We start from the raw sequence: 71,494 nt of genomic DNA on the forward strand, positions 1-71,494 counted from the left end.
AATCTGAACGAAGTGGATGAAGTATCACGAGGTAAGATGGATGACCAAAATTTTCGGGGGTTAGTTCTTAACAGATCGCGCAGGTGGACACGAAAAAAGAAATCCTTGGCCATGCGCAACTTAAGATTAAGTTCTTTTTTTGCTTGTGAAATCTGTCTAAGGTTATGGGATCGTTGCTTCTTCTAGAACGCCTTAGCCTACGAACGCGACGAGATAAATGCAAAATGTCTCGAGTCATCCAAGGAACATTAGTATTTCTTTTCTTAGTTCTAATAGGAACAAAGCGTTGGGCGCAATCCTTCACAAGACATTCAAAGTAATTAGCAAGAAAATTTACGTCGTGGCTTGCTGAGAAAGCAGAGAATGTATCGAAACCATCAGCTAAAACATCAATAATGGAATTGTCGTCAGCACGAGTGAAGTCAGGAAAAGTAGTAAACAAATAGGGTGATTTGGAGACTGGACAAGAGAGTGAAACTAACACGCCTTTATGGTCTGAGAGCCCATCAATTACTTCACAAGAGAAGTCATTTTGGGCCAAAGTAGAGCTTAGAAAAACTAAGTCGAGGATGGAATTCAGCCTAGTAGCACTAGAAACAACCTGAGTTCGTCCAAACAATAAGTAATGAAGTAATGTTGATCTTGGTCATGAAATTTGCGACAGCGTGAAGGACATCAATGGAAGAACCAGGTGGACGATAAGTAACACTGATTAGAATACTATAATTGTTTAGATAAACTTTGCACCACAAGGATTCTGTATCAGGGGGAGAAGGCAAAACTGAGAATCGTAAATCCGATCTGATAAGCAATGCCACACCGCCACCAGTACTGCAACTTCTGTCTAAGCGCACGGTAACAAAACCTGGTGGAGTGAATTCGGAGTCGTAAATTCCACTATGCAGCCAAGTCTCCGTTATGCCAATAATATGGGGGGAGTGAACAGAAATAAGGGACAGTAAATCTGGAAATTTTTTTATCAATGCTGCGAGCGTTAATATTTAGAACAACTAGCTTATCAGGACGGGCAGAGCTCAGTCAGGGAGTCGATGATGCGGCAGTCAAGGACACAGGCGCAGAATAAGCAGGATCATTGTATGCTTTTACCAACGAGTTAGAACTTTCATCCCAATTGTAACGAACCTTGTCAATGAAGGCATGATCGAAATTTAACCTCACGATAGAACCGTTGTCACGAAAAGACACTGATGCGTCCCATATTTTTTCCGAATGGACCTAACCCTTGCAGAAAAATCTTCTGTAATGAAGAAGGCAGAGCCCTTGAGTTTAAAGACGTTTTTAAAAACCACACTTCTGTCGTTGAAGCTAGAAAGATTTAGGATAACTGGACGAGTATAACCTCTGCGAGCTGCACCGAGCCTGTGGAAGCGCTCAATACTGGGACAGCTAATCTTCAATTTATCAGTAAATACAGATGAGATGCTAGCCAACAATGTGTCAGCGGTTTCGTTCGGGTCTTCTGAAACGCCGTGTATTATAATGTTATTTCTTCGAGAGCGATTTTCAAGGTCATCATTCTTTTGCACCAGCTGTGTTACTCTGGAATTTAAATCGTTAATTTCAGCGTGTAAATCAGAAATTAGATATGAATTTTCGGGCGTGGGTAAAGACTAATGCAGCCACACGTGACTCCAAAGCATCAAAGCGACAAGCAAAAGATTGCTTAATGTCCGCGATGTCACGGGCCAACTGATTCTGCCCTGCTAGTATTCTAGAAAACATGTCAGACACCGAAGGATTTGAAGAGATTTCACTGTCAAGATTCACAGCGGAAGAACTCGCATCGTCAGCCTCCCCGAGAGTGAGACTGGAACCACTCACAGACCGGGTTAAAGGTCTGGTACCAAATGTACTGCTTTTACTGGAGTTCGCTGACTTTGATGGGGGGCCTGGATTGAGTTCCACGTCACCACTCAGGAGGAGATGACTTGCGCAATAAAACGCGTGTACGCAGCAGGACACAAGAGTACGTGGGCAAGGGTACAGCAGCAAGCATCGATCATCAGACCGGACGTACTCAGCGTCAGAATAGTAACATACCTGCATGAAGAGCAAGCAGCGATTAAGCATGATGCCGGTGCCGCTGCAGCCTAGCCCACTGAAGAGTCGATCCACGCACATGGCCTTTATATCCTTGGCAGGTGACGTCATAGGCCAGCAGTGCAGCGAGATTGGCTGATCTAACGAGAAGTTGGCGAGATGACTGGCTTGCAGATATTTGAAGAAAGCGGGAATCTTCGCTGGAAGCTAGCAAAGAGCATTTGGAAGAGCATTTGGCTCAAAAGCAGAGCACAGAAGTTAGAAATGTAGGACTGAAAACGTATTTAAAGAAAATGGCGAGTTTTAAGACCAATTTACACACACAGGTAAACGAAAAAAGAGCAATGAGTGAAAATTCAGGGGGCACTTTGTTGACCTAAAGTGCGGAGAGGCGAAAGCCTTAAGCGCAGTGTTGCTGCCTGTGTCACTGATGTGTGGTTAAGATGTTAAGCTTCGCCTCTAAGAGTGGAATGCGACAGCGTCTTGCAACGCTGCCAGGGAGTCCACAGAACGCCATCGTCCGTTCGGTTTTGCGCCTTGCTCGTCGGTAAATTGGTTTTTGAGGAAAGGAAATGTATCTGTCTCGCATACCTCGGTGGACACCTAAACCTCGCCGTAACGGGAAGGGAGGAAGATGGGAGTGAACGAAGGCACCGTATTCACAAGACGCGCCTTTGTTCATTCCAAACCATCGAACTGGCATGGCGGAGTGGTAGCGTGCTCGTCTCGCACTCCGTAAACCGGGGTTCGATTCCCGAGCTCGACCGGTTTCCTACTCGGTTTTATTTATTTATCTGACCTGACTAGAAAGGATAATTAGGCTAATTAAGCAATTAACTAAACTCATTCCCACTACTTTGAGCATCACTATACGATCCCTGTAATTGGTTGCATGGTTACTAGCCAAAGTACAATTGGCCCCGTTTGAAATTCGCGCGCTGTGACGTCACGACCGTTTCGACCAATTGAAAAGCGTGACATTTCTGTCGACAACTCCTGCTTACAACGATGAGGCATTAAAGGCTTCGGCCTTAATATGGCCCCCACCTCGTTTAAGAGGGGACGCTCCTATCTTCCTTGCATCCAGTAGGGAAAAGCTGGTGGAATAGAAAAAATGGAGGAAGGGATCGAACAGTGACGGGTGCCTTCAAGAGAAGACCGAGAGTCAAAGAAGGCGCAGCTTTCTCAAGGGGAAATACACCTATAAATGGGAACCTTGTCGACAAAAGAAACTTGAAGTGCAGATAGTCTTCCAGGGTAAAATAAAGCGGTCCACTGATTGTTGGATGGCTGAAATTCGTGATGCAACTAAAGGTGGGCTAAGAAGATTCTCGAACCATATAAGCTACACTATATAAGCTACACCAGAACCATCTAAGGTTCTGGTGGAAACGTTCTTAACGGGACGTGGTCAGCAGGGTAAGATTTGAAACGACGTGGGCAACAGGCCCATTGAGGGCTGATTTCGATAAGAAATCGGCCACCGATTTTGAAGTAATCCCACAGTGCCCTGGAATCCACTGAAAACGCACTTCTTGCACATAAAGGGCACAAAGAACAGTAGGGATCGGTACAAGAGACTATATTTTTCGAGCTTTCAAGCGCTGCCAAGACTGAGAGGCAGTCTGAGAGAATGATTACATGAGAAATATAGGGGGAACTTTTTGAAGGGCCGACCCAATAGCGAGACGTTCAGGAGAAAAAACTGGCCTATAATCTGGGACACGGACAGAACTCCAATATAGTGCGTTTAGATTAATTCCCACCGCTGCTACTTCGTCGTGTTCAGAGGCACCTGTGAAAATGACTGCTGGCTCGGATACTGGAACATATATTCTTCCAGGAGACCATTTAGCACACTGACAGCCAATTTCTTTGCATATTGCGGCAGAGTACGGTCGAAGAAAACAGCTGGAGCAGCCTGCACATAGCTACACTTCGCGGACCTAAGCGAGACTGCAATTCTAGACAACAGGTACTCTGCAAACACAAATCGATGCAGCTTGCATTGCGGCCAATGTTTATCTGGAAACAAAGCTGGGTTTGTTAAACAATTGGGTGGAGCCGGTTCAAGCATGGGCTCAGGTCCCCGTAAGAAGGTGCGCACCGTGAGAATTGAGCATGGAAGCGAGAGTTCAAGTCCCGTACCCGGGCTTCCAGAAAGAGGACAACATTTGCCATTGATTTCGGCAAACACAAGCAAAGCCATAGAGAGCGCCTCTCTAAATGCACCAGACGTTGAATTTTGTATCTTGGACAACCGGAGAGCAGAACGCAACCGAACTCCAAAATTGGTCTTATGTACGCCTTATGGAGAAACAAAAGTGTCTCTGCACCCGCCACGGTGGCTCAGTGGTTATGGTGCTCGGCTGCTGACCCGAAAGACGCGGGTTCGATCCCGGCCGCGATTTCTTTGGAGGAGAAATTCCAGAGGCCCGTGTACTGTGCGGTGTCAGTGAACGTTAAAGAACCCCAGGTGTTCGAAATTTCCGGAGCCCTCCACTACGGCGTCTCTCATAGCCTTAGTCGCTTTGGGACGTTAAACACCGTAAACCAAACCAAACCAACAGTGTCTCTGCGGATATCAAATTTCTTATTGCTGATTCGCGTCAGGAGACCGAGAGCCCACTCATCTTTCAGGACAAATGATGCCGCGAAAAATATGTAATTTATCCGATTCCGTGGGCAATGGTTATGAGAGAGGCTCTTCCAGGTAGGTTTTCTAAGTCGATGGACTTTCCCACACTCATCAGTCCACTACAGGGTGGGCTGTTTGTTTTTGAACGAAGATTGCACCGTGAACACGGAACGCTCACTGACACCTGACACGGAACAGAGAACTTGTTGAAAACGGTCCAAGTTATTCGATGATGCAATGGAGGAGAAAGAAGAATGCATAAGTGTTTTAAAAGTATGTGGTTCACGAATTTGTGTGGAGAAGTAGTTGCGCTAAAGAGGGACACTAGGTTAGAAGTTAACGGAAAGTGGTCAGCGGAAATCTCACAACCCACTGTTGACCATGAAGAGACCTGAACCCCGCTCGCTGCCAACGTTAAGACAATGACAGGACGAGAATCGGCATTCATGTAAGGTATTCCTGAACTGTTACAGCAGCGCACGTTCCTTGCCGACATTCAAGTCCGAAGAAGCTGCCCACATGCATCTGTACGGAAACCCCAAATTACGTGATGAGAATTGATCTCGCCAGCTTTAGAACGCCAATATCGTTTAAATAATCTGTCCTGTGGACACCTGAAGGAAAGTAGACATTAGCTAGGGGAGCACACTTTAATTGCGATATCAACAGCCAACAGTTCGCAGTCAGGTTTTAGAAATTGGTGAAACACATACGCCCGATGAAATATTTTTGAAGAAATTAATGTTAACAAGCCACCACCCCGACCGCAGCTGCGATCAGCTCGGAATACCGATTTTTTTTTTTTAGAGATAATGACTTAACTGGAGAAAGACAAGTTTCCTGAAGTAAAATTATGTTTGGGTTGAATTCTGAGACAAGGTTCTGCAAATCGAGTAAAGAAGATGCGATTGAACGGCAATTCCCCTGCAGTACTTTTAACCCCGCCATGATTACTGTAAAAACAGAGAGGTTGTGACAGCCTCCTTTAACACATCGTTCTTATGCGGAATACTGCGGGAACCTTTCTTGCTTTTGCTGTTTGTGTGGGCAGACTTCGACGGAGAGGGAGGAGCTCGACGCTTCTGGGAAGGACTCACCTTCTCGACGTCCGAAAAGCAAACCTTAGAAAGACGGGTATCTATGGTACCATGTATCGGTACAAACGAGGATGCAGCAGGAATAAGAGTCTGGGGAGGGTCACCAGAGACACTATGTGAAGGACTAGTTGGTGAAGCGGGAAGACCAACAGCTGAAGGAGCAAACTGACGAGAAACGACCTGGGAGAGATCTTCACTAAAGGTAGTCAACAAGCGATCCACAACGCCTGCGAGCGCTTTCTCAGCAGTTGAAACCCCCGGACTTAGTTAGCACCGCCTCTACATCAGACCCAGATGTCCTAGCAAGGCCTACATAAAAATTCCGTTTTGCTATCTAATAGAGCATATAGACGTTTCCATCGGGCGAGGATGTCGAAACGCCTCCTCTCTGGACTGCTAGAAACCGGTTCCGCCACCTCTTCCACCGTGCTAGCACGAGGTGCCCACAGCAGTCCAGTGAACAATATAGCAGCGCCCAGGGAGCCTTTTTTGGAAAGGTGCATATGCGTCAGCTCTGGAGCACCCTCTCTGCTGGATGATGTCCAGAACGCTCTGCTCATCAGAACGTTTAGGACAGCCAGCATTATCAGCCGCATGAACGACGCGACAGAGATTGCAACTGGGCACACATCAGATGTGCAAAGGCCTGAGGAATAGTTGTGCCCGCAAAGTCGGCAACGCGCCGCTGATTTACAAGCGTTGCTGCTCTGGCCAAAGCGCCAGCAGTTTCTGTCACTCGCAAAGGTCGAGGTTGTAGCGGGTCGACGCTGTACACTATAGGCCAAACCTTAAGCTAAGACGGTCATGAAGACCCCGCAAAAAGTTACGATCACGGACAATGGCAGCACACGAGAGCCGTAAACATGTATCTCTGGTACAACAGAGAACTGATATCAAGCCAGCATACGGCATACGTCACTCTTTTGTCGGATGTTTTGCGGCTGGTGACAGCCTTCAGCTGTTCCTGGATCATTTTGGAGTTTTTGAGTTTTAGGGAACCGTCTTCAGTAGGTACAAGCGCCACTGGAGTCTCAGTGACGCTATTCCGTCCAAATGAATCCAGGGGCAAACTTCGGGCCGACAGACTGGCGAACCAGGGTGCTGGACCCCCGCCCGGGGAAGCTAAAGAGCCTAAAGGTCAGGGACAAGTTTTCCAGGGTTGTTGATATCATGTCCCGGGTTCGATACCTTTTTAAAAAGCATATTAAGCATATGCTGTACAATTTGATACCGATCCGATTCCTTTGAGCGTACAAAGATAATCGGAAGGGCCAAAGACCAGAAAACACGTGAGGTCATCGAAGCCTGGCAGATTGATAGATATGGGCCCGAAAAGTGTGTAAGCGAGGCTTCGGTCCATCTGTACAAGAAGGAACTGAAGTTACTGAACTCGATTAGATAGAGTTTGCTTGTTGCTCATGCGTAGGGTTGGTGATGGAAGGAAGATGTGTTTCAATAAACAGTTGCAAGTCCGCGCTCGTCCTGTCTACTTTTTCCCTGTGTATCGTCCTTTGCGTGGTTTTCGTTCTTAGTTCATGGATTACCAACTAGCCCCCCATCGTACACTCCTTCAATGTTAATATTAAACGGTTACATTTACTTCAGAAGAAAATTGTTCGAAATATTGTTAATGCCTCGCTTGGCATCAACCCCCTTCCCCATGTCTTTGAATCTATACTATTAAGGCGGTATAAAACGAGTATTGGACAAGATTATCCATTTATGGTGCACCCGTCGAACTTAAAAGGTAAAGAACTGAAGTGCGCCACCCGTACTGGTTTCACGTGGTACGTGCCGAAAACTCGAAAGAATTATGGTCGCCAAATGCTTTGTACTCTTCTATGCTCATTAAACAAGGCATTTAAATTGATGTACGCTTAGATACCGTCGGCACTTCGTGTCACAGAGGTTTGTACTTTTGAATTGTATTTTTTCCTGTGTGCTCCTACGCCGCTTTATTTCCATATTCATGCATCTCAGTGGGGGCTGTTATGAATGCATGCCGCGTGCGGTATGCCATTCTGGTGCTGTTGTCAGGTCATTGTAGAGTGCGTCGACCTCTGTCAAGCCTTTTCTCTGGCTTTTTGTCGGCGCACCCAACATCCTCAAGATGTTGAATAAAACTGAGCTCGATTGAATTGAATTAAACCTAACCACCGCTTAAATGAAAAAAAAAAAACACACCTGGCCAACACCCGCGTGGAAAGGTATCACCATAGTAGAGCGAAGAGAGTGACTTTGTGCGCCGTGTCTTCGCATCGAAAAATATTACCGTTCAGGATCTCTAGCAGAATTTCTCCGCATTTATATGAGATAGTAAAACATTTATTTTTTCGTAAAAATGTTGTCAAATCGACTGTACCTCCCGCGCTAACTCTTGCTAACATCACAAATATCAATTCGCAACAAAAAGCGAAACCGAAACTGATTTAAAAAACGCCCTTTTTTATAACATAATGATTCTTTGACTTCAAAGGACATTCAAATTTCCCGAAAAATATTATACAAAAAAAGGAGCAAACGTCTGGGATGCAACGCCACGGCAAGTACGACACAACTGAAACTGCGAGGGGGGGGGGGGGGGGGGGTGCATTTGAGATCATGATCACCTCTCATTTCTTATATTTTTTTCTCTCTAGCCCACACACAAAAAATTCTTTTGCAAAGAGCCAAGAATAAGTACCTTTAAACAGCAAACACCAGAAGAACGAAAGCGAAAGTGGATGATGACCAACTAGACGTCATGAATACTGTTGCAAAACCTATCTTGCGCCTATTGATTGGCTAAAGTGACAACTGTGACTGCTTGAATCATTATTTGTCTGAAATGTGCAAAGGCGAGCTCTATGTTCTCTGCAGCAAAACGCAGAGCGAATAACGGCGAGCGAAACGTTGGGCACAAGTTGGTTATGGTTGGGCAAGAGGCAAGAGAGAGCAAAATTTGACGTCACGCATGCACTGTTGCCTGTAGCAATCACCCCCTCTGAGGCTATGAAAAGGGAAATTTTAATATGCATTGCAACAACGTCGCCCGATTAGGAAGGCTGCAATTTCGACACACGCCATCAGAAGACGGCTGAGAAAGTGTCGCGAAAGTTCCAGCAAAATCTCTAGAGGTAGAAAAAGCGCCGGAGTTGCCGTCAAAAGTTCATGATGAGAATTTATGGTAACTAAAATTCTTAATAAATTTTGCCGTTGCTTTACGATAGTTCTCCGAACAATGTGGCTGCTTCTGTTGTGACACTGACCACATTTTTTTGAACCCTTGAATTTGCATTGTCTTACTACGTTTAAGCACGGAGTCTTTAAAAAACACTCAAAATATCATAAAAATATATACTAATACAGTAGTCACGCACTTCTTTGACGAGATAGAGCAATTCAAAGTATTAACTCACAGTTTCAAAGTTCCATTTTCACTTCCTACGGTAGTGCGAGCGTCATCTTCATCAAGCAGCAAATTCGACCACAGCGCCTTCATGCGCCCAAAGTTGGCCAACAAAACAAAAACACCGTGGGAGCCTCTCAAAATGGCGGAGAAAGGTAAGCTCTCTCTGAATATGGAGCAAAAAGAAAGGATTGCCACTGTCGCTTTCGTCTCGGCAAAGTGCGCAACCCGGTAGTCGGGCGGCGTCCGACCAGGCGTCGCCGTCTCGCTGTTACTATTTTTTTTTTCTTTATCTCGCTGCTGCGCGCGGCATCAGAACTCGAGGCGTTACAGTGCGGAGGTGCCAGAACTATTTACTATTAGTGTGTGTGTATATATATATGCGTTTCGAAATACACCTCCCGCAAGGTGCTGGCTGTAAACAGTGATGCTCACAGCTCATGGCCCAAATTCGCGGCAGTCCAATCTCCCGTTTCGTCCGTTCGAGAAACGCGAGTGAACATTTCAGCTCCCGCGTTGTGGGGGTCTCGGAGCCAAAAAAACGCTGCCCCAAAGAGCCCGAGGCGACGCTACTCAGATTGGCGGCTACTCAGGAAAAACGCCGCTACCAAGATCGCGCGCATAAGCTAAGCTTCCGTGCCGCCCCGAATTACCGGCAAGTGTCTGCGCGTCCTAAAATAAAAAGTAACGTACGGCGTGAAACGTCGCCTCTCGGAAGGAAATTGCATAGCGTCGGCGCGAACGTGACTCGGACGTCGCGCTAACCACCAAACCGACGTGCTTCTTTAGCGTGGCGCGCGACGAGGTGGTGTTGGGTGACTGTGCGTAGATTTGCGTGTGTTTGCGGCCGGGTCTTTCTCGCGCTTCTGTTCTTCTATCGCGGCGCAATCGTGACCGTAGCGGTGGCGACAGAGTGTGAGCGTGACGCAGTGTACCGGTGGCGACCGATACGGCCGCTGCGACAGATACCAGGCGAGCGCCAGCGTCTGTGGCCTATTTTCTTGGTTTTGCGGCGGCGGCGGCTGCTGGCGTTGACAGCAGTCGTCGCACCATTCTCCTTCCCTTCCGACCTCTGCTGTCGCGTGCGGCGTTTGAAACACGACTCGAGTCGCAGCCTGGAAAGAGCCGGGCGCCTGGACGCGTACCGCTGTCTCTTTGCATCGGGCTCGGAAAGCCGTGAGGGATGCTTACATCGCGACCTCGCTGCCTCGTTGGTCGCAAGACACACCTGTTCGTTCACAAGTTGCTGGTTCGCGCGGGGATCAAACTTTAGTTGATTGGTAGGTGTGTTTGTTTAAACCGGCAGTGACTATGTTATAGCGCTGCAAAACGGAATATTTAGCCGTAAGATTCGTTTTCTTTTTTGAACGCGTTTTACGATCGGTCTTCGCGAGCATTCTCAAGTTTCATTTAATACCTGTGCCTGGCAGGTGTTTCTGTAAAGTGTAAAAGCAATCCACAGCTCTTTACTTGTTACGAAGGCTGCCTGTTTTACCTGCAGTCAGCTGGACCTCTACAAAGCAAGCATTTAGTGCGTCAAGTTTTCCAGCTGCGAATGCCATGCTAGTATTCGTAATGCTATTCCAAAAAACAGGCACGTTGTGTTACAATTGCTTTTATTTGTCCCGACTACAAACGGGGGAAACTGATTGTTTCCACACAAATAGTAATTTTCTGAATGAACAGAAGCTCCAAATGTATTCGTCCTCCGGTGAGCCTTGCACTGTTTTCCGATTCTTTAGCAAAGTAAAGGTTACGTAAACGTTCTCTTGCCTAATGTGCATAGCGCAAGCTTAAACATTACATTTATTATGTACACCTGGCCGCCGCGGTGGCTTGGTGTTTATGGTGCTTGGCTACTGACTCGAAAGACATGGGTTCGATCCCGACTGCGTCAGTCGCATTTCGATGGAGGCAAAATGTTAAAAGCCTGTGTACTGTGCAATGTCAGTGCACGTTAAAGAACCCCAGGTGGTGGAAATTTCCGGAGCCTCCATTACGGCGTCCCTCATAGCCTGAGCCGTTTTGGGATGTCAAATCCCTATGAAACCTATTATGTACACCTTGGACAACTAAGCCACAAATTACATCATTCTTCGGCACACCCTGTCAGACCTGTTGAACAGACTGGTTTTCTCCACAGCCAGTTCTCTGGGTAGTCAGTCAGTTCATGCTGACTATGCTAGTTAAGCGGTCACTGAGTACTGGCTGGATATGTTCTGCCTGGTCTGATGTTTGGCACCATTTGGCTCTTCTTGTGATAAAACATGCAATCCTGATGAGCAGCATTAAGTAAGTGGTTAACACATGTCTATGCAGACTCATTGGGGCCTACTGTCGTTGTTTAAGCTTTCAGAAAATGAGTGTGTCATGATATAAGCAAAAAACTGATGAGTGCACTGGCACAAGCGTAGCTCAAAAGCTTGTCTTCAGCACTCACTGTTAAAGGGACACTGAGGAGAAATTGAAGTTGGCTTGTATCGACAGAATACCAGCTCCTGATTACAAAAACGCCACTCATACTGACAACAAAGCTCTTGTAACGTAGAAAAGAGCAAGAACCAAAATATAGGTATCGCCGCCACAGGCCACACTCGCAAGTACAAGCGTGATGACGTCATAGGACAAAGCAGTGTTGCTAGAACCAATCGTTCCAGGAACTCTAGGACCAGAGAAGCTGCAAATCACTGAGGCGCAGCCAGTGCATGCGCAAATCTCCTTGACGTCGCCAGATGGCGCCACGTGCCTGCAGCTACGCGTGTGCCTGAAGCATCGGGACCAATCAGCGCCTGCTCACCGGCGTTAGGGGGGCTCCCGGTATTCCGCTAGCAATAACAAGGTACACGTTATTCTAAAGGTGTCTATTTGCAAGAACTTCGTTGACGACTTCGAGAACGAGATCCATCGTAACGCTGGCAAAATGCCAGTGCAAACGTAAGCGAAGCGACTGTAGCGACGGCCGCAATAGCCGATAGATGCCTTCAACGTGCGGCCGGCGGTAGCTTTCTTTTCGGCTGCTGCTAGGCCGCACTGCTGGCCGCCAGAAATCACGGAGTCTGCGTTACGTCATGCTCACGTCATGTTGCACGTCACTTAGTCCTGTGTCGTCATAGGAGAATCCCAAGTTTGAATCAGAGCGGCGGGAAAAACTTTTTCAACTTCGAATCCAAATTGCTTAGAAATAAATGCGTCTTTCGCTGCCGGCCAAGTGGCAACAAAGCCATGACATGCCGAACTATCGTATTTTGCTATAAAAAAAATGTTAATAGTGCTAGTGCTCTCCTCACTGTCCCTTTAAGGGGGTGGGAATAGTACTTTTTCGAAACCAAATCAAATGCGGATAGCCCATCTTTGGTACCGATATGAACAGTGAAGGAACCAAATCGAGTATGAATCGAATAGACATATGGTTATTCATTACTTGTACTTGTGCGAATATTCAGGTGATTATTTGCTGTCTATTCGAATACTTATAAAAAAATGAATATTCATGCATAACACTAGTGGCTATGCTATAGCTCCTGGAGTTATACCCATTGCTGCCAAAAAACACAACACTGATTTCGACTAGGGTGTACGCAACAAGAAGTTAGTGCAATAACTCTGTGACCATCATTTCGTGTGCGTAGAAAGCTTACCTTTTGCTGCTGACGACGATGACAAGCAAACTCTGCCAAGTTGCTCATTCTTGGAGGCCATGTGTGTGAGCATCACAAATGCCTCCACATGCATAGAGCGCATCCGGGCTCTGAACCTTCCATTTCTTGCGCACCTATCACGACAGCGTGATGTATAGCTTTGGAGTACTAGGCCTTGTTTTTGAAACTGTCGTTAGGATGTGCCCTATTCGAATTGTGGGCCTATTGTCCGAGAACTATTTGAAAACTGCAGATCGTGTTCATTTCATATAATTTTAAATGTGCTCTTTTTGATTCATACAACGAATCGAATAGTAGGATGTTTGATTTGCTGTTAGAAAATTTCGAACATTTGCTTTCCCCCTACTCAGTATCATTTATTGATATATTTACCAGCTCTCAAGGCCCAAGGGCATCATGGGGAGGGTGGGAATGACAAAACGAAAATTGCTGGCAAAATGGTTCACTTAGTGCTTTTTTTAAGGCGATACTATTGGTGATGGCAGCGACGAGGCAGGAATTCATGATGGTTTAACGGTGCAAACAAACAGAGTAAGAGAAGCGACACACAAAATGGAACCGTTCTGTTTTCCTTCTCTTAAGGCCCGTTCACACTTGCCCAAAAATCCGGCGAGCGAAGTGGAATCGGCTGCTTGACGCGGAAAGCGGCGCGGCGAGGGCGATGGGGCTGGACCGATTTCCGCCGCGCGGCGACAAACATGGCGGCGCCCTTCGAAGCCGGACCCCTCGCTTCGGACTGAATTCTCGTTGTTGCTGCCTTTTTTTGTCCGTTCACTGGTCAAAAATTCAGCACAGGTCTTTCGTTTCGTCTCACCTCGCCTCTAAGAAAACGTATAAGTGATAAATTTGCTTTATTTTTTTTATTCAGAGTGACGATTCTGCCGCTTCTAGGCTTAACAGCAGAGTCTGTTTGTTGACAGGGATGGTTCCCGCCCTGACAACCAGATGGCGCCACTATATGCTAAGTTTATTTTTGCGTCTGTGCTATAGCATGCGCTAAACTAAAAGTGAGAATGCGCCTGCGTTTAACGTACGTGAGCATGCATACGCTTATGGTACGTAGACAGCGTAAATTTATGCTGTTTTTTCACTATATCTGTGTATGCCGCTAGCAGTGACGCGGTGTGGAAAAGCGAGAAACAGCAGGGGCGCGACAGATCCGCCTCGCCCGCGTGTGAACACGTGAGAACAGGTCCTTGTTTTTGCGGCGAGCGAATCCGCTTCGCTCACCGGATTTTTGGGCAAGTGTGAATGGGCCTTTACTCTTTGCACTGTTGAACCGTCATGAATTGTTACCAACTCGTTTAATCAGCAGTTCTTCTTCAGAGCCAGGAAGGTGGTTGTAGTCGTTGCTGGTGAGCAGCGAGGCAGAGTTAGTATGACGTGGACGTGTTGTGACAAATTTGGTACGGTTCATGTTGTACCTCATGTTTACTAATGTGATGTAAGGGAACACCAACTCTAGCAACATGGTCGTTACATGAAGAAATGCATGATGGATGATGCATTACCTGGTTTTGGAGAGTGGTGTAAGTAATGCACAGGTAGCAGTTTAGCACTTCGCTTCTTATAATAGCTGATTCATCTTCATCTTTTGCAGGTGCCTCTCTAAAGGGTGCTTTATCCTTTTCGTACTTATAAAATAAGTCGAGAAACAGAGAAGATAACTGGGGCCTTGAGGCAACTTAGTTCGGATTTATGGAGTGACTTTAAAGTAAAACAAGCCAAAACATAACTATTTCAGGCGCGGTGGCATTTGTGGCCGCCCCGATACAAAGGGAAAGCCTATATCCATCCGTCCATTGAGACTTGGTATTTGAGATCACAAGAGCAAGGAATTTGATTGGATGACCCAGTGATTGTTGCTTAAAATGTTGCTAGAAGGTGACTGGGAGCGGCTTGTCAGGGTTGCTCATGGTTACTTAATGGAAGAGGTTTCCGTTCTCCATATACGTTGATGAGGCACTTATTTTTGTTTTCGAGAACACTGTAAATGTCCAAATTGGCTTGTTTTCAAGGCAGAAGTCCCACTTGCTTAGGACTACACTAGAAGCTGTAATTTGAAATTGCTTGTTTATTTGAACTTAACATAATTAGAACAAATTTTCTATCCCCTTCGATTGATATTATTGAGTTGACTGTACTTTACATGGAACAGCAAAAATGTCTGAATCTTCAACCATAATCATCATCCATAATAATAATAATAATAATAATATTTATTTATTCATTTACATGATCTCAATGCTTAAGGACATTATAGAGAGGAGTAGGTTACCAGAACAAATCGTTTACAGCTTTCTTGAAGTGGATGTCATCGGTGATGGCAGCGATAAGGGCAAGGGGGTGACTTGCCACATAGCGCTAAAAAGACACGGACACAAGGGAGACGCACAGGACGGGTTCTAACTTACAACTGAAGTTTATTGCATGAAACCAGGCAATATAACAGAGAAGAGGAGATAAAAACATTTGAAAAAAGGAAGCACTCAAATAGCGTTATCGTCAAACAATATTCACAGATTAGCAGACATGAAAAGCATTTCTTTGTCAGATAGAAACTCTGAGGCAGCACTGACGCATGTATATTCCTTTTGTGAATGTATATTGTATGCCTCTATAATTTCCCTGGTAAGCTGATCTTTGTGGCAATCAATGACAACAGAGCTTTTGAAATCCGGATAACAGCCAGGACACTTGTTTGTTTTTCCATCCTTTTCTTTAGCGTTGATGTGGCCAGCAAGATGCCCCTTGACACCATTCCTGACATCATTGTTGTGTTCTTACAGCCAATTGTTGAGGCATCTCCCTGTCTGGCCTATGTACTTCTGGCCGCATTTCAACGGAATGGAATAGGCTGCATTCTTTTTACATGTTACATACTGGTTCTTAAGGCTTCTTTTTACATTTTATGGCTTTTTTTTGGACGAGGGTTCACGCGATTACACAGGTTTGATAACTTGTCGGGAGCGGAGAACACTGACTGCACTTTTGCACGGCTCATTATCCTCTTGAGGTTGTGGGAAAGGGTGTGGCAGTATGGAATAACCGTCACTTTTTTGTTTGTTTCTGTTTCCATTCTTTGGAATAGGCTCGCTAGGTTCAGCCTTTCCGAACTGAGAAATTGTGTGCTTCAGCAACTTCTGAGTGACAGAAACCAAAAGATGAGGAGGGTAACCTGCTTCCCTTAGCCTGTTGCACTGATTAAGAAAACTAGACTCTGTACAATGTGTACAGGACTTTTTGAGCGCGTTGGAGAGGCATAAGTTAGCGATGGCCCGCTTTACTATCTTAGAACTCCAACGCGCTCAAAAAGTCCTGTACACATTGTACAGAGTCTAGTTTTCTGCGAGAACACAACAATGATGTCAGGAATGGTGTCAAGGGGCATCTTGCTGGCCACATCAACGCTAAAGAAAAGGATGGAAAGCATGAGGCAGGCACGTTGCAGTGTTGAATCAAACATTTTGAATGTGCATTTATCACATAAGTGGGCCAGCCAGCACCAGCTGGGTGTCAGTGAACTCGAGTTGTGAATTGATTGAGGTTGAATTGCTGGGAATGAAGTGAATGAGGGCGAGCATGATAAAAGCAGTTACGTATAACTTGAGCTACTGAAGCCAAAAGCGTACTTTCATGTTTCTTAATGTGTTTTGCCTCTCCCAGGTGGCAGTCCAGGCAATGGGGATTCTGGACTTGTCTCCAGCTCCTGCCTATCATCTGGAGGTAAGCTGTGCTGCAAAGACATCGCTGCCTTGTTTGTTAAGAGACGCCAAAGCCTGCAGGTGAAAGTGGAATGTGAGCTTGTAACAGTGGTAATTTTTTAATGCATGCCGCACTACTTTGCCACCAACTGGAGTGCTCCGAACTTACAGATCACTGCCGATTTTCCAATACAGTTCGAGGGGAAAGAGAGAAAAAAAGGACGGAAAGGCAGGGAGGCTAACCAGGCGATGCCCAGTTGGCTACCCTACACTTGGGGAGGGGAACAAAGGGGAAAAAAGGAAAAAGAGCGGCAATGAAAGGAGCTTTCTAATTGCCACATAGAGCTAAAAAGACACGGACACAAGGGAGACTCACAGGACGGGCGCTAACTTACAACTGTGTGTCTCCCCTGTGTCCGTGTCTTTTTAGCTCTATGTGGCAAGTGAACCATCACCAACTCGTCCAAGCTTCTATTCTGGCGAGTTTTCTAAGTGTCCAGCGACCACTATGTCATGGGGACAGAGGGCGCACACTGAAAACTTAAAGATTATAAATGGCAATACAACCCCGAGTCCCTCAAGAATCTCAGGAGTGTTTTCACCGCTTTCCCTTGTGAGGAAGGTTGTGTCCAAGGCCCCAGAACTTTGGGCTCTGTTAGAGGACGCGAGTCCAAGCGGTACAGAGTAGCAATTAGGGGAAAGAACTTGTTACTTGACAGCCAGCTTATGTGACTGGATTTTAAAGGTCTATGTTGCACTTGCATGTGTGACTTCCTCGTTCTCCCTGGTGTTGTTTGGCTGGTGGCGAAGTTTATTTATTTATTTTTTTTATTCATACTGTTAACCCTCTGTATGAGGGTCATTACAGGGAGGGAAACATATACTAGTGCAGTTTTCTTCGCTAAAGTACACTCAATAACACAGAATTACAGATTTGCACAGCAGTCCTCCACGAACGTGTTCACTATCTGAAATTTTTCTACATCTGTTTGGTCCACAACGTCGCTTGGTAGTTGATTCCTAATTTCTACAGCATCGGGAAAAAAGGAGTAGCGATAGACATCAGTACGTGTAATAATAGGTTGCATAATACCTTACTGTGATTTTTTCGTGGGCAACGCTTCAGGGGAGGTGTAACATAGTGTTGTTTATTAACTTTTACTTTATCATTCATTATCAAACAAAAAAGTTTCAATTTTTGCTTTGTTCTTATTTCTAGTGATTCTAACTGACACTGTTTTAGCATTGCTGTGACTGAATCAGTGCGGCGGTATTTAGAGCATTTAAAACGTGCTGACATCCTTTGCAATCTTTCCAGTGTATATTTTTCATTGCACATGCTTTCTGGTAACTTTTTCAGCTGAATGTCAGTTGTGTACTGTCAGTGGTGCTCCTTTTGAGGTTAGGTGACTGAATGTGCAGGGTGTGTTCAATTCTTGGTTAACGTTGCAGTTTAGTCATTGTAGCTGGTAAACTATTATTTGCCATTCACCGCTGCTTTGCTATGCAACTAGAAGCAATTGGCACTTAAGTCCTTATGTTGGAATACTGTACTGATGATGCTGCCGTAAAGAAAATGCACGAGGGTAGTCTTAGATTGAAGCTTCGATTTCAGGCCAGATTTGCTGAATCTCGGCACTTTCAGCAATGCTAATGTGTGGCAAGGTTGCATATGTTGAATAAGCGGGCAGGAAAAGTTGTTGCCTCATCACACTCTGCGAACCGTACTGCATTTCTGGTGAAAAGAGAAATAAAGTAAAAGCAGGCTGCTATTGTAGTCGGATATAACTCAAGAATGAAGCAGCAGATGCCCTCAAAGGATACCCTCCAGCTTATGGCATGGGCTGATTTTCGTGAACATGGTGTTTAATCTGATTAAGCTACGGTTAATCCCCTTTCATCTGCCACCCCATGCGATTTCAAGGCAGCAGGTCAAAAAGGGTTAACCACGATCTCATGAGAATCGGTCGACGCTATTGACTGTAGGGCCTCCTTTGAGAGGCATTTGCCGATTCATTCTTGAGTTGGATCTAAGTATACCATATTTTCTGTCATAGAGTGTGCATTTGTGCTGAAAGCTGTACGCAGTATTGTACTCATGGCGGAAATTCTTCAAGCGCTGACCGATCAATCTAAACAAGTGATGTTTTGGCCCCGCCACGGGGGCGTTGTTCTTAGTACTGAATATTTTTCTTGTGCTCAATGTGCAGTTGCCTTTTCTTTTTCCTGATTTGCACAGCGGTCGAATCAGTGCTGTGATTCAGCACATGAAATAACAGCCCAAACAAAAGCTTCGTGACCATTGTGTTTGCATTGGCCTCAAAATGGGCCTCAGTGGCTCATCCATTGGCGAGGAGGTGTAAGCATTTCAACTATGTAATGCCTGGGACATCCAGTACGATGCAGATTGTACAAAATGCCAGTAGTTTTGAATTGTGGTATTGATTTATTGCATCTGCCTGAATACCGTTTATCATTCTTATATGTTCAGATATTAGCCTGACTTGCACATTTTAATTTTAGAACAATCGTAATCTTCCCTATATATGTAGAAAACCAGCGAAAAGGACGCATTCACAAGGAGGAGAAGTACACAGGACAACGCTGGAGAAGTACACAGGAATTCCAGCGTTGTCCTGTGTACTTCTCCTCCTTGTGAATGCGTCCTTTTCGCTGGTTTTCTACATACTGTGCACCAACTGGCCCAACAAGCTACGCTTCTTCCCTATATATCTACCAGCGTCTTGCATTCCTGAAATGGGGGGGCTTGCCAGCAGGAAAAGTTGGGAAATTCGATACTTTTTTTCTGTAATTTACATTGCCTGGGCACTGCAGGATTAAAGGGCAACTTGGGAGGATTGTCCAACATCTTGAGTTGTGTATCGGATTATATTTCGGGGACCTCCCTGTCTCAGTTTGGGTGATTAGTTTTTTAAAGGTAATGAGGAAAACAACTGTAAAACTCCAGAAAAAAGGGAACCAGAACTGAAAGGTAGCTACCACGGTGGCTCAGTGGTTATGGTGCTCGGCTGCTGACGCGAAAGACGCGGGTTCGATCCTGGCTTTGGTGGTTGCAGTTCGGTACTGGTGAAATGCTAGAGGCCCCTGTACTGTGCGATGTCACTGCATGTTGAAGAACCCCTGGTGGTCGAAATTGTCTGGAGCCCTTCACCATGATGTCCCTCATAGCCTGAGTCGCTTTGCGATGTGAAACCCCATAAAGGAAAACCAAAATCAAAACTCATTAACCAAAGTACAACTTCACAGTACTGTCACAAAACCTCTTATGTGTGCGTCATGTACTTGATTGGTTCAACTGGTGACTGTAAGTGACAGCTTTGGTTGTTATTCGTCTGAAATTACCACAACTGTACACGAAACTGCTTCCTTCAATAAATACTGAGCGACCGACGGCCGTGCAGCGCGTCATGTCACGTATGCCATGTTGCCCATGGAAATTAGCCTGATTGAGGCCACTAAGCGGGAAAATTTAAAAATTATTTGCACTGAAACAAAGTGCTGCCCAGCTCCGAAATTTCACTGAACAGTTCGGAAGACTCCGATACACCTGCCATTCCATGAAAGCTTCAGTAAAATCTGTGGAGGTAGAAGAGAACCTCAGAGTTACCCTTTAACCCTTAATCTGCCACTCCCGAGATAACTCGGGCTACCACATATGCACACCCCCTGCCTCTCCCGAGTTAACTCGTTCTGGCTTTTTAACTCACCCCCTGCCGCTCCCGATAATACTCGTGAAAAAAAAAAAAAACGATGCTAACATGTAGCGCCATCTATGGAGAGACTCCGTAAATTCATAGATTTTGTAGGGTAAATTTTACACAACAGATGGCGCGCATGTTTCCACATCCGAGTCGCTTCGTTTTGGTCTGCGCACAGCAGCCATGAGGCTATGTGCCACATTCGTCCGCGCTTGGCGGACGAAGAAATTCAAAATTGCTTGTGAATTCGGAGTCAAATGACAATGAGAACGAGGAAGGAGCCCACCTAAGTGCCTTGTGGAGTGATGACAGCGATGAAGTCCCCCTGCCACCAAAAAATCCGCGTAAGAAGAGGAAATCCGACAGGCCAGATTGGTGCTGGAAGATTTGATGCATTACAACTAATATCTATAAGATTATCTTGAATAAACATGTCTACATGTCCTGCAGAGCATTTTAGGGCGTTACTAGCAAAAAATTTCCAGGAAACTAACATGCAAAAAAAACCCGGCAGGGTGTGTGCAGATGTAAGTAAAAAAACCTGGCAGTGAAAGGGTTAAGAAAGTAGCATTACTGTGGTGCAGACTAGTGAAGCTGAGCTGGCAAATCTTGCACTTCATGGTCAGCATCTGTTGTTCCGCTTTGTTCTCAATAACCTGCTTTTGGCTTTGCTTTCCTACTTCCTTGATTCCCCCCCACCTCTTTGCATGGGCCATGCAGCTGGCATGTTGGGGCTGTCACGGATCCAGCAGAATCCGTTTGCCATCAAGACCACCACACCGACAAGGAGTGTGGCGGACAGCACAGAGAACAAAGGTGGATGTCACTCGTCCGTTTCTTTCAATTTGTTATCGGCTGTAGTGCTACGCGTGTTCGAGACGTTGAAGATGAAAGTGGAGATTGGTGGGAAAGACGTTGGTGTGGGCGTGATGAACTGCTTGTCGTGTTCCTTGGCTGCGAACTCTGATGCAACTACGTACTGTTGAAACTGCGCTGGGCGTTCCGCAGTGCAGATGGCTGTGGTGCTACATGTGTTCGAGACGTTGAAGGTGAAAGTGGAGATTGGGAAAGACGTTGGTGTGGGCGTGATGAACTGCTTGTCGTGTTCCCTGGCTGCGAACTCTGATGCAACTACGTACGGTTGAAACTGCGCTGTGCGTTCCGCAGTGCAGATGGCTGCGTCAAGACAGTTTGGGTAAAGGAGACGGGGTGAAGCATGTTGCGGAACATGCACAAAGGTAGCGGTACAGCACCTTTTAACTCCATTTTGGACAAGCAGCGTATGCTGGCATTGTCATCTGGATGAGCGAATGTCAGCCGTAGGCAGCCGTGGTCACAACGCACAAGCCTGCCGCATGCGTTAGAGTGCAGTAGAGGATGAACGTGCTCGGAATGATAGTTCCAAACAAACTGTGTGACAGAATCCCAAGATCACAAAGTACCCCCTTTGTCAAAAGTAACCGAGCAGCAGGTTTCTGCTTCTCAATCGTATAAAAGAGCCCTTATGGCACCCCTAAAGACCGAAAGGTGTCACAACATGAGGGCAAGGGCTCGTCTTACTTCACAAAGATTCAGAGCTTAAGGCCTTCCACAAGTGCTTCGCTAGGCGGCTAAGAAAGTAACCACCTTTGCCGGGTTACTTTCGGCAAAGACGGTACACGCCACCAGAGGTAATATGTCGGTGTGAACATTCGGCAGTGCATGCCAGTGAAGCTATCACTGAAATTCACATTTAGGTGGCACCCGTCCTGTTAGTTTTGTTTGCCACCTTATTTATTTATTTAGAATACTTGAAAGGTACGGACATGGGAAAGAATGCAAAAACACTAGCTGTTCTATTCGTGTGTGCGGTCTGGAACTGGGAGGCTCACGGGAAAGCTTTAAAGGTGCACTGAAGAGGATTCTGAACTTGTCTTTTTGCCGCGGGAACTTGATCTACACGTTCCTAGCATTCTTAGAAACTGCAACTTATTGCTCTGTATGGCCGATTTCCCTAATTAAATCGAATTAACGCCCGGCTCCCGTCCTTTTTTTTTTAATTCTCCCTCGTACGGTGGGCGGAGTCAACCAACGCGTGACGTTCCTTTCAGCCAGCTCCGTGGAGGCTTTGCTTTCGCTTTATTTTGTTTTTTAGGTTTCCATGAATAAATAGTTTCATTCGCAGATAATATAGCCGCAAAATAAGTCCGCAGAAATAAAAATACCCGCAGACTATTTTCTACTACGGACTACTACGTATTACTCCGCCGATGGCAGAGCGGCAAGCCGCCACGGGACTGGGTGAAAGGCACTCCACGCGTTGGTCGACTCCGCCCACCGTATGAGGGAGAATTAAAAAAAAAGGGCGGGAGTCGTACGTTAATTCGATTTAATTTGGGAAATCGGCCATACAGGGCAATAAGTCGCAGTTTCTAAGTGCTAGGAACGTGTAGATCGAGTTCCCGCGGCTAAAAGACAAGTTCAGATTCCTCTTCAGTGCACCTTTAAGGGCTGCTGGGGAGAGCACAGCTAGTGATGGGAGGGAAATAAAGGGACATGAAGTTAGCGTACGGAAAGGTGACAAAGCGGAGTAGAGGGAAAGCAGAATTTTAACAGCAGTTGAGAAGGGAAAATGGATGTTGGGAAGTGGGGGGGGGGGGGGGGTGGCAGTGCTGGTGACTTTTAGTCCAGTGAGTGACAAGCCTAAAGGTGGAACAAAGCCCGACTGTATGTGGGAGCTGTTGCTTTTGGGGAGTTTGTAGGGTTAATAACTGACAGGGTTGCAGCGTTTCCAGTGGAGGGGCAACGCATAGATCCCTCTTTTCTGTGACTGTATGCACACAGAAAAACCACAGGCAGCTGATATTATCCAGAGGTATCTGCTTTGGCTCAGTGATTGTGATGCTCGGCTGCTGACCCAAAAGACGCGGGTTTGATCCCAACCGCTGCAGTCGCATTTCAGTGGAGGCGAAATTATAGAGGTCCGTTGTACTGTGCGATGTCAGTGCACGTTAAAGAACCCCAGAGAGTCGAAATTTCCGGAGCCCTCCACTACGGCATCCCTCATAGCCTGAGTCGCTTTGGGACATTAGACCGCCATAGACCGTAATCGTTTTCTGTGGGCTGCCTTGCATTCCACTTGTAGGTCTGATGTGAAAATAAGATTGACGTGCACGGCGGTGCAAAGTCGTTTCCTAATTTAATGAACTGCTGCTGTCTGCTGTTGCCAAGTGTTTGCCACAACTGGCACTTTTCCTTCCCTGCCCAGTTGTTGTGCTTCCTGTTGATAACGGTAATGCGGGGTAGCCAGTGATTTGACACTGCATGAAGAAGTGTTCCTTTGCTGGGGTTGTTTTTTTTTTTTGACAGCATCGTTGTGTGCCTCAAAAAAATTGTTTTGCTGATAGATATACCGGGTGTCCCTGCTAACTGTAACCAAACTTTTAAAAAAGGCGAAGTGTCCTAGTCCAGTGAAACCAACTCAGGGTTGTTCATAGGCGCGTGGCCTAGTCTTGAGAATTTTTTTCGCTCTTCAAAGTTAACTAATTCGTTAAGTTTAATTGGCTAACTTTTTAATTATTGACTTAGGAAGAAAGTGTCAATGAAAAAGTTTTAGATCGCCTCGAAAAGCCGCTAGTAGTGCTGTTTCCATCAAGTTACGATTTACGTAGCTTCATTTATTGGCCTCGAAAGAAAGTTTTCTAGTGACCAGCTGCTCGCTCACTTCTCTGCCCCAATGTGCACGCAAAGTCTCATAGAGGAGAGGACTTCAGAAAAAACGGATTTTATTCTTTAAGGCGCGTCTTGGGACGTTGAAGTGGCACAGTTGTCATGTGGAAGCTTTTTCTTATTGTGCGGGTTGTGGTTAAAGGCCGGTAAAAAAACTGCTTTACATAGATATTACATTGCTGCAAATGTCCCGGTAAGCTGTTTCTCAAAGCGGTCTACAACTTTTCCATTTACACTTTGTTCCTCAAGTCAATAATTAAAGAGTTAGTTAATTAAGCTTAACTAATTAGTCAACCTTGAGGAACGAAAAAAATACTGCAGACTAGGTCACGCGACTCTAAACAACCCTCGATTGGTTTCAGACGGCTAGGACACGCCGTGTATTTTAAAAGCTTGTTTACATTTAGCTGGGACACCTGGTATATTGATGCTTGTGCGTCGATTCAAGTGTAATGGTACTGAACTCGTGGAGGGGCTTTTCTGCTGTGAGGTTTCGCTAGAGCTGAGCTTGGTTCATTTGCGTGCATGATGGGGGATGATGGCTGCCTGAAAGAAAGAGCTCTTTTGTTTGCGTAAATTTACATTCTCGCCTTAACGCTTGTGCGCGTTTCTCTTTGTGCAGAGACAAAGCCTATCGTTGCGCCACCTACCTTAGTTCTTGGCACGGGTGAGTGATCACTTTGCTGTCGGTTGCGAATGGTATTGGAGCAGGGAAGCTGTGGCGGAAAACAAAAACTTTGCTTGCAGTGTGTATGCATATAGCCTGAAACCATAAAGGGGCACTCTGTTTGAGCGTGGAGTCATACATGGTCTGTTCTGAAAGTAGTAGGACTAACTTTCTTAAACAAAATTTACAGTTTTACAGTTTTCGAACGAATCCAGGAACGCCTGGACAGGAATGCTGTTTAGCTCCCTTGTCACGGCCTGTTGAACAACATCTACCGATCCGTGATGTTCCCCCTTGAGCGTCGATTTTATTCTCGGGAATAGAAAAAAGTCTGGCGGGGCCAAGTCGAGGCTGTAGGGGGGCTGAGGCAGCCTTGCCGCCTTGTGCTGGGCAAAAAATCGGGGTCCTCATTCACATGATGAAGAAGATCCTATCGGTTGGCCTTTTCCTCCTCTGACAACACTCCCAGCACCAACTTAGCACACGCTATCCTCATGGATAAGTTTTCTGTCACGATCTCAAAAACTTGGGTTTGAGGAATGCTCAAGTCATCAGCAATCATTCTGATACTCATTCTACGATCACTGTTAAGTAAATGTTTCACTCGCTACACATTTTCGTTGGTCTTGCTGGTCCAAGGGTGTCTGGAGCGGTCGTCTTCCTCCACTCTTTCCTTACCTTCTCGGAAAAGCTTGTGCCACTCAAAAAACACCTGATCTACCCATGGAAGCGTCACTGCAGGCCTCCTTAATCATGTTGTGAGTCTCTTTGCCCGTTTTACCAAGATTTACTCAAAATTTGATCGCGTATCGCTGATCCAGTAAACGCACGATGATTCTGCGTGACGAGACGTTTCGACAGGGGTTCACAGTACAAGCGACCTCCTCTCTTCAACGGCCGAGAGCTGACTGCCCATTTTCCCCAGCATTCCCAATATCCCCCTTCAACGATCCTGCACGCAGACCGCCTCTCGTCCGCCCGTTCGCCCCGGAAAAAACCAGTCCTACTACTTTCAGAACAGACCCTGTAATTCCTTGTAAAGGCAGACACAGAACATGCAGTTTCAAAATATAGAAGAAAGAGAGTAGGCACCCTTTGTGCCTTGCAGCTTGGGGGGAGGTGCAGTGGATGACCTGTGCCAACATTGTTCTTTCTTTTTTTTTTTTCTGCTGCTTTTTCCGTGTTTGCCAGTGAAATGAACTGCATTCTGGCCTAGCTTGCTGTCCTTATTGAGGGGGGAAAGAGGGCCTTAGAACAAAATTTTTATTCATGAAGTCAGAATTATGAAATCTTCAGGGAACATGTATTTGTGCGTGCTGATTCCAGATATGCAATTTACTTTTCTGTACAAGTCCTTGTGCACCAATGCCATATGTTGTGTAACTTTATACCGAGAGCTTTCAAGAAATTTTATTTCAAGGAAATAGCTAGATTGCATGTCATTGACTTCTCTTGACATCAGGCTATGCAGTGTGGGTAAAATTATCATCCTGCTTGTCATAGAAGTTGAGTTTCAGGATTTTGAAGTTGTCACTTCAGAAACTGGAATACAAGTTTTTCTTACCGTTTGTGAAGCGGCAAATTCAAAACCCTGTAACTCATCTTCTGTGATAGGCAGTATTAGTAATTTTACCCTTATTGCGTAGCTTGATATCAAGAGGAGCCAATGGCATGCAATCTAGCTAAGTTCTCTGGAAAAAAATTTCTTTAAAGCTCTCTGCAAAAAGTTACATAACATACAAGTGCACAAGGAGTTGCCTTACATAAAATTAAATTGCGTATTTGCAATCAGCATGCAAAAAGTCATGTTCTGTGAAGGCGGGTTCGATCCCGGCCGCGGCGGCTGAATTTCTTTGGAGGCGAAATTCTTGAGGCCCGTGTATTGTGCGATGTGAGTGCACGTTAAAGAACCCCAGGTGGTCGAAATTTCCGGAGCCCTCCACTACGGCTTCTCTCATAGCCTTAGTCGCTTTGGGACGTTAAACCCCATAAACCAAACCAAACCATAATTATGACTTCATTGACAAAAATTTTTTTCTAAAACCAGCCCCCCCCCCCCCCCCCCCCCCGCCCCCCAGGAATGCAATGGCTTTCAGTACTTCAACAGCGTGACTTTTTGGGCTTGTTGGTGCGTGACCATAACGCTCGTGTTGTTTGTGTCTTCTACGTGTGTCCTCATCCCCTGCTGCACTACAGTCTCGCTATGTTCGCTTTCAGTGTGCCAGTATTTTGATGTGCCACTGTGCACTGTTCTAGCTTGATCGCATCAAAACATCTCAGTCTTTGATGCAACACTTTGAGCATTCTTTCTTCAAACAAACAGCTGTCAGGAGTGCAGATATGACTGCACCACTTTCTGAACCAAAGCAGAGAGTGAAAATGGAAATAAACGTGAGGCGTGGTTTTCACCTGGGCCTCTGCTTTTGTTCACGCATACTCTAAGCATGCCTCACTTGGCCACATGCTTTATATTTTTTTTTAATGGGGGATGAGGGGATCGAAGGCAACTTCTCTATTTTTCGACCTAGAGTGATGAAATTTGGCAGACTGGCTTAAAACAGCACCAAACAATCAGACATAAAGTTTCACAATGACAGCTTCAGTAGGTTCCCTTTTATCATTGTTTATATGTTGTCCCCATGTTGCTTGCTTGTGGAAAGCCTAGCATGACAAAAAAAACAGGCTACAGGTCTGTAAATGCTTTTAATATTTACTAAGAAGTGTGGTGTAAATCAAGACTCTCTTAATTTTTTTTTTAATTTCTCTGCTTTTTTTTTTTAAAGGACACAATATGCACCTTATTTTATGTTTAGAATGCATTATGCTCTAATTACCATGTAATAAAAACAAGTGAGCCTAAATGGTAAATCTGAGACTGTCTTGACGCAGGTCACACTTCAGTGATCACAACAAAACAAACGGGGTAAAAATACATGCAACCATTGCTGTGCTACGCTTTCCACGAACAAGGTATTAAGCTCAAAACAAACTTTCGAGAAAACAAGCCTGAAAGTTCTAAGCTAGCACACACTGTCGATGGGTAGATGCCGACAAATATATTTATTTGGAGCGCTTAAAGTTTATTTTTGGGTGAAATATTTCCGTACAACATAGAAGCAGTGTTGGAGATGCCAAAAAGTGTACTTTTCAAAAATCGCCTTTTTTCGCGATTTTTGTGATCTGATCCCCACATCCCCCCTTAATGGCGGGTTTCTTCTTGTTCTTACGCACTGTCTGTGGCGATTGGTTGTCATCTAGGCTTGGCGTTTGAGCGTAATGTCACTATGTCCATTTTTCTCCTCCTGCCTATTCTTTCTTTTCCTTTCTTGTTTTAAGAGCATTAGCTCTTACCCATCACGTTTTGTTTCGAGATTTCGTGGGGTCTGCTACCACCCTGAGATCACAGCGCCATCTGTGGCAGCAACTAGAACACAGCACATCTCGCATTGAGACTTGTAGCACCATCTACAGTAGCATTGTAGAAACAAGGGAAGAATTTGATGAAGGTGCCAGTGAAGATGTTAAGCAGTGATTTGTGTGATAGTTGGTTGCAGTATGCACTAGTGAAATGTTTGTGAGTGTGTTTATCATGTGGGGAAATAAACGTACAAATTCGTATTTCTATTGGTGTACTTCCCTTTAAACTTTTCATATCAATTCTAGTAAACCAAACAGCTAACACCTGTTGTCTCAACATCTTCCGGACGGTGGCAGCTGTTTTTTTCTTGTCATCTTCTTTCTGCTTCTTCTCTTTTGGCCGTTTGAATTGGCTTGGAACGATGCCAAAATCTACAGTAGGCTTCTCACATACGGTGTTCAGGATGGGCTGCCAATAACAGCTCTCGCTGCAGAAGTGAACATAAAACTGTGCGTCAGTGACCTGGTGGTGTGGATGGCTGCAATCAGCGTTTGCTATCTATAGCCGACTTTTACAAGGTTTGACTTTAGCAACTGGTTTCGAGGAGGAGTTCACGAAGAAGTGGTGGGACTGCTGTTTTCAGACAATGCCTGTGCCGTGTCCTCTTCGGGGAGCAGAATAGTCCTGCGGCCGTCGGCCCTCTCCTTCCAGGCTGAGAAGCTCAAGCAGTCATCCTCCGGTGAGTGGGTGAATCCGAGGGAACGGGCTCTTTCCCCTTTCAGCTGCGCATTAGCTTACTACAGCCAAGCCCACTTATAACAATATTCAAGTGCCATGGAAATACCATTGTTATAACCAATAATTGTTATAACAGGGTTGTGCCGAAGAAAATAAAAGATGACAAACTTCAGAGCATTTTTTGACAGTAAATACCCGGAGGGGTTTGATTGTTCTAATGCCTGTAAAAGCTCGTTAATTCGAACTGTAGGGAACCGGAACAGTGTTCACCGATCACCAAAGCACTGCCATCACTGCTCCACTGGGAGCTTCGCGCACCTCCACGTCGCAGGAATCAAGCCGGCTTTCCGGAAGTTAGCGAAGAACAGTGGAAGATGGGACAACGTATGCGTTGCCGGTGTCAGCCATAGCTCAGAGTGTAAAAACAAAGAAAAACGCATCTGCACATTTTCTTCTGCGAGCGGCGCACCCCTCAGAAACGTTAATAATGGACTGCTCCGCCAAGGCTCCCTATCATGCTCCCTACTTTCTTCTCTGCATGGGCCTTTTGCTCAGGGGAACGCATTCACGGGTTCTTTTGCTTTCTTGGCGTCGCTGCGCCGGCTTAGTCCATTGGTCGGCCCCACACGCGTGCGCTTTTGTGTTGTAAGCATGGTTTTGCTGCTGCAGTTGTAGCATTTCCTTGTTTCTTTTTCTATAATGGTTGACACTCAGTTACGAGATTTAATTGTTATAACCAATAATGTGCCTTGACAGCATTGCTATAAGCAATTTACTTTACCATAGAACAGCCGCCGCGGTGGCTCAGTGGCTATGGTGCTCGGCTGCTGGCCCGAAAGACGCGGGTTCGATCCCGGCCGCGGCGGCTGAATTTCTTTGGAGGAGAAATTCGAGGCCCGTGTACTGTGCGATGTCAGTGCACGTTAAAGAACCCCAGGTGGTCGAAATTTCCGGAGCCCTCCACTACGGCGTCTCTCATAGCCTTAGTCGCTTTGAGACGTTAAACCCCATAAACCAACCAACTGCCATAGAACACATGGTAAAGCTGATGGTGCCACGACTGACCATTGTTATATCCGATATATTGTTATAACCAGTATTGTTATAAATGGGCTTGACTGTATGTGCTCTTCCTGACCTGGGCTAGTGGACTGTGTCTGCAAGTTTTGAACGTTGTGCATGGCTTAGAGCTCGTTGCAAAACTCACTTGTCGGGTCGGTGAAAGATTTGTCCCCGATTGCTCCCTCTGCTCAAGTGCAAGGGGTAACTTTTCGAGGACTGCGCGTGTTGAAAGTGGCCGGTCTTTGTTTCAGGTGGTATATCAGGCGCAGTGGCATGCCTGGAATGCAGCGCAGTTAAACCTGAATGTAACGAACCTCCAGATAGCGAATTCTTCACTATTATGAAGTTTCTCAAGTGCTCAACGCCGCCTCCATTGGAAGCGCGTGTATTTTGAGACCTCCATGTAACGAAGGTGTTGCGGTGCTTGGCTTTAAGGGGGGACACTGGTCTTGAAAAGAAAATTTTTTAAATTTAGTCATAGTTATGAAATTTTCATGCAAAATGATTCCTTGAGCACTTATGCACTTTTTATGCTAGTATTTTGCGGAGAGTTTTGAAGAAAATTTGCTGCAGGAAACTCGCTGAAATGTGTGCCATTGGGTTCTCTTGACACCAAGGAATACAATAAGGGTGAAATTATCATCCTGGCTCTCATAGAACTTGAGTAATAGGGTACTGAAGCTGCCACTTCAGAAACAGGAATACACACTTTCCTTCTCATTTCTGAAGCGACAACTTCAAAACTCTATAATTTAAGTTCTATGATAGGCAGGAAGACAATTTCACCCTTATTGTATTCCTTGGTGTCAGGAGAGCCCAGTGGCATACATTTCGGTGAGTTTCCCGCAGCAAATTTTCTTCAAAACTCTCCGCAAAATACTAGCATAAAAAGTGCATAAGTGCTCAGGGAATTGTTTTACATGACATTAAATGACATATTTAGAATCGGCACACAAAAATACATATTCCCTGAAGATTTCGTAACTGTGACTTCATTAAAAAAAATGTTTTTTTCAAGACCAGTGTCCCCTCTTAATATAACGAACTGCCATCTGTCCATTAGCTAGTGCCGAGTTACTGGAAACTTGGCAGCAGAACCACGTGAAAGTTTTGTGACGATAGAGCATGAGCTGACATAAGAGAAATGCCGATCGCAACGAGCACAACAGTTGACGCCATGCACAGCGCTCCAGCGCCGTTGGCGCATCTCCAGCGCTGTCTCTTTTGGAACGTCATATCACGTGGCATTACTACCATTCATGCTCAGAAGCAGCGAAAAATAATAGGGCATAGCAAAAAAAAAACGAAACGTCGCGAGCAGAGCGCCACCATTGCCGCCGCGCAGTTGCTCGCGTTATTCTGGCGCCGATAGCTCTCGAGCATTGGCTGCGGTGATGGCGGGGAGTGCCGGCGACGCAAGGTGAAGAGTTTGTTTCCTAGGGAAGCAGTGAGGGTAAGACTGCAAGAGGTAACATGCGGGTAGAAGCGCATGCCTTCGTGATCGGTCTACAGCGGTGCCATGCGATTAGAGGCACCCTACCTCTAGCTCGGCCACTTAAAATGATGCAGTATCATGCATACTTGCATCATGGGCTATATCAACGAAGGTAAGCCAGTTCAAGTCAAGGAAAACAATCGAAAGTCGAGGTAAACCATGCAAAACCAGCGCTAATCGTGCTAGTGCATGATAATTCATGATTTGCTCCTAAGCTGGTTTTTAATTTTAATTTAATTAATTTTGGAGTTAATTTTTAGAGTGAAAGCTCTACTTAATGCTGAAAGCTGCAAAAGCCGGGCCATCACTTGAAGCCTTCACCTTGAATAAATAAAATCAGACATGCCGCGATTGGGATTTGAACCTGCGGTGCCGCGAAAAGATAGCTTCGTTGCCCACTGCACGAAAGCACTGTTGTATCGCCGCAGCCGATTGGGCCTCGTGTTAAGCTGCAATACACTCTCGTGCCGAGCATTGCACATCGTAGTCTTCATCACCTTTCATCTGCGGTGCGAACAGATGAGATCAACTTAACTTCGATGAGAGCTTAATCGTCACCAGACGTGCCGACGACCCAGCAAAGCAAAACTGTGATCCAGTTGGGCTAAAAATATGTTTTTGCTAGTCTACTCGGTTCAACTACGTTAAAGGGACACTGAGGAGAAATTGAAGTTTGCTTGTATCGACAGAATACCAGCTCCTGGTTACCAAACGCCACTCATACTGACAACAAAGCTCTTGTAATGTAGACAAGAGCAAGAACCAAAATACAGGTATCGCCGCCGCAGGCCAAACTCGCAAGTACAAGCGTGATGACGTCATAGGACAAAGCAGTGTTGCAACTCTAGGACCTGAGAAGCCACAAATCCCTGAGGCGCAGCCAATGCATGCGCAAATGTCCTTGACGTTGCCAGATGGCGCCACGTGCCCGGCAGCTACGCGCGCTCCTGAAGCATCGGGACCAATCAGCGCCTGTTTTCTGGCGGTAGGCGGGCTCCCGATATTCCGCTAGTGGTATCAAGGTACACGGTATGCTAAAGGTGTCTATTTGCGAGAACTTCGTTGACGACTTCGAGAACGAGCTCCATCGTAACGCTGGCAAAACGCCAGTGCAAACGTAATCGAAGCGACTGTAGTGACGGCCGCAATAGCCGATAGATGCCTTCAACGTGCGGCCGGCGGTAGCTTTCTTTTCGGCTGCTGCAGGCCACACTGCTGGAAGCCAGAAATCACGGAGTCTGCGGTACGTCATGCGCACGTCATGTTTCACGTCACTTAGTCCTGTGTCGTCATAGGAGAATCCCAAGTTTGAATCAGAGCGGCGGGGAAAAACTTTTTCAACTTCGAATCCAAATTTCTTAGAAATAAATGCATCTTTCGCTGCCGGCCAAGTGGCAACAAAGCCATGACATGCCGAACTATCGGATTTTGCTATAAAAAAAATATTAATAGTGCTCTCCTCAGTGTCCCTTTAAAGCCCTACCATTTTTTGCATGCTTTGCTCCTTTGTACCAAGGCAGTACAGAAAAGCCGCCATGGTGGGTTACTGGCACTGCATTCCGGCCATTCCATGTCTCTTGCCCCCAGGTTCAGTGCACTCACGTGACTGCACACCTGCAGTTGGTTGCTAAATGTATTATACGACCAGAATTGCTCATAATTTTGAACTTAATAGCCACGAAGTCGTTATGTGTGCACGTATTAACCGGAAAAAAAAACTGCTAGTGTATAGGGCATTTATTGACCACAATTTTGAGCGTGTGAACTGGGAAATGGTGTGCTATATAGAGAATGTGTCAGCGAGATTTGACTCTAACGACACAGTATGCTACAAGCTTTTGCAGTATCATTTGTTCCAAAATAAAGTTTGTAAAGCAAAGGTTCAGGCATGCAGGAGTTTTGGTGTTCGGGGAACCCAAAAAGCACTCCCGGTAACCACGGTCGAAAACTCCGGACAGGGAGATATCAAGGCATCCAAATTGAGGCTGAGTGCCAGATTTATTTATTTATTTATTTATTATTCCTCAAAGGTATTTATTTATTTATTTATTATTCCTCAAAGGTCCCTTTCGGGACATTACATGAGGGGTGGGGATAACACGGCAAAAAAAAATTATTATACATTAATAAGAAAATGGACAAAAATTACATTGATGAATGGGCTTCCTCGATGGTGGTCTTGAAAAGTCGGTGAATCATGATGGTGGCCACTTCAGCAGGGAGGTCATTCCAGTCACGGGCAGTCTTTAAGAAAAATGATTGCTGGAATGTGGTGGTATGGGCACGTTCAGGGTAAACGGCGTTCGGGTGGTTATGGCGGGAAATGCGATGCACGCGTGGAATTAATTGGTTGGCTTCTGTAAAGTTGTGGAAGAATTTATGAAATAAGCAGATTGTTATTTTGATGGTGTCAGGATGTCTAGAAAGGCTGCTGCTTTAATTGTGGCTGCTGAGTCGGGACAGGTGGTAGCCATTGAAGCCAGGAACCCGACGTATCTGCCCCACTAATGTTTTGGTCGCTAAGCATCTGCAGCACAACACTGAGACCAAGTATTCCTTCACTCTTCTACTTAATAGACACGACATCAGCAGAACCCAAAGAGGGCGCAGCTGTAGCCACCAGAGAGCAGCAGCAGCAGCAGCCAGCATCGTCGAAAGATCCTCGTGAGGTCTCCTCCACGTGCGAATCCAGCCCGGTCACAAATGGCACCAGGGTGTTGGGCGGTAGGGAGTCTGGCGCCGAGGACGAAAACAATGGCAGCAGTAGCACCACCACGACGACGACGACGACTACCTCCTCGAGCAGTGGTGGTGGCTTCGGCTTGGCTCTGGGCGACCTGCGGAACGGCACGTCGTCATCCGAACACCTGGCACCCCTGGGCAGTGGCAGCAGCGGCAGTGGCCTACTTGTCCCAGCAACAGAGGACGCGTGAGTAGGGTTACGTGCTTTGAGTGCTGTGGCAGTTGGCACATAATAAGGGAGTAATTACTCATTGGCATCCACCCGAGCGCAGCCATACGGCTACAAAGGAAAGCTGTACAGCTTTCTCAGAAACTTTGTAGTTAAAGAAAAATTCGTCCTGGTCCGGGGTTCGAACCCAGGACCACCACTACACCGGAGCAGTCGCTCTACCAATTGAGCTAACCAGGACGGCAAGCTTATGGTAGGGCGAGAGCGAATTGATCAATAACTCTAAGTGAGAACTCTGTTTTTGTAATAAGGGAGTAATTACTCATTGGCATAACAGAGTTCCCACTTCGAGTTATTGATCAATTCGCTCTCGCCCTACCATAAGCTTGCCGTCCTGGTTAGCTCAATTGTTGGAGCGACTGCTCTGGTGTAGCGGTGGTCCTGGGTTCGAACCCCGGACCAGGACGAATTTTTCTTTAACTACGAAGTTTCTGAGAAAGCTGTATAGCTTTCCTTTGTAGCCGTATGGCTGCGCTTGGGTGGATGCCAATGAGTAATTACTCCCTTATTACAAATCTACTCCACCTTGAGGGTTTCCCCTAAAACATTTGACCAGCAGTTGGCACATTTTCCGACGGCAGGAGATGCTGTTGCTCTTGTGGTATGTCGCAGCTGCAAACTGCTGTGCGTTCACCTTGATGCCTTGCAGTTCAGCTGGGTTGTGTTTTGATTTGTGCTTTGTGTCGCACAGCGCCAAGACGTTGTGCAGTCTTGGCAGAAGCGGCGGCGGCGGCGGCTTGCTTAGCACTCTACTGTAGGCTTAGAAAGCCGGCAAGCACTTGAGCATTGGAGAAAGAGCACAGCAGTTTAAGGGGGGACACTGGTCTTTGAGACCAAAAAAATGACCAAAACATTGATTTTCAAAAAGTGTCATTTGTGGAATCTACGGCTATTATTTTCCAACTGTATTAATTTGTTTTCTTCAAGAAATCAACATTTTGATCATAATATGAAATTCAGATCATCGTGTGGACTGAATTTATGCAGGAGCAGACAATTTAATGGCATGAAAATTTTGGACGTCTGGCTGTATTAGTATGTCGATATCTCAACATCTAGGACAGATAGAGATGTCATATTGTTTGCTGAGGGAAGCTGAAGGCACAGTGTGCGCAATAATTGAAGCAGATTTGTTCAATTGCACTTAAAAAAATTATAATTTTGCATTGTTTATCGATGCATTACATTCACACCTTGAACACTGATATTCCAATTTCTGTAAAATTACTAACGAGGGTAAAATGGAAAAATGGTTTTTATTATTGCACTCTTTACTCACCATACTATGCAGCCATGGATTAAAAATGATTTTTTACTTAGCAGTTCTTTTTGCACCTAGGCACTAATGACTGACTAATTAAAATTAATTATCTTGGGAACCGACTAATTTATGAGAAAGGTAATTTCATCGTTTAAATCAGTATAAAAAACTGAGCAAGGTGGTAGAGTCTCATTAGGATTGGACTAAAAATAAGGAAAATAGGTCTAAGACCAGTGTCCCCCCTTAAACCTGAACCTTGTAAAACATTCTTTACACTGAAATGCTGTGGAGGAAGCGGGACCTTCAGGCCCCCAAGAGACTTGGCAAGCTTGAGATCGGGAGTGAAAGTACCCATCCGCTCACCACTGCTAAGGCTTAAAGGGACTATGAAACAAATTAATTGAGATTACGTAAAGATAGGCAATCCATCACTCGTCACCCCAGCGAAAGAATTTTCGAGCTAGCATGAATAACAACGAAGTTATAGACGATTAAAAATCACGCTCCTCCTCTCCCCCCTCAACTCATACGCGCGGAGCACCAAGAAAAAATAAAGAAAACAGCTCCGGGACTGGGCTCCGCCCATGAATACGTCATTCACTGACGTTCGGTGTACGACTTCCGGTTGTCGCACTCCCGAGGAGCAGCATGCGTCGGCAGCGTCTCTCCGGTCTCGGCGCTTTCTTTGCTCCCGAACTCCCGGCAGAAAGAGGCGGCAGAGGTAAATTGAAAACATATGCGTGAAGGCAATGCCGCGCTTGCCCGAGGGGGTCGCGCGGCGCCTCGAGCAGACGATTTTCACCGCTACCGGAAGTGTGCCCGTGACGTCGTAGCTGCCGCGGCTCGAGTGAATGACAGCGTGTGGTGGCCTGCCGACGTCATGGGACTAGTGACGTCTGTTTTCCCGGTTTTGGTTTCAAAATCGCTCCCTACGAAGACACCAAGCGGCCCGTGAATTTAAAAAAACGCGATTTTTAAAAAGCCATAATAAATTGCCTGCTCAGTTCCGAAGACTCATACTTGGTGTCAGTGCTTCTGAGCATAACTTCTAACATTTACAAGCGGCTTTTAATTCTTTTCATGGTCCCTTTAAATATTCACGTTGCCCTCTTGTGATCACCCCGTTAGTTCTTGTAACCTCGTGTCAAAACATGCACCTCACCTTGAGGGCCAGTGTTGAACGTGTTCGATCTGTCTCGCCGGCTATCACAGAATCTCCGTATTGCGCTGCGATACAGCTGACACCGTTTGATGTGCACGGTGCTGAATGCATGTGCCACAGACGTACATTTCTTACCGCGCGCTTTCGTTGGTGATGGATGGATGGGCGATCGAGCGGGCGGGTGGGCGTGTCGATATGAAATTTCGACTCCGCCAAAAAAATCTGTTAAAATTTTTTTTTTTCCCCTGTATGATGAACCCTCCCCCAAATTGATCTCAGCGTTCCTGGGAAGAAAGTTGGTTCATTATGCAAGTATGTACGAGGGGGTACCCAAAAGAAACCGGACTAAATTTTTTGGTCGGCAAAGCTTCTGTGGTAACGCGTTTGGCCACTAGGAGCGCATAGAACGAACATTCCACAGTCAGTTAGCCGAGTACTGTCGTTGAAGGAGGTCAGACTAGTTTAGGCAGAGTTTTAGAGTGACGACTGTTTTGTGTGAATGTCGTTTTTGCAATGGCTGATTTTCGTGAACAGCGTGCGCCGGTGAAATTCTGATTTTTGCTCGGAAAAAGTTGAATGGAAACCCTTGAAATATTATGAAAGACCTACAAGGACGATGCTATGGGGACAACTCAAGTGTTCCTGAATCGAATCCTGAATCAAAGCAACAATCATGCCACTGGAAAACTTCAAATTCACCTCGCCTCAAGAAAGCTCGTCAGGTGAAACCAAACCTCAAAACAATGCTGATTTGTTTTTTCGACGTGAGAGGAGTCGTCCATTGAGAATTTGTTCCGCAGGGTCAGACAGTTAGCCAGGCTTTCTACTTGGATGTTTTGAAAAGATTGGGCAACAGTGTGCGGTGGAAGCGGCCAGATTTGTGGCGGTCGGGTGACTGGTTTTTCCATCATGGCAATGCCCCTGCTCACACAGCCCTGTCTCTACGACAATTTTGGACCAAAAATGGCATGACCCGTATTCCTCAACCCTCATACTCTCCCGACCTTGCCCCGTGCTACTTTCTTTGTTTCCTAGAAAGAAAAAATAGGTGAATGGAAAGCGTTTCGCTGATGTTGCTGAGGTGAAGAAAAAAACGACGGAGGCACTGTCAAGCATCACAAAAGATGAATTTAAACAATGTTTTGAAAAATGAGATGAAAGATTCGACAAGCGTATCATTGCAAGTGGGGAATACTTTGAAGGAGATTGAAGGTCTGTGCTTAAAATGTGAACAAATAAGTTCAAACAAAAATAAGTCCGGTTTCTTTTGGGTACCCCCTCGTATGGTAGCTAGCTGTTCCTACCATGGTAGGTTTGACTGTAGGTAAAGCACTGGCACCTTGCCTTTCCCAGAACTTGGTTTATCTCGAAATGTTTCTCCGTTTTTTTTTTTTTTTTTTTACTCTTTTCAATTAACAGGGGTTTGCAGCAGTTCGAGCACAGGTGACTTGCATGCCTGTTTGTTAGCGGAAGCGTTCAACATTTTGGGTTCTTTCTCCTGTGCGTTACATTGCAATGGTCCCAATGTTTTTAGACTGCAAGAGGTGCAGTGTTTTCGCTCAGGTATTGTTCCCTTCCTAAAATACCGTATATACAGGAATATAAGGAGTGTATTTTTTTTTTTTTGTCACTTCAGTGGTTTCAAAACCCACCTTGTGTTATACTCAAAGCCATGGTGCAAATGTAGCGCAGTTTTTGTTTGCTTTTTGTGAAGCTTGCCACAACGGCCTTCAGCATAGCGAGCTGCTAGGGGAAGCCAACTTTTCGAGGACTCTGGGCTGTATTCCCATCTGTAATCTTTAAAGGTGCACTGAAGAGGAATCTGAACTCGTCTTTTTGCGGCGGGGACTCGATCTACACGTCCTGAGCATTCTTAGAAACTTCGATTTATTGCCCTGTGTGGCCGATTTCCCTAATTAAATCGGATTAACGTCCGGCTCCCGCCTTCTTTTTTTTTAATTCTCCCTCGTACGGTGGGCGGAGTCGACCAACGCGGGGAGTGCCTTTCACCCAGTCCCGTGGCGGCTTGCCGCTCTGCCATCGGCGGAGTAATACGTAGTAGTTCGTAGAAGAAAATAGTCCGCGCGTATTTTTATTTCTGCGGGCTTATTTTGCGGTTATATTGTCTGCAAATGAAACTATTTATTCATGGAAAACTAAAAAACAAAATGAAGCAAAAGCAAAGCCTCCACGGAGCTGTCTGAAGGGCACTCCACGCATTGGTCGACTCCGCCCACCGTACGAGGGAGAATTAAAAAAAAAAAAGGCGGGAGCCGGACGTTAATTCGATTTAATTAGGGAAATCGGCCACACAGGGCAATAAGTCGCAGTTTCTAAGAATGCTAGGAACGTGTGGATCGAGTTCCGGCGGCAAAAAGACGAGTTAAGATTCCTCTTCAGTGCACCTTTAAGTTTTCAGTGTGCGCCCTCTGTCCCCTTTCATAGTGATCGATGGACACTTGAAAAACACATTTCGTTGCCGCTCTTTGTCCTTTTTTTCCCCCTTTGTTCCCCTCCCCAAGTGTAGGGTAGCCTACTGGGCATCGCCTGGTTAGCCTCCCTGCCTTTCCGTCCATTTCTTTCTCTCTCTCTCTCGATGTCGATGGGGTCGCGCTGCGCAGGCAAGGGAGAGGGTGGCTGTGAACGCGAGTTGTCGTTCTGGGGCACTGTAGTTTGAATGCCATGTTCTCTCTGAACGCAGCAACCACTCATCGCCACACGCGACACCAGTGCCGCCCGATGGCTTCGTCTTTGGCGAGAACCTGAGGGAGCGAGCAGCGGTAAGCACCCCCGCATGCTTCAGACACGGGGCTCCCCTGGTGGGGCTCATAGGCGGCCTTCGGCAGCATAGCTTCCCTTTCCGGCACGACGTAACGGTTCCTTGTGGTGCCGCAGAACTTTGAGGCGCCCTCCAACTCCACCGTGGCGGCACCGTCGTCGACGGAGCTCTCCTTCCAGCAGTTCCAGCAGCAGGCCAGTCAGAGTGGTGGAGCCAGCATGGAGCAGCCGGAAGACCATACGTCGGCGGGTGAGAAGACACTCAGTGCTGGTCACTCGTTGACGGAACCCTTGCAGTTTTTCTCTCCTTTGTAAACATCTTTTTAAGGCGGAAGCCTTTAATGCCTCATCGTTGTAAGCAGGAGCTGTCGACAAAAATGTCACGCTTTTCAATTGGTCGAAGCGGTCGTGACGTCACAGTGTGCGAATTTCAAACGGGGCCAATTGTACTTTGGCTACTAACCATGCAACCAATTAAAGGGATGGTATAGTGATGCTCCAACTAAGTGGGACTGAGTTTAGTTCATTGCTTAATTAACCAATTAGCCTAATTAAGCTTTCTAGTCAGACCAGATAAATAAATAAAATCGAGTAAGAAATTGGTCAAGTTGGGGAATCGAACCAGGGTCTCCGGAATGAGAGACGAGCACGCTACCACTCCGCCATGCCAGCTCGATGGCTTGGAATGAACTAAGGTGCATCTAGTGAATATGGTGTCTTCGTTCACTCCCATCTTCCTCTGAGATTTAGGTGTCCACCGAGATATGAAAGACACACTTCCTTTCCTCAAAAACCAATTTACCAAGGAGCAAGGCGTATTTGTCTGTGTTTCAGATTGGTCCAAATTGTCTTCGTGACAAAGTCACCAGGTGGGAATTTTGACGGGTGTCCGCCGAAATGCGTGAGACAGTTACTGTGCAACTTCCTTTCCTCAAATACAATTTTCGACTAGTGTCTACTGAGATATGTGACACAGTTACTGCGTAATTTCCTTTCCTCAAATGCAATTTTTATTTTCTTCATTCCCTTTCTTCTTTCTTCTTTCTTCTTGCACTCACACTTCCTCCCTTCCTGTACGATGCCGCTCAGGTGTCCACCGAGATGACAGAGAATTACAGTCCTTCCCTTAAAAAGCGTTGTGCGGGTGGTGGTGGGTGGTGGTGTTCCAGTGCGGGTGGTGGCGGTGGTGGGGTTCCATGGTGTTCCATGGACTGCCTGGCAGCGCTACAACACGCTGTCGTGTTCCACTCCTAAAGGCGAAGCTTAAGCGTCATTAATTGGCAGTTAATCAATGCACCAACAAAATTTGAAGTGAACAATCGCGTAGCAGAATGCAGCACTCAGGCTTTCGCCTTTCACAACTTTAGCCGCTAAAGTTCCTCGTAATATTTTTGTTTTGCTCTTTCTGGCTATGTTGATGCTTGATTGGCAGCAAAACGCGCATTATTGATGACAAAAATGATGCGTATCTGTTTTTCCGTCACTCTTTCCGAGTTTATGATGTCAATAATGAACAGGAGCCGGATTACAGAACGATCAAACCACAAACCTGTCACAAACGAAACCATTAGCTCCGCTCCTGTTGGTCGATATGTCCGTCACTCCGTGCGGACCAATAGGAGCAGGGCATTGTGACCGGATTGAGGTTGTGATCATTCCTTAAGTTGGCTCCAGGACCCTGAAGCCGGTTTTTCGCTGAAGAGTTATTTCCCTTTTGAGGTCCACGCATTTTTCGGATGGTTCAGTTATTCGGACCATTCTCCAGTTCCTGCCGAGTCCAAAAAATCAGTTGGCGACTACCTGTGCTCTCTCAAGCTAAAAGAGCCATTGCGACCTTTCTGAACAGTGGCTTTGGGCTTGTTTCTGGTTGCTAGAAAAGTGGAATGAAAATATCACGCTGTTGATTTAAGGTGCCTGTAGTTTGCCCAAAACAAACAGTTTAGTCAGCAGTTTTTTTTCCACGTCATCGAAATTTGGAACTTCGTTACTGGCAGCAGTACTTGCACTCTGCCTGTGAATTAATTTTTAGATTCTTTGAATTGCAGCAAACGTGTGTTTTCTTGGCATTTCCTCGTGCTTTCAAAGTATGTATTATGTGCTGCTGGTTGTGACGAATGCGTTTCTGCTTTGTGCATTGTTTCTCCACTGCTGCCATAGCCTCGTGCAAGACTGAACTGTGTGGAAATAAATAAATGTAAATGCTTAAATTTCAGCGAGCCGGCACGCCAAAAGCTTGACCGAATCAGCCGAGGAGTACCAGTCGCGGCAAGTCAAGCGGACGTACGACGAGGTTGCCGTGGTTACGGGGGAGGAGAATGAATCCAATGTTTTGCAGGCAAGTGCTGCATCTCCTTTCCCAGTGCGCTCTTTCACGTGAACGTGGCATGCGAGACAACTCTTGACGTGATGCCCTTCGTGTCTCCGTGTGCAAGCTTTTCAACTACCGTATTTACTCGCATAATAGGCGCACTTTTTTTCCAGAAAATCTGGCTCAAAGTTTGGGGTGCGCCTATTACGCGGGGTAAAATTTCCGGAAATTTTTCGACTCTCAAAATTGAACACACCGCGTAAACGCACTCGTGTACGGGCCGCACCCCGTTTTCGCCAAGAAAATGTTAAAAAAAAAAAAGATCCGTGTAAGGGCCGCACCGAAACTTTCCACGACACACGCGGGAATAGCCTTTGGAATGCACGCGCCGAGGCCTCCGCGATCGGCTCCGGCTGCGCGTAACGGCGCTTGATCACGGAGGCCACACGCGCATACAGGAGCTTCCAGATGCCGCCCACGGAGGGCGCCCAAGGCCAAGCTCATCATTATCATCATCGTGTTCCTCCGCCGCGAGCTTTCGCTATCTATATCGCCATCAGCATCTCCAGCTCGTTTTTTTTTTTGTTGTTGCTTTCAAGTGCCGGGATTAGCGGTAGCGCGATAGTTATCGTGGTTTATGGCTTTGCCGCGGAGCGTTGATGTTTTAGCTCGACGGGCAAGCACCTTAACAGCTACACGGCTGGGAGTTTGCTCTCGAACGCGGCAAGCATGCGGCAGGTCGGAAAATACGACGTGGCCGAGAAGTGCGGCAGTTGCGACTGCGGCGTCCCTAAATTTTCGTGGGCCTAAGTCGGGAACGTTTCTGGCTGGAGATGAAGCTTTCCAAACAGACGTTTAAAGTGAGCATCCCTGAAAACTGTGTGCGGCTGTTCTACGCGATGTCGTTGTACGTGCTGTGGGTCCGCAGCAGCTGCGACGGCGGCAGCACTAGTGAGGACTAGTAGTCAGTTCAGCAAAAACTTTGTTAAAGTAAAGATTGGGAATCGGGGGGTGGCGAGGCGTCGGCTTGCAATCGTGTAAATACAGTACTGATCACAGTGCCAAGTTCGGGGTGCGCCTATTATGCGCGGAAATAAAAAAATCTGATTTTTCGCGCCCTAACTAGGGGTGCGCCTATTATGCGAGTGCGCCTATTACGCGAGTAAATACGGTAATATTTCATCCTTTGTGGGAAAAGCCTTATTCTGTGTTTGGTGATAGCGCACAGTGAACAATGGTAGAAAAGAAGCTGCAGTCCACTGTGCAGCATTCTGACTACAGGACTACAGGATGACACATTACTCTTTTTCTGCACTTCTTTAAAAACTTATCAACAAGGTTCCGCTGTATATTTCAAATCAAATCAAATCTTTATTTTTCTTGGAATAAGGATGAGGCAGTTGCGAAAAGCTGCTCCAAGTGGCAGCTTGACGAGGCTACTGCACCTACATCTTCGCAGCAGTGGGCATCACATCAGACATAGTTCTCATACATTTGGAAACGAAATGACAAATGCACTAAGTCAAAATACACTCATCAGTGGGTTTGTAATGATAAATCATGCTATGTAATTAAGCAGAAAAGAAACAATGAACAGTAATAACATGCATCAAAGCAAGAACAAAGAAGGAAAAATGGAAATACCAAAAAAAAATGCATGCAAAATATATGCAGACAGGAACTGACGGGTGGTGAACGAATATTTGCAATTTCTAATAGTTTGAAAGTAGTATTTGTTGCATTGGGCAGTCTCAAACTACACCTATTCACTTTCACGCAGAAAAGACAAAAGCTGTCCGGATGAGATGGTTTCCTTTTTTTCTTGTTATTTGTAACGAGGGGTCACTGCTCACACATACTTGGAGACTGTCTCATTATGCCAAGTAAGGCAGTTGCTCCTATTGTTGGACCATGGTTGCTGTCCCTTATACCCGCCATGGTGGCTCAGTGGTTACGGCGCGTGGCTGCTGACCCGAAAGAGACGGGTTTCATCCCGGCCGTGGCGGCTGAATTTTTTGATGGAGGCGAAATTCTAGAGGCCCGTGTGCTGTGCGATGTCAGTGCACGTTAAAAGAACCCCGGGTGGTCGAAATTATTTCGGAGACCTTCGCTACGGCGTCCCTCATAGCCAGAGTCGCTTTGGGACGTTAAACCCCCATTAAACCAAATCAAACCAAACCTCAAATCCGTCCTGCGTCCCCCCACTCTTCCTCGCAGATCAACTGCAAGCTGTTCACGTTTGACAAGACGACCAGTTCCTGGCAGGAGCGGGGTCGTGGCAACCTCCGTCTCAACGACCAGGAGGTGGACGGGGTGCTGCAGTCTAGAATGGGTGCGTCCTCCCACATCTCTTGCGCTGTAGTCGAACAGTTGGTCAAAAATTTAGGGGATACCCCCAAGGTGGGGTAGATCTGAAATAAGGGAGTAATTACTCACTGACGAACTGCTGTTCCCTTGCTAGGCTGTTGAACATTACTTTGGTTTTCGAGCGAGGTGCTGGAAGTAGTAAGAGAATGTCTACTTAGGGCAGGTAGTGACCGCAGATCCGGATCATGAGAGGGGAATAACTAGAATAAGAATGGGGTGGAGCACATATGGCAGGCTCTCTCAGATCCTGAATGTCAGTTTACCAATATCCCTGAAGAGAAAAGTATACAACAGCCGTATCCTACCGGTACTCACCTATGGGGCAGAAACGCGGAGGCTAACAAAGAGGTTTCAGCTTAAGTTAAGAACAACGCAGCGAGCTATGGAAAGGAAAATGATAGGTGTAACGTTAAGAGATCGAAAGTGGGCGGAGTGGGTGAGGGAACAAACGCGGGTTAATGAGATCTTAGTTGAAATCAAGAGGAAGAAGTGGGCTTGGGCAGGGCATGTAATGTGAAGGCAAGATAACCGCTGGTCCTTAAGGGTAACGGAGTGGATTCCAAGAGAAAGCAAACGTAGCAGGGGACGGCAGAAAGTTAGGTGGGCGGATGAGATTAAGAAGTTTGCGGGGATACAGTGGCGGCAACTGGCAAAGGACAGGGTTAATTGGAGAGACATGGGAGAGGCCTTTGCCCTGCAGTGGGTGTAGTCAGGCTGATGATGATGATGATGACTCCCTGACATCCACCCGAGTGCAGCCATACGGCTACAAAGAAAAGCTGGACAGCTTTCTCAGAAACTTTGTAGTTAAAGAAAAATTCGTCCTGGTCCGGGGTTCGAACCCGGGACCACCGCTACTCCGGAGCAGTCGCTCTACCAACTGAGCTAACCGGGACGGCAAGCTTATGGTAGGGCGAGAGCGAATTGATCAATAACTCGAAGTGGGAACAGTGTTGGTTCGAACCACGGGCCAGGACGAATTTTTCTTTAACTGCGAAGTTTCTGAGAAAGCTGTACAGCTTTCCTTTGTAACCGTATGGCTGCGTTCAGGTGGATATCAATGAGTAATTACTCCCTTAGTCAAACAGTTGAGAACTTGTGTCTGTTGCGCCACCTGATTGTGGTTCTCGGGCAACTTTCTCTGCTGTAGCCGGGGTGCTGCTGCTACTCCTCCTGTTTGCTGCCTTTCACACAGGGTGTCGAACCGGAATTTTTTCGGGTTCGGTTCCGGTTCGACACCTTGCTTTCACAGTCTCGCCGGTGCTGTCTTCACTGCCTGCCGACCATCTCGTTGAAGCCTGTGTCACGTGCTCATCTTGAAGGTTTTTGAAGGCCCTTCAAAGGAGTGTCTTTCGACGTGCAGTAAAACCTCACTAAGGGGGGACGCGTGTCTTAGAACGGTCAAAAATGGCCGAAAAATCGATTGTGAGAGAAACTCATTTTCGGAATGTTTGTACCTTCAAGCACTTGCCGTCAAATTATTAACGTTGAATTCAGTCGGGAAATGCGATAAAATCTGTTTTCAAAACGCCATGGGAGCCACGAAATGCCCCGAAAAGGAAAAATTTTGTTCGAACTTCCCGCGCGCGCCACGGCTAAAGCAGCCGGCCGATCGCCGCCATCTTGGGCTTGTTTTGAAGCTGGTTTCTTTGTGCGCATTTTGCTGCCTCTCAAAATGGCGTCGCTCAAAAAGAACAGCCACCGTCGCAGGTTTTCCGAAGGCCGCTTCCGGGCCGCCGCTGATTGGCTCGTGGGGCGCGCGCGTCTTCCTTCTACGTTTGCCGGCCGCGGCTGCCGCTTCGCGCGTCTTGCTTTTGCGATAGTTATCTCGTCCGAACGTTTCTCTTGACGCGTCGTGTTTCCGCTTCGTTCCGGAATGTCCGGAGACGCTCGCCTGAAGAAGAAGACACGTCAAGCGTACGGAAAGAAACGAAAGCGTCCATGGAATGCACGACCGAAGAACGACAGCACGTTACCATGATCATCTGCTGCATCCGGAGCGGCCTGTTCTCTGCCTAGCCAGCCTAACTGCAGTACATCTGGCGTCATCGAACCGTCAGCGGGCCCTTCTGGAGGCATCCAAGACCGCATGGACACAGTGTTCTATTCTGCTGATGAGTCTGCTGAGTGCGCGAGAAATGCTGCGGACGACCTTAAGGAGCGTCTGGCGTCGCAGAGCGCAACAGAACGAAAGTTCAAGCTTTTGGACGTTGAACTGCTGAGTGACAGCGGCAAGGAAAACGGCACAGAATTTATGATTGTGGACTTAGCCGTGGTGAACTCTTTCATTGGGCTCATGCTTTTCCCCGAGTGTGGCACGAAAAGCGTGACTTTATCAAAGTTGAGCAAGCAGTATGGGCTATGTGATAAGCTCGTGCTCTCCTGTAACACGTGTGACTGGCGCGAGGAGCGTTTCTCATCTCCGAGGTTGGCCAGCGCTAGTGATGCGAAGATAACGGCTTTCGAGGTGAACGTGCGCGCAATGAAAGCCATTCACAGCATCGGGAAAGGAGCAACAGCCCTGTCGGACTTTTTCGCCGCGATGAATGTATCGCACCGTGGCTTGCACCACAAGACCTACCAGGGCCATATGAAGATGATGGCAGAAGCCTGCACGGCGACCACTACCGAGTGCGAGGCCGCTAGCGTTGCCTGCGTCAAGGAGTTTATGCGGAGTTCGGCAACGCGCCAGGAAACATCGACGTAATCTACGACGGCACCTGGCTAACTCGTGGACACAGCTCCCACATCTATGTGGGGTGCATAGTTGAGATGCATACTGGTCTTGTAATAGGCCACGCTGTGCTTTCCAACTTTTGCCTCGGCTGCACAAAAGGGCCCAAAGAAAAGGAACAACGACATGCAGCCTGGCTGGTGCAGCATGCTCCACTGTGCCAGAAAAAGGTTGACTGCAAGGCTGGCCAGATGGAAGTCGAAGCAGCCCTGCGCTTGTTTCAGCGGTCGTTCGAAAAAAACAAGCTGCAGTACACGACAATGCTGTCTGGTGGGGATAGTTGGACATACCATGCTCTGACTGAAGGTGCAGTATATGGCTTTATAAAAGTGGAAAAAAAAGGACTGCATCAACCATGTACACAAACGCATGGGAGCTACCTTGCTCACCCCGGTCGACAAGAAAAAAGCCCAAGGTGAGCCACTTGGTGGCAAAGGAAGGCTCACGCAAGAAAAGATAAAAAAGATCACCAGTTATTACGGCTATGCCTTACGGAGCCACAGACACGATGTGCCAGGCATGCAAAAAGCAGTCCTGGCCACACTGCAGCACATGTCGTCCACAGATGAGGCACCAAGACATGACCTCTGCCCCGAAGGCCCGGACTCATGGTGTTTATTTATTTATTTATTTAGGGCATACTGCAGGCCCAGTGAAGGGCCCTGGCAGGAGGGGCACAATAAGCCCAATACAAAAAGCTCAAAACAAAGTACAAAGTAAGTCATGAAATGAAAACAATTCAATGAACGGCCTGTTCTAACGCATCAATGTCATTGATGATGGTGGTAACTGATTCCACTCGGTAATGGTGCGGGGAAAAAAAGAAATTTCGAATATGTTAGTTCTGGCAAAGTAAGGTTTTAACGATTCAGTGTGCCTGTTTCTTGTTGACCTGGACGTTATCGGTTGGAGATACAAATCGGGAGCCATTGACAGTTTGTCATTTTTCAATAGAAAGAGAAATCTTAACCTTAGTATTCTGCGCCGAGATTCAAGGGACTGTATATTATGTTGAAGCAACAGAGCAGATGGTGGGTCAGTGGTGCGATATTTAGAAAATATAAACCGTGGCCATGGCACTGGCCCTGTGTAAATACAACAGGGCCTTGGCTATGAATGAGGAACTGCCGCCACACAAAAACAGCCTGCCTAGCTTTGTTTGCGAGTCACTGGAGCCTGTGTTTAGGAGGCTGAGTGATGCTGCCCTGTTGCAGCGATGCAGCGATAGGATCACACAAAACTCCAATGAAAGCCTGTATGCCATGATTTGGGAGCAGGTTCCAAAGAATCAGCATGCCTCACTGCGCAGCACTGAAAGAGCAGTGGCTGAGGCTATCAGCCGCTTCAACCAAGGTCTCACGAGAAGCAGCACACGAATTGCTGAGAAGCTCGGCTACAGTGCTGGAAGTTGCTTGGTGCGCCGCAGCCTCGAGAAGGACAAAAGCAGGCTGCAGAAGGCTCAAAGGGAGCACCTCGACAGTAGTGCTGCCAAGGCGAGGCTTGCTAAGCGACACAAGCTAGCAAAGGACCCTGCATACAGGGGTGGTATTCTGCCGGTGTCGCCTTTTGCGACATGTCGCATATGGGCGGGGCCTAAAAAAGTGCTTACAGATGCTCGAAGAAACGGAAAAAGCCGCCGGCATTCATTCACTCCGAGAAGCGACCATTTACCACTGCTGATTCACTAGCAGCAGTAGTTTCGTATCTTTTATAGCAAGAATATTTGCCATCACATGACGTCTAATGTTCAAAAAAACATTTGCAAATTTAATATAAACTCGCTTTACTTCATTTAAGTCTATAAAACACCGCGAAAAAGCTCCAAATCTATTTTTCTTTCGTTCCGGACGGTTGTGCTAGGTTTAGGCTGCGTTTCGGGCAGTTGCAGACGGTAGCAGTGTAGCTGGAGGTCCCATTAGGCTTGCGCGCTCCAGAATCGAGAGCGTATCTCAAAAACTAGGCTGAATTGCAGCTTAAACTTTATCGTCGAAGCAAGGTAAGTCATAGCGAAAAGTAACAACACCAGTAGTTGCCGGTAAACATGCCGACTGGAATCGCAAGGACTGCTGAATTGGCTGAAGCGGGCGGCTCTCGCTTGAAAGGACGTCGCCATGTTTTCACGCCAAGGGCACAAAAGCCGCAACTGCCGATTGCGTTCGTACGCTAACTGTAGCCCGTCACCCGCGCGAATCGCTTCAGCGCATTCCGTTGTTCGACTAAGCGTAGTAAATTGGGGCGATGTCATGATGACGTAGCAGGAAGGCGGGTCCGTGTCGTCACGCCGCCGTCACTGCGGCTCGAGCCAATCAGTGAAGAGTGAATGCGACATGTCGCAAAAGGCGACACCGGGAGAATACCACCCCAGCCCTGGTATGCTGTAGAGCAGTTTCTCGCTGGGACAGTCACCAGCCATTTGATTAAACATGACGTTATGTTTCAACCTAAATAAACCTTGTGTCAGTTTATTTGTCTATGGCAGGACTGCTTTATTACACAATTTGAGCATTTCTTTAGCTTGAAGGGCACTGAAACAGGCACGTCAAGTGCTAAATTCGGTTTTTCTTGCTGATCCTAGGGGTAGGTACCGTCTTTGTCAAAAGTAACCAGGCTGCATGGTTTGCTTCTAGCTTGTATAGTGGAGCCCTTGTGGCTTTCCTAAGGATCAAAACGTGTTGGAAGGCAAGAAGACCTCAAGTCCTTACATTTAACGCCCATTTCATCTTCAGGGAAGCTGCAAGGGATCCACTGTACGAGCTAGAAGCAAACCATTCAGCCTGGTTACTTTTGACAAAGACTGTACATGGCTTTATGGCATGCTTTTGCCAGTTTTTTGACAAGCTGCAGTCACATATTTAGTATGACCTTTCTCCTGAAGAGCAGAGCTACACAATGATGCTATTAACATTGCTGTACCTGCATTCTAGCAAAAGTTACAGTTGTCTATAACTTCAAATGCCTTTTTCTCAGTTTGATGTTTTTGGACATCGCACTCAGCCTTACGGGGCTTTTTTCTATGTTGTCGTTAAGCGACAATAACAAATATGGTATCACTGTAATCGTACTGAAAAGATCTAGGGGGTGATGCTATTTATATCACTCTAGCATTATTTTGCTAACTACAAATTAGGGTAGTGATGAGAGAAAATTTGAGCACAGTAAATGCTGGTCCAGTTTCTTGCCTATAAATTGCTTTCAAATGAATAAAAATAGCATCACCCCCTAGAGCATGTCTTTGGCATTGGGGCCACACACTTGCTTTTTGTATTTCAGAGACAAAATTTCTGTAAAGCCCCGTAAGAAATGCCCATTAATTTTTTTTTTAAACATTAACATTTCTTGAACCGCTACAGCTATCAAAAATCTAATTGCAGATTTGAAATCAGCATAAAAAACTTATCAAGAGTGTGAAGTTTCATTCAGATTGGACCAAGAATAAAAAAAAAATGGCTGAGGCTTAGCTAAGGTTAAGCCTAGTCAGATGCAAAGCATATTGATGGCTAGGCTTGGTAATACATGGCTTTCCTTGGTTGACATTCATCCCGCTCTTCATCGGTCTCTGTGGCACGCTGAAGCTTCCGCTTCTCGTTCAAATCAGCCCTGCTTCTAGGCGGCATCCCAACACCTGGCCGCCTCGTAAGTGCCCGGAGAGCGAGGCAAGCTCAGCTTTATACCGCTGCTGTAGCGTCACGTGATCAGCTGCAGCGCCTCTGATGTGGAGCCTCCACCGCCGCGGCCGACCGCGCGAGCTGGCAGCCCATCTCTCCTCTGCTGTGACGTCATGTTGTCACGTGGTGTCACGTGGTCACTCTAAAGGTCAATGGTAGCTGCACCGCCGCGCTCGACGGGCTGTAGTGTAGCTCTAGTAATATGCTTCGCATAAAAATTTTAAGACCCACATCCCTCCTTAAATCATACTTGAAAGGGCTCGAAAATACTGGCAGGTATGAATACAGTCGCCGACTGATTTTTCGGACTCCAAAAATTCGGACATGCTCGATTATTCAGACTGCTTCGTGGCACCGCCACTCTCCCCATAGACCGTAATGTATAACAACTGCCGAAAGTTCGGACATCTTGCAGCCTCTCGTTTGATTTTTCGGACACTCCTTTAGCCAACTCGACCGGCAGCACTTGCCGCACCGACGCTCACCGACGCGCGGTTCACTTCGCTCAACGCCATTTTTGTTTTGAACTGAGCCTCCTTGCTGCCCCGCGAGGTGGCGCTACTGCAAATTCCCGCTCATCATCATCGTTTCCGCGTGGTTCGGTAGCGCGCCGCATGGTGGCGCGCCGCACCAGTTCCGGCCGCAGCTTAGTAAGCCATCTCAAGGCAATCCAGGAGCCGCTTTGTTTGTTTATCCGGCAGCAAGCCCGTGAGAGCGCCGTGGTAGCACGCAGCGCTGGAGATGCGATATTAGCCTAGGGCGGCTTACAGCCGGCGTTTTGTCATCGAAAGGGGTCTGTTGAACCCCGAGTAGCAGTATCAAGATGTTTCGTTGAAGCGCGCGTGAGCATTGACATATGCAACGCCAGGCCGGCGGCAGCAAGCCCACGAGAGCGCCGTGGTAGCACGCAGCACTGGAGATGTGATATTAGCCTAGGGCGGCTTACAGCCGGCGTTTTGTCATCGAAAGGGGTCTGTTGAACCCCGAGTAGCAGTATCAAGATGTTTCGTTGAAGCGCGCGTGAGCATTGACTTATGCAACGCCAGGCCGGCGGCAGCAAGCCCACGAGAGCGCCGTGGTAGCACGCAGCACTGGAGATGTGATATTAGCCTAGGGCGGCTTACAGCCGGCGTTTTGTCATCGAAAGGGGTCTGTTGAACCCCGAGTAGCAGTATCAAGATGTTTCGTTGAAGCGCGCGTGAGCATTGACTTATGCAACGCCAGGCCGGCGGCAGCAAGCCCACGAGAGCGCCGTGGTAGCACGCAGCACTGGAGATGTGATATTAGCCTAGGGCGGCTTACAGCCGGTGTTTTGTCATCGAAAGGGGTCTGTTGAACCCCGAGTAGCAGTATCAAGATGTTTCGTTGAAGCGCGCGTGAGCATTGACTTATGCAATGCCAGGCCGGCGGCAGCAAGCCCACGAGAGCGCCGTGGTAGCACGCAGCACTGGAGATGTGATATTAGCCTAGGGCGGCTTACAGCCGGCGTTTTGTCATCGAAAGGGGTCTGTTGAACCCCGAGTAGCAGTATCAAGATGTTTCGTTGAAGCGCGCGTGAGCATTGACTTATGCAACGCCAGGCCGGCGGCAGCAAGCCCGCGAGAGCGCCGTGGTAGCACGCAGCACTGGAGATGTGATATTAGCCTAGGGCGGCTTACAGCCGGCGTTTTGTCATCGAAAGGGGTCTGTTGAACCCCGAGTAGCAGTATCAAGATGTTTCGTTGAAGCGCGCGTGAGCATTGACTTATGCAACGCCAGGCCGGCGGCAGCAAGCCCGCGAGAGCGCCGTGGTAGCACGCAGCGGTGCAGATGCGATGAGGCCCGACGGCTCTCGAAACGATGTGGGGGAGGAGGCAAGTAGAGGAGGTGGTGAAAGAAGGAACGGAGAAGAGGAGGAGGAGAGGCGGTGTTGGGTGAGGAGACATATGCAACACCAGCCCGGGATCAGCCAGTGCATGTAAATAAACGATTTCTTTCTCTTTTTTTTCTGAATTTGTTTTTTCGGACACCTGTTTATTCGGACATTTCCGCGGTCCCCGTGAGGTCCGAATAAACGGTCGGCGACTGTACCGAATTTCCAGCTCTAAGCGAATACAAAGTGAAGAGTCATCCTGTTTACGTGGTTTGGAATTGAAACGAATATTTTCAAAGCGAAGTGAGTAGTTGGTGCTGAAGTTCTGAAAAAAACGTACACTGGAACTCATGGTTTAGAGCATTCAGTGATGGCTGGATCTCTAGCTTCAAGGAAATATGTGGCCTTGCATTCAAAGCAACGAGCGGTGAAGCGGCAGCACTAGATGAAGCCATTTCCACCGACTAGCAGCAGGCGCGACTTCAGTGCCTACTACATAAATGTGCACCAACTACCATTTATAACGCTGATGAAAGGGAGCGGTTTTGTTGCGTTAGCAACACTACACGAGGTTTTCGCCTCGTCGCGTAGCCGGTGGCCACTAGGCACGAATGGCCTTGAACAGCCGTTGCCTAGCAACCGTTTCAGCCGAGCTCCGCCAGGTGGCGTCGCCGTCGTCGGCGTAGTCGCTCGCTCCCACCAGATGCGTGCTCTCCACCAAGGTAGAGGGTGAGGAGGTCGCTCTTCGCGGGGGTATATGCGCACTTCGCCTCGGTGGAATCTTGTCGTCATGGAGAGTGCTAAAGATAAGCAATGACGACAAGACCAAGCTAGAGAGAGAGACAGCGCGCTCGAGAGAAAGCAGTAGAACGCGCTGCACGGCTCAAAAAGCGTCGCAGCTAACGCAACTGACCAGGCTTAGCCAGAGCTAAACCACGCACAATTTTTTCAAGTGCCTACCTTACTAGACCTTGTGTCGCAAGCGGGAGCATTGCAGTGGCGGCAAGCTGAGCAAGGAAAGGTTGACCGTTATGTTGTGCGCCAGCATGAACAGAAGCCACAAGCCTCAGGCTGCAGCGAGGGCAGACAGAGATGTAAGGATCGGCCGAAAAGCCGCGAGGATCCTCTTCGAACAAAAACAACACAGACATTCAACACACCATCATTTGGGTTCCTGACACTGGGGTTGAGGGAAATCTCATGGTACTAGACACCGTTGTCCGAGGGTTCACGAACCGGAGGTTGGGTTTGCCGGTGGAACCCTTCAGCACGCCAGAATCTTACGGGGAGGCAATGAAGGCGCTGTTGGGAGCGCGCAAGAAGTACTCGGCTCCGGCGGATATCGTCAACAGAGAGCAGGCCACCACGCTCAGACGACTAAACAGACACCTACCCAAGCAGAGCCATGTATCATAAAATGTGGCCGAACAGATACGTGAAAAGTGCGTGTGGTGTGGGGGACGTACCACGCCACCTGGGGCTGTGAAAAAAGCCCCTTATTACCAGAGATAAATAGCCCTAGTCTAGAGCAGTGGGAGGCCCTCCTGGCTGACTCCGACCCGAGCACACAGCTTATGCTGGTGACGAGGGCCAAGGCAGCGGCGGAGGTCAACGGGATCCTGGACTAGGGAAGACCGACCACTGAAGCTCCACATCTATCTATCCCCCACCCCCTACTCCCTAACTCTTCCTTTTGCAACAATATATGTTCTTTGCTACTACAGTCAAGTCCACTTATAACAATACTGGTTATAACAATATATCGGATATAACAATGGTCGGTCATGGCACCATCAGCTTTGCCATGTGTTCTATGGTAAAATAAACTGCTTATAGCAATGCTGTCAAGGCACATTATTGGTTATAACAATTAAATCTGGTAATTGAGTGTCAACCGTTACAGAAAAAGAAAAGAAATGCTACAACCACACCAGCAAAACCATGCTTACAACACAAAAGCGTGCATGTGTGGGGCCGACCAATGGACTAAGCTGGCGCAGCAACGCCATGAAAGCAAAAGAGGCAGGCGTCATCGCGTCAGGAGAGCTGCTGCATTGCTGCATTGCCTACGCACGCCATGCGTACCCCTAATCAGTCAGTGCAGCGCGCGTGTGTGCAGCCAGCGCGGTTTTTCTCTTGTCAGCTGTCACCGCACCCTTGGTTCTGCATGCTTCTTGAATTTCCCATAAGAATAGCTTCCAAAAAGCCGGCTTGATTCCTGTGACGTGGAGGTGCGCAAAGCTCCCGGTGGCGCAGTGATGGCGGTGCTTTGGTCATCGGTTCCCTGAAGTTCGATTTGACGAGCTTTTACAGGCATTAGAACAATCAAACCCCTCTGGGTATTTACTGTCAATAAATGCTCTGAAGTTTGTCATCCTTTCTTTTTTTAATTGTTATAACAATTATTGGTTATAACAGTGGTATTTCCATGGCACTTGAATATTGTTATAAGTGGGCTGTGGTGAGGTCTCTGTTCCTGCTTGGGTAGTTGCAGTGCCTTTTTTTTTTCTTTCCTTTTGCCACCACTGCAGTGATGCGGACCCAGGGCAGCTTACGTGTGATTCTGAACACCAAGGTCTGGTCCGGCATGGTCGTGGAGCACCCCAGCTCCAAGACTGTGCGCACGTCGGCCATCGACCCCGATGGCATTCGCGTCTACCTCATACAGGTGAGTGAGGTCCCTGCATTCGCGGACAACTTTCTGTCGCTCTGCAGGAAAGGAGCATCTGCCGGGGAGTCACTGCACCAAGTAGTCCGGCCTATAAGAGTGTTCTTTTGTTTTTGTAGCCCGCTGTCCTGCTTTTTCTTTTTTGTTTCTAAGGGGGGACGAGGGTCTTAAAACTGACCTTTTTATTTGTGGCTAGAATCTCGTGAAATTTTGCACACAGATGCGTTTTTCTCTTCTGATTTCAGAAATGTAGTAGTAATTGCGCTGGTGGTCCTAGATCAAAAGTTAATTTAAGTTTTAGAGTGTAATTAGGTAATTTCTTACGCAGCTTTAATGAACTTTCTCGCTGCATTTTGCTGCTTTTAATTACATGAATTGATAGCCAGAGTTCCCATACCCGATGACATTCTTACTTTTTTTGTTTAGGCCACGTATAAATCTCAATTTACAATTAGCTTAACGAGTTGCAGTGTAAAGTACTGCGACCTTTTACTCTCAACATAGTATATCAGGAGGACATGCCCTTAGAGAAAAACGAAGAATGTCATCAGGTATGGGAACTCTCTGGTTATCAATTCATGTAATTAAAAACAACAAAGTGCAATGAGAAAGGTCATTAAAGCTGCGTAAGAAATTACCTAATTATATTCTAGACTTTGCAAGATTTAAGACCACCAGCTCAATTATGACTACATATCTGGAATCAGAAGAGAAAAATGCATCTGTGTGCAAAATTTCCTGAGATTCTAGCCATAAATAAAGAAGTCAGGTTTAAAGCCTTTCTTGGCTCATGAGTGGCGAGGACAGAACTTGTAGACAGAGGCTGTCTGCAGCGGTGTACTCGGAAAAGTGTCTGCACTTGTAGGGTAATTAAAATAATAAGAAAAGGAAATTGGGGTGAAGAAAGGAAATTGGGGTCTAGGTGGGAATCGAACCCGGGCTGCCGGCGTGCGAAACGGGAACACTGCCACTCCACCACGGCAGAAGCTTGAAGCTGAATAGAGGCGCGTCTAGTGAATGCACAGTTTTTAAAAACATATCTTCGAGATATGTACAGGTGCTGTCAGAAGTAAATGGAAGGCAATATTAAAGAAAAAATTTAATCATTGCCTCCCCCCGCCCCCCAATTCATGCATCATTCAGTACATATGTGCAGCCTAATTGTGACTGCAAATTGCACTGTGCACCAACAAACTTGAACCATTATGCTTTAGATTTAAAGAAATTAAATTTTTTTGACAAAGTCTCCGTCCGTTTACTTTTGAGGGCGCGTGTGCTTAGGCCTACATGAATAATTATGAGGATGTTAATTACAGATGTCGCAATCAAGCCAGTACCAGATTTCCTCCATTTACGATAAATGGAGATGAAACGCTAGAGGCCCGTGTACTGTGCGATGTCAGTGCACGTTAGAGAACCCCAGGTGGTCGAAATTATCCGGAGCCCTCCACTATGGCGTCCCTCATAGCCCGAGTCCCTTTGGGACGTTGAACCCAATTAAACTAAACTAAACGAGAGTCAGTGCAATTTCTCTGGGCATATGAGGGGCTCCTAGTGCTGTTGTTGATGGTGAGGAGAGCGCAGAAGTAACTGACCATTTAGACCTTGAAGTAAAAAAGGCTTTGTTCCGTGAGTGATCGGCAACACATGGTGATCCTTTGCATGCGAAGACATGAATTTAAATCTAATGAAATTTCAGTGCTACAAAGTAAGTTGCGGGTTTTACCAACCTCGTTATATTGGTGTCTCTATACTCACTGCTGTAAGAAGGTTGTTCTTTCATGCATACCTAACTCCTGTCGGTAATTGTTTGAAAGTTTGGCATTGTCACCACAGCGAGTTTCTCGACTTCCCAGGCTAATCCCAAGGACGCCGAGCAGCTCTACGGCGCACTCGAATGCCGCGTGGCGTCTCTCAAGTCGGCGGAGGACAGCAGCAGCAGTGCCTCGCCCACGTCAGCTCCGCAGGGACTCCCTCCACCACCCTCCGCGGACAGCTCGTCGTCGTTCCCAGAGTCGGTGGGAAGCGCGGAAGACGACGGAGCGCCACGTGCCAAACGGCCGCGCATGCAGGAGTCGGACGGGAGCCTGCCCGACAGCAGCCACCACGATGGTGAAGAGGACTCGGTTGCGACGACAGCCGAGTGCGAGAGCAGCGCGGAGGACAAAGGATAGGGACGGCCAGTGCGCGTGCAAGGCGCCCTTTTGAGGAGGTGGCAAGGACAGAGAAGCGTGTTGGAGTGTCGTCAGTCTTGCTGCCAGAATTCGGAATTTGGGCTCTCCAACGGTTCTGAGAGAAAAGGTGTAATTAGACACCTTTAGCATACCGTGTACCGCGTTACTGTTACCGGAGTCCCGTGAGCCCGCCCACCGGTGGTGAGTACGCGCTGATTGGTTCCAACACTGCGGGCGCGAGCACAGCTACCAGGTATGTGGCGCCATCTGTCAACAAGGCATGCGCATTGGCTGCGCGCAGGCTCCCAGTGCTCCGGTACCGGTAATGCTAGCGCGGTATGCTAAAGGTGTCTATTGTTTGAGGTGTGCGTCCAGATCAGTTCGGGGCCGGGTATGCGATGAATTAAGGCCTTCGTTGACCACCTCTTTCTCCGTTTTTGCTCTGATACAGGTGCCTCACAGGCTGCCTCGGTGGTCGCTGAAAGATGATTTTGCTGACCTGTCAAGATTTGTTGATGCTAATAAACAAAAAAACTGAGTTTCCAGAGAGATTTGCAGCATCAGCTGTGACTTTATATAAGTTTGGCAGTGCTGGTGATTAGTGATTGTTGTGATGGCCCATATGACTTCAGTGTCACATCTGCTGTAGTGTTTATTCTACGATTCAAGCGAGTTATACTGTGTTCAGAAAATGAACTTTGGAGACAGCGTACTTGTTTTTCGGCAGTCCCTGGAGTTCAGGGAGGAATATGTTATGTGTACAGTAGCTACCGAAGTGAAAATTGTAACCCTTCGATGGTTCTCCTCGGTTGGCCTTTGATTTGGTCTTTTCATAACTTTATTACTTTGTATTCCTATTAGCCGCATTGAATTGATTCTTTATTTTGCCCATATTTGTAGTTCAAGATTAACGACAGCAGGGCAAGTGACTAAGCGCAAGTTTTTAATTTCGAAAATTGGGCATAACTTTTCCTATAGTTTCTTGTTCAGGCATTTATGTTTATTGCTTTCAAAACAACTCATATGCACATTTGGTGTGAACCGTTGGGGTGCCCAAAACCTACAATGCAATCTTCCCGTCTCTTCGTGTTCTTTTTGGTGTGCAGTCAAGTCACCATAGTGTAGTTGCTTTGCTGACTTTTTTTTTTTCCCCTGAAGTTCTGCTTTTGCTTTCTTTTCTGCTTCAGTTTCCCGGGATTTTTAAGTCCTAAAGGGCCTGCGAAGATTCCCTTCTCATTACCCACTGTGTGGGTGCACTCCGGCTGTTTCTGGAAGCCAAGAAATAGGTTCTTTTTTTTTTGCTTTATGTTTAACGGAGGTAGTGCCAGGAAGCTGGACTCTGCGGTTTTCATCAAGTGAGGCTGGACGATGTAATGTTCATGTGACACATCATCTACATTTTGGCTGTAGTATGTCCTAGGCTTCTTTGGACTTTGAATGCAATTGCAAGCATGGCCAAGCAGTGTCGCTGGCTTGGCTCGGCTTGGCTAAGTCGTAGGCGCGCCACAGTGAGGGTGCGCTTCGTTGTTCATCGGCATTAAGGAGCTTGACGGTCTCTTATTAGTAGCCGGCCATTTCTTACAGTAAAGGACGTCTGGAGCGCTTTACAGTGCTGTTCAGTCGTTCCTACGGCTGCGGCTTCAGCTCGTATGGGGATTGACATTTTGGCTTGGCTTGTAAATGGCAATGCATTAAAAGTGATGCAACTTTGAGGAAGGAATGCCATAATGCTTTGATTGTCATGCCAAGTGTGACGTCGCTTGGATATCTGTTTGACAAGTAAGTTAGCAGTTGCTTCAGCTTTGATTGGTCTGTGGGTGGGGCCAGGAAAGCGTTTCTTTGCTGCAGTTATGGTTTGGAGTGAAGTTATTCTTTGCGTATTCTCCGTTAAACGGTCTCCGTTAAACGTTATGTTCATCCGTAATACATTGCCAGCAGGCTCAGTCTCGCCAGTGTAACATGCTGCTGTCGAGTGAGTTAGAAAAACTACCTGCCAACACAGTTCCCTTTACTCCGTCTTGATTTACCCGTGGCAAAGCAGCATGAGACGAGCTTATAGTGAATTTCATCTACACCTAGTGCAACAAGGTGAGCGCAGTGCTTCATGCTTTTTGAAGTAGGTAGTAATGACATAGTTTATTGTTGGTTTGTTTTTTGTTGCCGTATCCCATGTTATACTTTGAGAGGACGTTGCCCCATTGTGAGGGTGTGAAAAAGCTTTGTACCATGCCGGGTAGGGTCTAACCCTCAGTTTATTGAAGTTTTGTTGTAAACCCTGCTTCGATCAGAACCGTTGACGCGGGATCAGACAAATGCATTGCCAAAAAGAACTGTCCATTTTTCATGCAGCCTGAGGACATGTATAGTGAACTATGTAGTAGGAACACAATGTTTCAAAAATAAAGCAGATGTGATGATGTAACTCGACGAGGCTTGCTGTGAAATGATTGCTTCTGGCAGATTACAATGGGGTACAGTCAATTCATTTCAATTGGTTTGCCATTTTATCAAGCTAGGCTAGCTGCTACTGCGCTCCCAAAGTTTGTAAGGGTAGGAGCGATAACACCGCGCTCATGGGAAGTAAAGAATGCTGGCAACTCATTTTGATAAAGTATACGCATGTCCCGTATTTCACTTGTTTCTGGAGAAGTGCCACTCTCTAGCCAAAGCGCAGCACACGCCCTTTGCAAGCATGGGTATTTTCCTTCTGTTTTAAAAAGCTGCTTTTAGTGGGGAGAGAGAGAAAACATTTGCTGCACAACTCATGCCCTGATTGCCATATCGAGGCTACAGCTTGGCACGGTATGGTTGTTACTCAATGCATGGGCAATGGGCCGGGACCGCATTACAGCAGGAGGAATGGCTCGGATCTTCCCGGATTAGGGCACAGAGCATACAGAATTTGTGTTGGGCATAGGTAGTAACTGAGTGGCATCTGGACACGCTACCTCTTCTGCTATGGGACAGAGAAATTTACTTTGAAAAAAGTTAGTCTCGTGGCTTTTTTCTCACACTGACCCACCAATATGATAGGGGACAGAGTTTCATATTTCGCGTAATGATTGGTACTCTATAATTATGTGTGACAAGGACAGTTTTTCCTGTTTTCTAGCTATATTTCTTAACGTATAATATCAAAGTAATTTTCAACTGCAGTGCAGAAATAACCGAAAAATTTGGTTTTATATGAGGGACCTGGACATATGCGAACTTCAGTGATCCAAGTGGCCAGTAATTTGCAGATCGCTGCCGCGTTAGTTTGCACAGCTCAGCAAATGACGATGCAGTCCAGACAGTTTGTACACCATATGTTGAAGGTTCAGACCTGTGAACAGTGATAAACGGCGTTCTGCTGCATAATTCATTGCATTAAGAAGGCAGTGTAGCTTCACTTTCGCTCCCATCGAACAGTCGTGCCGTAGTTTCACTGCAATCAAGTTTTAGACGTTTTACGCCATTGTCCTATAGGAGTTAAGTGGAAATGTTTTTCTTGAGTCGAGGCATTGGTGTTTCTGCAAAGTGTGTTTTTTTCATAGAGGGCTGGCGCATTGAAACACGTACGAAAATTCGAATGGCAAACTAGAAGGACATAAGATATTTTCACTTCGCAGTAGGTCTGTAATCGTGTGGCAGAAGTAAGCCATTGCCGTGGGTCAGTGGCTGTGGCATCCGGCTGCTGACTCCAAGGTCGGGGGTTTGATCTCGGCGTTGGCAGCCATGTTTGATTGAGATGTAATATAAAAACACCTTTGTGTTGAGCATTGCCGGCGCACGTTATTGGCGTTGGAGTGTACCCCCGTACAAAGGAGTAGTCCTGGTCAGCCGCACTGGAGACTGGCGGCAAAGATAGAAACGAAACAACTTACGGGAAAAGCCGTAGGAAAGGTCTAGAACAAAAAAAAAAACCTTTGCACAAAGCGTGAAATTGCAAAAAAAGTGTGGTAGTAGCAGCAAGAATTCTATGCTACTGGAGACGCAAAAACAGTACAAGACGTTAGGTGAGCAGGGAAAAAGGAACATTGGGTATGGGCCAGCCCAACAAGAAAGTTTTGTGACAGTGGATACACAGGGGTTTAGCTTGCAGGTGTCAAGATCCGCTCCGAAGGAATTTAGCGTTGGGCAGAGGGTTGCTGAGGCGGCACTGACACACTGCCACTGGCCGCGAAGTCGCTGAGATTGGCGAGCGAGGTCCTGGCCGGAATTTGAGCGAAAGCTCTTTATGGGAGGAATTTCTTGATGGGGCAACGTGTATCCGTCACACTGTTTCGCTCGGCTAAAACCACGGGCGGCGCGTGTGGACACGTGATCACTGGTGAGCGAGCGCTCCGAACGAAGGGAGCGGTAGGCTCTGGCAGCAATTTCTTGAAGAGTGCCATCGCAAGTAGTAGTAGTAGAAAATGTTTATTCATACCAAAAATAAATCGTGGGATTTTGGGTGCCATCTCTAATGCGGGACTCTACTGGCAAAGGCCGCTGCCCTCGGTCTCAATAAGCGTTTCTTGGCTCTCGAAGTCTGAGCTGGACAGGGCTACTTCCCACCCCTCCATTGTTGGTTTTGCGTTTATGTCTAAGGCGGAGGTTGGAAGCTCTATTCAGTTTCGATTTCAACTGCTTCAGCGCGCCTGGTCACTGAAGAAGACCTGGTGCATAAAAAATTCAGGTGGGGGGGGCACTTTGTTGACCTAAAGTGCGGTGAGGCTATAGTGAACTAGAATACTCACTATAGGTGAGGCGAAAGCCTTAAGCGCAGTGTTGCTGCTTGTGTCAACTGATGCGCTGTTAAGACGTTAGGCTTCGCCTCTAAGAGTGCAACGCTGCCAGGGTGCACACAGAACGAAATGGCCCGTTCGGTTCTACGCCTTGCTCGTCGGTAAGTTGGTTTTTGAGGAAAGGAAATGTATCTGTCTCGCATACCTCGGGGGACACCTGAACCTCGCCATAACGGGAAGGGAGGAAGATGGAAGTGAACGAAGACATCGTGTTCTCTAGACGCGCCTTTGTTCATTCCAAACCATCGAGCTGGCATGGCGGAGTGGTTAGCGTGCTCGTCTCGCACTCCGGAGGCCGGGGTTCGATTCCCGAGCTCGACCAATTTCCTACTCGGTTTTATTTATCTGGTCTGACTAGAAAGGTTAATTAAGCTAATTGGTTAAGTAAGCAATTAACTAAACTCAGTACCACTTACTTGGAGCGTCACTATACGATCCCTTTAATTGGTTGCATGGTTAGTATTGATTGTAAAACATTTTATTCGCCGGAAAGAGCTTGGCAAGAGGTCGCGTTAAGTGGTCGAGAGTACATAGCCCTCGCCAAAGTACAATTAGCCCCGTTTGAAATTCGCGCACTGTGACGTCACGACCAATTGAAAAGCGTGACATTTGTGTCGGCAACAACTGCTTACAACGATGAGGCATTAAAGACTTCCGCCTTAAAAACTGAATGAATCTTGGACATGGACGCAGCGTGACAGACTGCGGCGTTGGCCGAATTGTCCGAGGGAAACGTAGCTGCATTGTTATCACCGGCCATGGTTCGCATCCTGCTCGGAGATGGAAGTTTTTTCTTCAGCTAGATACCGTTGCCATGGCAACGACATGACTCTCCCGTTGGTATTCTTCCGGCCGCTAAGGGAGGAACTTACGCTCATGTCGGGACTGGCTGGACAGTGGTATATAGTTGCACTGATTAAAAGAATTGTTCATTCAGATTTGGTGTTTTGGCTAGTGCGCGTGTCGTTTATTGTTAAACAGCGGTGGCCGACCGCTACGACATGGTGACAATGCAGGGCAACAGCTGCTGCAAGTGCTTCGCTACATGGCTAAGAAAGGAACCACTGTTGCCCGGCTATTTTTGGCAAAGACTGCTGGTGTGGCCAGAATGGCAGTCTTTCAAGAGGTAACGAGCAGGGGGCAACCACATGCCGGTTGCGCCTTCTCACACTCTCGCCATACCCTCCTCCAACCACGATAATCATCCTCCGCTTGGGGATTTCTCCGCTCTCTCCCCACCCTCCTCTCGGCCCACCCTCCTCCCCACACGGTGTACCACCTTCCATACGCATATATCGTTGTAACCAACCTCTAGATGTGCCTCCCATGCTCTCGCCATAACCTCCTCCTTCCACGATAACCTTCCTCGTATTTCCAGGGTGACTACCCTTCGGGTGGTTTCCGTGGCAAATACCGACCGGTAGCGCCTTCTTATGCTCTCGTCATACCTTCATCCCCCATCTCCGCCTCCGACAGACAAGAAAGCTATGCGCAGCTTCCTTCGGACAGTGCGCATATTACAGACGATCTGAAAAGAATTTTTCGCGCATCGCCGAGCCTCTGACCAAACTGACAAAGGCAGATGCGCCATTTAAATGGAAAGAGCCGCGAACGGAAGCCTGCAAGGAACTTATTGTTTATTCTAGGGCACTTTGATTAAAGTGCTGTCTGAAATTCATACCGATGTAAGCAGCGTGGGCCTAGGCGCCATTTTCATTCAAAAAAGCGACAGACTGGAAAATGTAATCGCGTATTTAGACGTTCCCTGTCAAAGGCCGAAGCTAGCTATTCGACGACCGAGAAGGAGTGTTTCGCTATCATCAGTGCCTCGCGCGCCATCAACAGGAGTGGAGAGGGATCAGTTCCTAAGTGCGTTCCGCGTTAAAACGGTTGGAGGAATACTGCAGAAAAATTGACGAAGCTATTTAGAGGGGCCATAGCAGGTGTCATACCGGCATTATATAAAACTTTATTGAAACTACAAATAAAAGTATCCTCAAAAAGTTAAAATTTGTAAGCTTAATAAAATGTCTCCAGAAACATAAACAATGCGTAAACTCGCGGCTCCCGGCGCCACCGCCGGCCAGTCCCTAATGCGCGGTTTTCAACGCCAATTTACCTAACCATCCATCAAGTTCATATTTCATATGGTGCGTTAACAGACTGTCTATAATACTTGAATATATTCTTAACTCATGCAGCCGCAATTGTAGTTAAAGCGCGCCTTCTGCGCGCATTCAGTTGTTTGCCGTGTGATATATGGGTTTAGAAGAACGTCACTCTGGGCTAGATGGTGCATTCTTTGAGACAGAAATGGTAATAGCGCTACTGCAAGACGTACACAAGCTGTCCTATGTCAGTCTTTCTTGTATACGTCTTGCTGTAGCGCTATTACCATTTCTGTCTCAAAGTGATATATGGGCTTCACTCGCACGCGTAATCATGTTTATTGGAAGTCTCGGTAAAACTGAACAACAGTCGAATGCCCGCGCTTTTTGCGAGTTGTTCTTCCAAGCCTGTCGTTTCTTTCCTTCAACCCTAAGTATTTCACACAAAAGAAAAAGCTTTTCGGAACAAGTGGTTCCTATCACGTTGGTTGGTCACGAACTCATACGCATGTCACGGGCAGCACTGCACTGAGCAGCGTTAAGATGGGCTCCGCTGCTTTCGTGACATCAGTACCAAACAGCACCCCCGGCAGACTGATCACGAAGCAGATGACGGCGTTGAAGAGATTGTCGGGCGTCTTGCTGTACACGTAATCGATGAGGCACTGCAATGGCAAAGAGAGAAGTTGGCAGTCAATGGCTTCAGTCGGCTGGTAGTGGTGGCGGAAAAACTTTTATTGAGAAACCCTTGGCAGGAAGCCAGATAGGGTGGGGATAGGGATAAGGGGGTTGGAGGAGACAGGTAGGCCCTCGCGGTCACGCTAGATTGCCAGGAGCCCTGGCGTTATAGGTAAGAAAAAATTCGGCAGGTCTTAGCTCTGCAGAAGCCAACCTATGCAGAAATGCGTTCTGGCAACATACAGCCTCACAAGCAGCGCTGCTTCATCAACATCACTGTCACTTGTATCTTTCGTGATCAAACTGAGGTTACGACCATGGAGGAAAAAAAAACTGAGGAGGGAGCGTCCGGTGACAACCTTGAAGCCTAGTCTTAACAAGTATATAGCAAAAAAATACAGTTTGTCTCCCCGTGATCACGCCACGTGATAGCGTGCGGTAAAATCTAGCCCCGCTGCGCGTGCGCATGCGCGGATTAGCGCGGCAGACTGACTGTAGATTAACCTCCTCGCTGTAGAGGCTCCGCGCCACAAGCAGAGCATACACGCGCACTAAAACATACCAGAGTCAAAACATAAAGGACTGACTGGGAGAGCGAAACACTGAGGGAGAAAACCGCTTCATAAACACTCGGCTTGCGAACGCTGGCCGCGTGACGTCATGCTCCCTCCTTAGTTTTTTTTCTTCCCTCCGTGGTTACGACGTTGATTGCAAGCAAGCATGTATTTTACTGCGTAAATGAGGACAGTGCTCCCAGCTGTCCAGCATATGTCGAATGCACAACCATCAAGTTTGGCGCCGCACCACCAGATGACGCATAAACCTCGAAGTTGCGAACCAACGGGTGAATTCAAAATTCACGAGTTTTTTTTTATTGCGAAAACAATACTACTCCCAAGAATGGCCTTTCGCGTAGCGGCGGCCACTTGGTACGTTTGACCTTTAGAATGACCCCTGACGTCATACCATACCTAGTGACGTCACAGCGGGACGTCATACCAGGAGCGAGAGACGGGCTAGGAACTCGGCTCGCCGGGTAACGGCGGCCGCTTGGCACGGCGTGCCGCGCTCTTCCCACTGCTTTCGCAACCTACCAGGCTTAACCAAATTTAAGCCCCCGCCAATTTTTATGCGTAACATATTGCAATCACTCAGTTCAGTCCTTGGGCGCGGCCGGGCAGCCACCAAACCACGTGACGTGACGTCACGTGGTTTGGTGACTTCAAGTCACGTGGTGACGTGACGTCACCAAATCACTTAAATTAAAGAAAATAAAAAAAGGAAAAACAAAAAAAAAAGAACGGCTGAGCATGGTGGCGGTTGCCACCGCCCCGTTTCAAAGGGGGCGCTCCTATCCATCCGTCCATCCATCCATACGTCACGGAGGAAAAGCTGCTGAGAAAATCGAGTGCCGCCAAGCAATACCTCGCGCAAAAAGACCGCGCAATATGCAACGCATTCTTGGCTTAACCAAGCTAAGCCTGGGCATCTTTTTTTTCAGTACTCGGAATCTTGGAAATTGAGGCCATGATTGCATATTTTCTATCAAAATGCCAAACAGGGGAAGCTCTGGAACGCAGTCAGTGCACAACTGAAGCAATGTGTGAGCCGCAGCCAAATGAGGCAAAATAGAATAAAAAATTGAGTGATGGTTACGAGTCTATAACGCTCATTTTTAGCGTTAGCTGGTGCGAGGGAATAGGGGACTAGTAGAAGATGCGATTTATGGGGTGGTGGAGTAAGATAGAGGGAGAGGGAGTTCTTCGCGTTGCCGGGAAATGAAGTTGGTTGGTTTGGTTGGTTTATGGGGTTTAACGTCCCAAAGCGACTAAGGCTATGAGAGACGCAGTAGTGGAGGGCTCCGGAAATTTCGACCACCTGGGGTTCTTTAACGTGCACTGACATCGCACAGTACACGGGCCTCTAGAATTTCTCCTCCAAAGAAATTCCAGCCGCCGCGGCCGGGATCGAACCCGCGTCTTTTGGGTCAGCAGCCGAGCACCATAACCACTGAGCCACCGCGGCGGCCGGAAATGAAGTGATATAACGGGTAACGTCACTGCGTGGCAGCCATTCGGCGTTCCTCCTGGTGTATGCTTAGCTTTGCGGACGACAACTGTGATTAACACACGTAATACCGGCGTAAGAGCTATGGTAGCTAACGCTTTAATACATGGGGTCCTTATCAATATACTTCATTATTAAGTCATACGTTTCTTGTATGGTCAACAAATACCGCTGGAAACATTAGCAAACTTGGCGTCTTACAAAACGAGCTTTTCGCTTAGCCTGTAAAGTCCCATATCGTTCTCACACTGCAGGTTCATTCACGAAGCACCGCGTAATTCAGGTTTCGTCAGTGTGCGATAGCGAGCTGTGCCATATGTGTAAACTCGGTTTTATTGAAAATTAATACCATAAGAAGCCTAGCACGATTGCGGAGAACTTCTTTGTTTATAATGTACGCCATCATGACGTGTGGTATGCCGCCAAATGCAGAACCGATTACGGACATCAGATGTCGAAATTTAAATTTCCCACATATCTAAACCGCATAACAAGTGAAACTAATATTGACATATCTGGCATATATCACCAAATGAACTTCGTGCAATGTTTGTATACGATGATGTGATACAGTGACTTCTCTTTTTCTTTGCCTTATGGTTCCCTTTTCGAGCAGTGTTGTATAATCCACGCATGTGCTCTTCCTAGTACACCGAACTTCCTTAGCCGCGCGCTTCTATACAGCCCCGTGTGCCGGCTCCTCAAGCTGTTCTTAGAGCTTTTACTTGTCCTACTCGTAACTTTTTGTTGCGGAATAAATTTGATTTTATTTGATTTAGTTCGACTATTTCGGGTGCCTATTCTTCCACCAACGGCTTCGCCAAAGAGTATCTATCAGGTTAGCTGAGCGTTCCTTCCGCCATGTGACGCCCATGTACACACACTTGACCAGACCGCTGGAGGCATAGAGTTTCTTACTATTACCTAGAGGGAAAGCTGGCAGCCCGTCTATGGGAGTTTGCATGGAGCACGGCCGTGCATGGAGGCCCCTCGAGACCACTTCAGCCATCATGGGCGCTCAAAGCATCATAGGGTGGTGAGCTACCGACTTCAGAACTACAACTTTTGGCCAAAAATAATAGAAAAATAAAGCTGTTAGATAACTACGAATGTCCTAACATTCAATATCCTGCCTGTAAATTGCAACAAACGAGCAGAAAAGTATGTAAATGCAAAGTTTACCCAAAATATGAGATGGCTAGCTTTCCTCTTGGCCAAGTATTGAACACTACAAAAGCTAATATTTCGTAATTAACAGGCGCATTTTTAAAAGTAAATATGTTTTCAAAAAAAGGTTGTTGCTTAGATACTTTAAGAGGTTTTTTAATGGCATTTCGAAAAAGAGACAACTTTTATTGGCGTCGTGTGCTGTTGCGGTTTCGCTACTATGGCTTTTGCACACTGCGTTCGCGCCAAAGTCGTCTGCGCACACACGAACAGCCATAGAGTTTCTTTTCTTACTATTACCTAGAGGGAAAGCTGGCGGCGCTGCACTTCAGCCAGCATGGACGCCCAAAGCATCATGGGGCGGTGAGCTACTTGTTGCGGCACAGTCATAATTTTTCGGGAACACGGAGTGGTACTACTAAGACGTTTCATTCCAAAAACGCTGTTCGTATGTGCGCAGACGACTTTCGCGGAAACGCAGTGTGCAAAACCCATAGTAGTGGAAACGCGACGACACACGACGCCAATAAAAGGTTTCACTTTTCTGAAATGCCATTAAAAACCTCTTATAGTGTTTAAGCAACAATATTTTTTTTGAAAACATATTTACTTTTAAAAGTGCGCCTGTTAATTGCGAAATATTAGTTTTTATAGTGTTCTTTACTTGGCCAATAGGAGAGCGAGTCGTCTCTTATTTTGGGCCAACTTTGCACTTAAATGCTTTTCTGCTCGTTTGTTGCAATCATTAGACCAGATATTGAATGTTAGGACGTTTGTAGTTATCAAACAGCTTTATTTTTCTATTATTTTTTGGCCAAAAGTTGCAGTTCCGCAACAAGTAGCTCACCGCCCCATGATGCTTTGAGCGCCCATGGTGGCTGAAGTGGTCTCGAGGGGTCGCCATGCAAACTCCCATAGACGGGCTGCCAGCTTTCCCTCTAGGTAATAGTAAGAAACTCTATGCGAACAGCGTTTTCGGAATGAAGCGTCTCAGTAGTGACACTCCGTGTTCTCCAGAAAAATACTACTGTCCCGCACCAAGTAGCTCACCGGCCCATGATGCTTTGGGCGTCCATAGTGGCTGAAGTGCAGCGCCGCCAGCTTTCCCTCTAGGTAATAGTAAGAAACTCTATGGCTGGAGGGGCGTGCTCGGTTGTGCATTTATGATAATCGGCGTTGCACGGCGGTTCCGATGCAGAGTTCAAAGACAAGAGCAGTTAACAACGATCCATGCGATTGTGGGTGCACGATAAGACCAGGTATCGAGCTCTAAGTCATTCATAAATGACATACACTCCCCGATGCTCCGCTGGAGCCTTATACTGGTCTATCCATAGTCTATAGACTTCTTATAGACTCCATTGCCTTTCTATAGGTATTTCTTCTTGTCTATTCATAGTCTATAGCTTTCTTATAGACTCTCTCGCCTTCCTGTAGATATTTCTTCTTGTCTATCCATAGTCTATACACTTCTTATAGACCCGGTTACCTTCCTATAGATAATTCTTCTTGTCTATCCATAGTCTATATACTTCTTATAGAGTCTATTGCCTTCCTATAGATATTTCTGCTTGTCTATCCATAGTCTATACACTTCTTATAGACCCGGATACCATCCTATAGATAATTCTTCTTGTCTATCCATAGTCTATAGACTTCTTATAGAGTCTATTGCCTTCCTATAGATATTTCTTGTCTGTCCATAGTCTATACACTTCTTATAGACAAGTCTACTAAAAGTGTGTGGTCATAAATCTATAGATTGCCTATAGACTATGTAAACAATTTGTATTTTCTGTTGACTATTGTCTAGGATTTGTCTATAGAGAGTCTAGAGACTTTATAAAAAGAAGTATATGGACAATCTGTAGACGGTCTAAACAAATTTGTGTTAGGGGAGCGTTCTATAGACAGACGTGTGAACGACTGTATAGCACTGGCGCTTATCACAGACGCTGGCCAGATTGCAATGGAAAGGCCTTGCACACAAGACGACGATGCTTAACCATTAGGCGAGCGAAAAAAGCGGGTGATTAAAAAAAAAACATTTCTACTTTCACAGAAAGCCGATGTCATCCGGGGTGTGCCATTGTGTCTTATGGCACGCTAATATAAAGTACAGCTCAGGTAATCACTGCCACGGAATTCCACAGCAACCACTGGTGCACACTGGAAAAGAATTAAGCAATCACGGGAAACACTGTTCCAAAGAAAAGCACACAAAAGCGTTGAGAAAGGTGAACAATAAGTCAAAATATTTATGTGGCTAGCTGCTTCCGATGCCCTTGTAGTCGTTTTATTTACTGTCATCTTAATTTTTTTTGCAGGCGTTTTGGAATTGATAGGCTAAAGTCAGAGTGCGAACAAAATCAAAGAATGATTGCATGTTAAAGGCGACAGAGCAACACTCCTCTGAAGATTACTCAATTTCCAGCAAACGCAGCTGGTTTAATTGACAAGCTCGAACTAAAGGACAAAGCAACAATGACTCTGCGACAGGCCTCAATCGGCTGGCGAGTAATTGCGAGTTTTGTTCCTGAATAATAGTTTGAGTGATCGGCTGATACCACCATGACACCCGAAAAGTACAATTGGCAACGAAACGTTTAAACTTTGAAGGTGCATGCCACATTACCCTGGAAAAAGAACGTGCTGAGAAGCTGACCAAAATACTGCATTCTCAAACAGAGCGCTTGGCAGCAATAAACGTGGCTTGAGGAAACGCGAAAGCAACAAACAGATAGTCAGAAAATAACAAAGAAAGCACACGAATAAAGATCACCTTTTCAAAACTGCGGTAAAGATCATGGTTCGGACAAGTCCAAACGATATCTAGCTGCATTCGATTCAGCCGTGGTTCTCTGCACCGCCGGAACCGGTTCACGGTGCGCTGCACCAAAGCGGTCGATTCACAGCGCCCCCTGCACCACCGTCCGCGATTGATTTTGGTGCAGTCGTGGTGCCGCTTCGGTGCAAAGAACCGCGGCACCGTCAGAGACGGAGGTGCAGGATAGCGGTGCACGTGTTTGACGGCGTAAGCAGACGACGCGCGCAGCCGACGTTTTGTTTGTTAACATCAATGGCCAACTAAAGGAAGTTTTTCCCGTTTCTCGCAACAGCCTGAACAGCCTCTTGAATTCGAAGCTGAAATACCTAGCTACTACGCTTTCGTAGTAGTTGTGGATTCTGTTGCGGTCTGTCCGAACTGTGTTGCTGCAAAAGAAAGCACCACGTCGGCGTCCTCATATTCGCTGTCTGACGACTAAGAAAATTCCATAAAAGTGAATTCGGTGATGTCGTAGTCCATGACTCCACGAGGCACGAAAAACGGACGCGACGCACCGCAACACAACACACCACGACGGACGAGAACCGGATAGCAGACGACAAGGCCTGTGCGTGCACGCGCTCTATTGAAAATCTCCGCACCAGTGATTTGCGACGCTGCTGACGCGCTGCACCTGCACCAAG

At 46.9% G+C, this 71,494-nt stretch overlaps 1 protein-coding gene and 1 non-coding gene across 3 annotated transcripts; one reads left to right on the top strand and one right to left on the bottom strand.

Annotated features, from left to right (window-relative positions):
* Positions 1-9,242: 9,242 nt before the first annotated feature.
* On the top strand, positions 9,243-59,661 carry RanBP3 (ran-binding protein 3). 2 transcript variants are annotated; one of them, XM_089553550.1, is made up of 12 exons: positions 9,243-9,339; positions 16,510-16,569; positions 20,987-21,082; positions 24,597-24,641; positions 28,643-28,738; positions 33,872-34,223; positions 39,390-39,468; positions 39,584-39,716; positions 41,680-41,801; positions 43,992-44,106; positions 54,924-55,060; positions 56,917-59,661. In XM_089553550.1, the coding sequence occupies exons 1-12, from the start codon at positions 9,276-9,278 to the stop codon at positions 57,232-57,234; spliced, it is 1,617 nt and encodes a 538-aa protein (XP_089409676.1). In that variant the 5' UTR covers positions 9,243-9,275; the 3' UTR covers positions 57,235-59,661. The 2 variants fall into 2 exon arrangements, with proteins under 2 accessions (XP_089409676.1, XP_089409683.1); XM_089553557.1 differs by lacking the exon at positions 9,243-9,339 and adding an exon at positions 14,309-14,372.
* On the bottom strand, positions 44,963-45,036 carry TRNAS-GGA (transfer RNA serine (anticodon GGA)). Its single transcript has one exon. It is a non-coding gene; the product is annotated as a tRNA-Ser (tRNA).
* Positions 59,662-71,494: the final 11,833 nt, after the last annotated feature.

The sequence above is a fragment of the Amblyomma mixtum genome, chromosome 1 (assembly GCF_055824585.1).
Source record: "Amblyomma mixtum isolate Tamu chromosome 1, ASM5582458v1, whole genome shotgun sequence".
Taxonomy (NCBI): domain Eukaryota; kingdom Metazoa; phylum Arthropoda; class Arachnida; order Ixodida; family Ixodidae; genus Amblyomma; species Amblyomma mixtum.

Excerpts from the sequence above, each read along its gene's own strand:
- RanBP3 (XM_089553550.1), top strand. The coding sequence starts at position 9,276 with ATGCGCCCAAAGTTGGCCAACAAAACAAAAACACCGTGGGAGCCTCTC. Across the intron at positions 39,469-39,583 it reads ACCTGAGGGAGCGAGCAGCG|AACTTTGAGGCGCCCTCCAA; the intron begins GTAAGCACCCCC and ends GTGGTGCCGCAG. Across the intron at positions 41,802-43,991 it reads ATGAATCCAATGTTTTGCAG|ATCAACTGCAAGCTGTTCAC; the intron begins GCAAGTGCTGCA and ends TCTTCCTCGCAG.